The sequence below is a fragment of the Hirundo rustica genome, chromosome 4, assembly GCF_015227805.2.
Source record: "Hirundo rustica isolate bHirRus1 chromosome 4, bHirRus1.pri.v3, whole genome shotgun sequence".
Classification (NCBI taxonomy): Eukaryota; Metazoa; Chordata; class Aves; order Passeriformes; family Hirundinidae; genus Hirundo; species Hirundo rustica.
Window position 1 is genome coordinate 49,220,441 of NC_053453.1, and position 60,948 is coordinate 49,281,388.

Genomic DNA, 60,948 nt, shown 5'->3' on the forward strand with positions numbered 1-60,948 from the left:
AGGTGAGTGGGTTGCTCTTCCAGCTTCGAAGACAACACAGGCACATAAGCATCCCTGGATACTGCCTCACTGGAGGCCCAGGACTGTATTTCAGTTCTTTACTCCTCCCACCAAAAACCTTTTCCTAAATTATTCTCTTAATGCAGTATTTGCCAGAAGTGACCAGTCGTTGCATCAGTATTGAGGTCTCTCAAGTTTCTTTCCAGAACCCTGCTTGCTAATCACACCTGATGCTGTATGAAATCTCCAACTCCCAAGTATCACCAGAGACACTGAGCTCCCTAAGGGACATACCAACAACATAGGTGTGTTTCAGAGGCCTGATAGCATTCCTGTTGGCTTCTGTAAAATGATGCCTCTTTCTGCAGTTTCTACCTATTTTTGGCAGGCACATACCCACACAAACACACACACATACCTGTGTGCCAGCACACAGCTCCCGCCGTCAGCCACACCCAGCCTCGCACTGCCTGCCGCACTTTTGCCTCTGTGGTTGCAGTGTCTACTAAAACTAGATAAAAATGCAAGGTGTGAGGGAGCTGTTGGTGGAAGTGGTAGCTAGGGGAGGGATGAGCAAGAGAAAGCCAGGAGTGGAAGTGGCATTCAGGTAGGCTGAGAAAGAGAACAGGCAATTGCAAGCAGGAGCATCAGTGAAAATGGTTTTCCATAGAAAATTCACTGCAGGATATATAGCACATCTACCTATTGCTCTGCAACAGGTGTCCTTCGCTTTGTGATGCCAGATCCAAAAGATGTGCACTCTTTAAATGCTATCTAGTTCAGTGGCTCCACTTTTTAAAGATGGAGCACTTGAGGCCATAGATTTGAATCCTAGCCAGAGAGATTAAGTACTTGAGAACTGAAGTGGAGGCCTAATGTAATCCATTTAATTATTCTCTCTTCAAATCATTTATGATAAAGAGTGGAAATCTTAAAGGGAAAGTTAACTGGAAAAATGCAGTCTGTGCATAAAATTCCTACCATTATTGTTTTAAGTTTTCTGTTTCATGCAAAGAAAAAAGAATCCCTCAAATATATAATCTTAAACACTCACACATACACAGATATTCTTCCTCACTCATTTGACCAAAAGTCCATTATTCCACTGAAAGTTCAGATGGAAATTTCCACTGATAATTCAGACCAGCTGTCAGAACTCAAAAGTGTCTCTTGATCTGCTGCTGGACTAGTTTCCTTGTCTCACCTCTCATTTTCATTTAACTCCTCTCCTGATTTCAGATAAGCCTGTAAAAATATTTGCTACCTCATGTTTGCTATGGTCACTAAAGATATGGTAAACTTGACATGTTTACAATTACAAGCAGCAATATTGGATTAGAAAAGAGCATTAAACTGTCAAATGTGAACTTCCAGACTGGATGTTGCACCCAGGGCTCGGAGAAGGTGAGGTCTGAACTAGATGAAAAATACAACTGATTGGCATGTCCCTGGCATTTATTATTTTTCTTCCAATTTTCTTGACAACCCAGGAGCTCTCCTAAGCTAGGGGGAAGAACATCAGTGTGCAGTCATTATTAACAGCCAAATGGAGAAGACGTGGCTGAAATAGAGGTTTACAAAGCTTCTGGATTGCAGTATGAAGAGAAAGAGAGCCTGTGCAACCATTTGGACCAGTAATTCCAGCCTAAGGAGCTCCTTTCTGGCTGTCCTGTGCTTCTTTCCTGGCCACTTAGCTGGCTGCTGGGTGTGATGGACAAGCCTCCCACGGGAGCCCCTGGACTCCCCGTTGCTCTCCAGACCCTGCAGCCCTGGCTGTTTTGCTTGGTAAACAAAAGAAATGCTCTAAGTGACAGCCATACCCCAGGGAAGGGTTGAGTGGAGGTTTAATTGCCAATTAACCTCTTCAGAAATGTAAACACAGCTTCAGCTAATAGTATAAGCAATCCAGGAAGGCATCAGAGATGAGGGATGCCTCTTGGTGTGTGCATGATAAGCCAAAGAGAAGCTTTGCTTCTCTGCAGCAGGTTCTTCTCCTCTTCCAAAATTGTTGCATTGCCTGATAATCCCTTCCATGTTCATTGTGAACAAACTGCTATAATAGACATTTGTTTGCAGTAGTGAAACACCAACTAGCACACAAGTAGCTCTATTTAGAAGGCTATATTGCTTTTTCCAGGAGTCCCTGGCTGCAGACAGGACCTCACCCAGGATAAGACCCATCAGCTTTTGGGTACCAGGTGCTGCTGCATTTAAACAAGCACGTGTTATTCCATCTCTGGGACTTGTGGGGAGGTTTATTTGATCACACAGAAAAATCAGTGCCTTTGTGCCAACGTTTTAAAAGGCAAAAAGAATCACAAAAAATTTTAGCACAGACCTTGTGCTTGGCACACAACACAACCCATTATGTGGTATGAACCAGCTTGAAAAAAAAAGCCTATGCTTTATGTGAATGAAGGGATCCCACCCACATATGCCGTGGATTTGAGCAATATTATTGCTCCAAGGGCTTTATCACATTACAGAGCTGTGATACACATGGGATTCAAGTTACCATGAGATTTTACAGTATATGGCTTTCCCTCAGTCAGACCTGAACACACAGAGTAGATCTGAAGCTGTGTTGAACCAGACTTGAATCAAACCATTCTTCCTTCACAACCCAAGTAAGAACGAAATCCAACCTCTAATGATTCACCTGTCTGATCAGCAGTGTGCTGTCACTAGAGGTAAGGGCAAGGAAAAGTAGCAATCCTCATGCATGATTCTGCTAAATATAGCACATATTCTGGACGTATTACATGACAATTTGGTTTCTTTAGCAAATGCAGCATCTGTTAACAGTCCTGTTCCAAATAAAAAAAAAAAAAAAAAAAAAAGTCTGCTATTATGTAACAGTTGATAATCCCCAATCTCTGGAGTGGTTAATCTAGATGAGTGCAGAGTTAAAACCTCTGCTTGCCAATTGAAATCTGACTTTCTTAACTGCTCATTTATAATCATCGAGCAGAAAAATTACACTGTTGAAATTATTACTGGTTAGGATGTATCCTAACCGTGCAAGGCAGCACAAAATTTTGATTGCTTTGCCCTACATCTAACCATCCTTCTCATAACTTACCTAAAAGAGTTGACTACTACAGGTAATGAGTTGAAGCAAGTTGTTGAATATAAATAAACCATATTTTCCTAACAAGCAGTGTTAATTAATTAACAAGAGACTTGCCCAAAGAGCCCAACAGGATCTCTATTATTTTCTATCATATATCCACTTGTTTGGTATCTTCTACAGCACCTGGAAACACAGATTCCAGCCATTCCCTTAACAACTGAGGTGGGGTATGCCTGCAGGTATGCAGTGGAGGAATCTCTGCCTGCACAGGGGTTGTGGTACCTTCCTCTGGCAAGAGGTTTCAAGGCACACAAGTGTTTCCTAAAATAACATTAAGATGGGGAGAGTCACATGGGAACTACTGAGGTAGCTCATATCTTCCCTATACTCTGAAAAACAAAAGCAAAGCAGAACTGAGAGCAGACAGCTTGGGCAGACACCTGTTAAGTAGATAGGAGAAGAACCTGCAGGACCATACTGCAATGCAGTATGAACAGCAAAGCACAGAACCAGCCCTGTTGAGGGGGCCTGGTTGCAAGCTATTTGGTGGGGCAAGGCTGGGGAAAAGTAAGCAGGACAGAGTGAAGAACATGTTTAAAAAACAGGACGCATACATTAGACTTTCCAGTGAAGGAAGGGATTCAAACATGTAGGAGAGACTAAAGGTGGTGTGGGAAGATTGGAAGTCCAAAAAAACCACCAAATAATGGAAGCTTACTAATGCAACACATTCTGGGACATGCTGAGCAAGAGGAAATCTTGCCTGGGAAGGATCTCAGCAGAACTCAGCAGGTCTGTGCCAGCTGAAGAAAGAAAACACATCATTGTTTATTACGCAACAGTTGTAGTTTGGGAGACAGAAATCATGACTGGAGTCCTCTTGATCGTGTGACAAACAGCAGTGTTTTATTGTTCAGAACTCCCTTATATGGGGAGTTCTCCTCCCGGCCCTAGACAGTGATTGGTCTGAGCCTTAGCCCTGCCCAGCTCCTTGAGCAGCGATGTGTCTGCTCTCTGGACTGGCTGTGATTGGCTGAGGTGTTGGCGCAAGCTCTCTTATTCACCTGGGGACTTCAGGAATAAGCCAGGTCAGCCACACTGGGCTTGTTGTGACCAGATTTATTTTGTCTAGCTAAAGACTAGCTGTGACAATTGTCAGTTAATTTTGTGAAGGGAAGCCTTGGCCAATGCGTCCAAAGGAACAAGTTAGTCCATGTGGCAAGGCCTGAATGCAGGGAGGGTAGCTGTACCCAGACACTTATGGGCTGAGGGGCTTCCCTACCCCAGCCTGTGAAGGGAGGTTCCCCGTCCCTCAACCACAGCAGAGGTGGTTCCCCAACTTCATGCACCTGCAAGCATCACTGTCCCAAGACACCAGTCACTGAATGCTTCCAAAGGTTAGTGGAATCCCTTGGTCAGCCTTATCCGATCAAATGATGGGAGCGGACTGGGTAATGGTGCAATCCTGCAAGACAATTCAGGAGAGCAGAAAGATGCAAAGACTGCCTCTGTGGTTCTGCTGACATGCAGAGCAAGCAGGATCGCCTGCTCTGGTGTACCAGCACCGTGTACATCAGGCAATTCTGGTTTCTGCCACGAGGCTCAGCCCACCACCCACAGCCGTCATGGAGAAAATCCTTCCAGCTGAAACAGAACCCAGGGCAGTACAGAAACTCACAAGCTGTTTCCTCTATACAGAATTAATTTTAAGGCTCACAGCTTCTGGTTTTAAGTCTCACGGCTTTACTTCAGCAAAGCAAGCAGAAATTTATATATTTGTCCTGCCATCATGAAGGCAGAAGAAATGAGTATCTGGATCATAGAAGTCACTTCAAAACAAAGTCACTCAACCATGGCTGGCTTCAGTTCTCTATTTGTCAAAAGTCTTTTCCCACCGAGAGAGTAACAGCTTCATGGAAAACTCACTATCCTGCTGGAAAAGAGGGCCTCTTCACCCATCAGTCCTCCTCTTTATCTCTGTATTTTCACGTGTCAATAATTTACAGCACCGTCTTTTCCACAGATTTCAGCATATATTTGGGTATTAACCCACAAGCCATGTGAGGCACAAAAGCATCCCCACCCGCACATTTTCTGTGCTGTCCATATAAATCAGTAATGCACAGTCTTGTAGATCTCAGGTAATCAGAGAAACAAAGCACTAACAAAGCTGAACCTTTCCAGCTGAGGCTGCCCCGGCCCAAGTAGTGGAAATGAAAGACCATGACAAAGGAGGAGAGCTCTCAAAGGTTTTAATCTGTTTATCCTGATTGGCAGAGGACACACCAGTTCAGGGCCTCCACCTTCCTTCTCAAGAAAGAACAGAGCAATTAGCTTTCCAAAGGGCTGCTTGTGCTAAAAGAAAAAAAAAAAAAGAAAAAAAAGAAAAAAAAAAAAAAAAAAGAAAGAATCCTTATTGGCTATACGTGTGTAAGATACAGAGATAAAGACACTTACCAAAGAGTCAATTGATACCACGCCCTCCAGCAAGCTCCCTTGCCATTGCAGAACAGGTTTATCAACAACAGAAGGCTAACAGAGCCCTTGCACTAGTCAAATCTACATTTGCTGCTTCTACTAAATCCAAGAGAGCCACAATTTTCTGCTATAGGATTTTCAAAGGACCACAGCAGTCACATACTCACTAACAGTCCCTACAAATACAAGAGCAAGACTAGTGACAGTGATTTCCCCCCCACCAGCTTAATGCAACCCTGATGGAGAGGGAATTTTCACACTAATGATAAATTGTTCATCAGACAGACCAGGTGGCAGCATTTAAAAGGGGAGGGAATAGCCTGGTATATAAAGAATGGATCTTCAAAAAGTCATCCTCTGAACTAGATAGAAGCAGTACAATTGGAGTGTAGAAGTAATTTCTGAGTGACAGCTCTAGAAGAACCAAAGGGTCACAAAACACTAGCAGTTTTTTTGCAAGGAAGAGCTCTCTAACAAACTCATCCAAGATGAGAAGGCCTGGCTACAGCCAGACAGACAACCTCACATCTGCCTGTGTTTATGTCTAAATTTTATCAGAGAGAACATAGTAAAAATCTGCTTCTGACATTCCTTCCACAGATCTTTTATACCCATTCATCACTATGTTATCCATTTTGGAGAGAGCAGCCTTTTTTAATTTTTAAAAGTTTGCATTTTAATCTAAACTCTTTTTGAAAATTGGGAAGGCAATGCCAAAATTCCTAGATAATACTGAAGAAATTCTCACCAATGGGTAGAGGAAGACTAAGCTAAGATACAGATACATCCCTTGAGTGTATCCAATGGAAAATAGGTCAAAGCTCTGCAGGATCTCCAAGAAGCATCTTGAAACCTGCAACTACAGGCATGGACAGCTGTTTTGTCAGGAGTCTGTTAGGCTGTCTGCTTAATGTTGTTGATCATGTTTGGAGAAGACATCCTTAATGACCAAAGACAGCCTCTGGCAGGCACCAGGGTAAAGGTTTAACAAGCCTGTAAGCATGCACATGAGCAGCAGTCATAGGAAATCATTCACTTATGGCAAATCTAGCATTCTCAATACATATTGAAGGATAAGAAGTATTCCCTGCTGATGATGCACCAAGCACAGAAGCTGTCAAGGACAGATCAGGCTCTGTATTACCTGTTGTAAATTCCCTTCAACTGAGCTACAGTTAAGACAGAAGACCAGATATATGCAATTACATGCATGACTCTAGGGTACCTTAATTCCTGTTGCTTTAAATAAAACTGAATGAGCCTCCATGCATTCTCTCCCAGGCTTGCTCCATGGATCCTTACATTGCTACTGCAGGAAAGGAGGTACTTTTGTGACTCCAACTCTTCTTGTGCAAAAGACTTTCTCCTATATCAAAGCAAGTAAATTTCATGCTTTAGCCTTTATCATGTGATGGAGCAAATGTACAGTGAAAACCACACAAAGGAGTCCTTTTTTTCTGGAAGCCTGCATAACCAAAGCAGTTTACCCTTGTCATGCAGTCCTCCATCTATATATCACACAGATAGCCTGCAGAGCAAGTTCTGCTATCTGCTTTCCTTTGCACGTTTGTGAGTAAAAAATTTGAGCAGGATTAAGGGGAGACTTAAGTCCAAATGGGAATACATGCCAAAAACCCCACCTTCCTTGAAAATATCAAAAAGGGAAGTGGAAGTGATGGACAGAAGCAATGGTGTCTGTGAGATGCAAGAAAACATTTCCCATTTTTTGCACAGGAAGCCTACATTAGTTTCCTTTTCCTCAGGAACCTTTACAAGCATCAAGCCCAAAGGAAGGCAGAATTTTTTTACACAAATTCCTGTCCCTAACTTTATTGTAGAGAGAGGCAACAGACCAGCAGGTATATTTCTGCAATGATGAGTATCCCCCTGAAGAGAAGGCAAAGGTAAAGAGTTCTCTGCCCTTTCGGCATGCAAAATTATCCTGTGTTAACCTCTAGGAAACACAGCTTCAGGCTTGTAGGTGCTTCCCTGAAAACGTGTTGAACAAGCTCCAAAGGCATCCACCCCTCCCCGAGGGCCTACAATATCAACATCTAAAAACTGCTTCTGAGACAGTGCCACTGTCTTCTATTGCACAACTAGGCATGACCTTGGCACAGTCCAACACACATCCTACCATGAGACATGACTTATACTCGATTACCATGTTCAGGAAGGCAAACACTGGTGCCCCAAGGGGGCTGTGGAAGCAGAGAGAGTGTTATTGTCATCATCCTAAGTGTCTGTATTTGAAAAATCCTCAGGAAGAGATACAGCACTGGCGACATAGCTGTATTCATCCTTGGGCCAGAGATCAAGTAACAATTTCAATTCCTTAGGTGCCAGAGGAACAGAACTTCCTTAGTTCTCCCTTTTAAATGTTATTATTCAAAAGGACCTTTCCTAGTCGACCACGAGAAAAAGCCATCTGAAAACTAAGAAAGCATCTTTTAGCCTTTTTTCTTAAAGTTCAGGAGTTATCTCCAAATCTTGGAATTCTGTCAGAAACTCATATTCTGATTCTCCATATTTACAATTGTTGGGGTTCCCCCTCCCCCCCCCCCAAAAAAAATCTACTAAGTACATAAGGAAGAGGAATAAGAATTCAGAATGACTATATAAACTACATCTGGCAACAAAGCTGGATTTTTACAGCATTTACTCTGCAACATTTACAATAATTAATTGCTCACTTGAATGTTTACAGAAGCTCCTTACATATCATTGCAGGCAAATCACAACTTCACATTTTTACACCAGAGTGGCTGGTAAATGCCTGTGTCTTTCACAGGTCATGCAATGAATTCCATTCCTTCTTAGGTATCTTCAAGTGTTTTTAAGTATGTTGGGTATTTTCCTTCTTCTGTGCTTGGTTGAGCTATGAATTTTTACTAGCTTGAGCTATGGATTTTTACTAGCTTCAGTCCTGATTTGTAAACTAAGGCCTTCCTGATTGCCAGTTACTTCTGAGAATTCCTCCTAAGCTGAGACTCTTCTCAGCACAAATTATTGGTGGTGCTAGAAAGCAACAGTTATCTCCCTCTTTAGTTATCTCTACCTTTCTGGGGACAGGGGGACAGGTGGGCTGTCAGGTCCTTGAACACATTCATGTGTGACTCATTACTTTTAGAAGATTTAGGCTCAGGCTGCTGCCACAGAAAAAAGCCCTTGATTGCCCACTTTGGTTCCCAGCTGTGCTTTCTGGCCCATGCCCTCCCTTGCAGCCCCTAGGCAGGAACTGTATGGCACTGGGGAACTGACATGGCCAAATCCTTTTCAGATGGGTCTGTTCAGTGCAGCTTCTGTACTGGACCACTGGGTAGTTGCAGGAACTGCTACCATTTTGCAGCTATTGTCACTTATCTTGAAGTTAGTTATCCATGCTGACATCCATGTTTAATTTTACTTCTCCCCTTATAAGGGTTGACCCACTTCTGTTAGCCCTAGAACATTTAAGTTAAAGACACTCTATCCCTATTTGTTACCACCCCAAGTACTGACCTATGCAGTACTAAAAATCAAAACCATAAAATATAATTTAAAATATGTATTCCAAATATATAAATAATCACCTTCTCATTATGGACTTTGGAAGTGGATAATTGTTTCAAACTGCAAACATCCCCACTGAACATTTTTTGAGAATACAGCTTTCATTGAAACTTCACCTGCGTTTCAACCATAAAAATATGACGAATTGTGTTAGGCCAGTCCTACCTTACATCATGCTAAGATTAATCCTCCACTCAGCTCCCTGTTGTGTGAAACTTGAGAGCATGCAGGGCTGTGCTTCAGAACTGCCCCTCAAAAGCCCTCCTGACTGAACAAACACTGGCAGCAGTTGTTGTATGAAAGTATGCAGCCACACACATACCAGTGCTGGTCTTTTCTGAGTATTTATTTAGAGAGAGACAGGTCTCACTTCATTCTTTTCCCCTCATGTTTCATTAGATCAGCTAGAGATTTTGTTTTAGGCTGGCTGCAAATTCTGTTTTGTCCAAATACATCTCTGGACACTCCCTATTCCACTTCAGTTATACAAACACTCTCTGACCCAGCCCTGCTGGAGTAGCCACAATAAAAAAAACCACATTTCCTGCCCCTCCAACCTGTTGAGATATTTTTAGTTGAAACTGAATGCACATACCTGTGGCAGGTGAGGCACCAGTGAAAATGTGGGTGTGGTGAGACCTTTGCTTTTCTAATACCAAGTGCTTCTACAGCTTGTCATTCCAAATCAAGGGAGGTGGCCAGCTGTCTAGTCACTTCTCTCCAGGAGGCTCTGTACTCTTTCACAAGGAGCAGTTCTATTTCTCTCCAATATTCTTGCTACTGTAAACGAGGAATAATCTTTGACACCATCACGGGACAAGACATCCCCTCTGCAGTTGCAGGCTTCCATATAGGAAGAACACAGAGAGATGCTGCAGATTCCAACAACCTATTAAAGCAAGCCTACTTCTGAAAGGAATGACTGCCCTACCTTCTCCAGCAGTCAAAGTACCCCTCAGATCACTTTACAAGATTGGTTCAGGACTGACTCTGCATCTCATCCATTACATAGCTGGGAATAACACTCCAGAGGTTTTTCAGGGACCCAAGACCTTCAGAGAGATTTAAGCTTCCTTTGCTGACACTGGAACCAACCCTATCCTGCCTGCAAATAAGAAATTTCGTTCAAGCACCCAACAGGACAGATGGGAGTATTCCCTTGCTCCATGGGGAACAAGCATTTGCATCTGCACCCATATTATCACTCATTTTGTTCTCTCTCTGGTGCATTCTAGGGCTGTTTCCTCTTATCTGTGTGGTTTGCTACCAAAGGACCCTGTAGAATGAACATGTTCTCATTTATGGGCTTCCACCACTGCCCCTCTGTGCTAGGACCTGGGAAGATAAGCACTGCTTTACACAAATGCTCTTAGCAGTGAACATACCCAAGATTTGTACACTTACTATCTGCCACTGACTTAAGATCATTTTAGAGCTATCAGACTTGAAGAAATTTTGAAGATGCAAGTAAACTGCTACAACATAAATAGAGAATGCTGGCACTCTTTTTGCTCATAAGAGTATCTCAGTTTCTCATGAAAAAACAGACCTAGGTCTTCTAGCATTTCTTTGCAAAATGTGCTGCCCCTAACAAAAGCATAAAAGCATTCTGACTAGCATACACGTGGACACTAGATTTATGCTGACAGTGCAAAATAACCACTGTGCTCGTCTTGACTACTGCAATAGTTTCTACTTTCCATTTTGATCTAAAAAGGACCGTTTTGAACATTGTTTTTCATGTAGCACAAAGTCCAATTTATGAATGTTTCTATTAGGCATTAAATTTTCATATTTTCGGTACATTTACATATGCAGGAGCTTCTCTTCTCTGCCTACCAGCAGGAACATCCTGTGTGAAAGTTTTTATTGTCAATGAGAACAAGCAGTAACCTTCTGGTTTTATATGAAGCATATTTATCTCATTCTTGCAAAAGCCTATTCACCTGGCATGGAACTCTGCCTAAAAGTAACAAAGTTCCCTGCCTAGGGAAACTAAGAGCTTCCCAGGATACCTATTTATCTGCACCTCCCAGCTTGAGTTGCTTTCCTACAAAAATACCCCCCTCTTGTGTTCACTTGTAAGTACTACGAGAATCGGCCACAAAAACCCCACCCAAACCCCAGACCTCGGTAGTGTCAATCATTAATGGATATTGGACCGAATTCCAGGCAGTGAATGGTTGCATCCTGCTGAAACTCATTCTGTCTGTGGTGGATGGCTCTTCAGCTGACAAATCTAAGGTATTGGTGACCCATCTGAATTGCTGGGATCAACCCCAGAAGAAAACATTCTGGCAGAGCTGATACATTAAAGTGAGCAGAACAGGTCAATGACAGGACAAGGAAAACCAGGTAGCTTTAAAATTAAGCAAAATGTATTTTGAGTTCTCAATATAACACATCCCTTCACCAAGGCAAGGGCATCACAGCTGTGCTGTGAAAACTCAGTCACTTCTTTTTAACTTTTTCCTCTCTTTCTTCTGACAGATCTGACTCCAGATACACTCAGTGAGACTGGATAGTGGGACAGGCTACAGCAGTGCAAAAACGGCACTCACACTGCACTTCACAGTGTATGAGCAGGGCAATACCACAGCTGCTTCCAGGTCCAGAGGTGATGGTCTCTGATGGTGTCCCTGAAAGGAAAACTGGTACCATGGTACCAACATGGGCCAAGCTCAGTCTGTAGCTGGTGAAGAAGAAAAGTAGGTTTTTTTCCTCAGAGACCACCAAATTTCCTATGTAGTTCTGAAAGAAAAATCCACTGGAGATGGCTTGGTAGACTGTTTTTGATAGCTCAGCTAGCCATAAAGAGAAAAATAAAAAAGTCCTTCAAATACCAAACTAGAAGGCTTTCCTTTTCTTCTTTTTTCCTCCTGCCACCTTATTTCTGACACCAATAGCTTCTTCTGTGTCATCATCATCATTCCGAGATCGCTTCTTCTCTCCCTGCTCCCGCAGCTCCTGCAATGCAATCAACAGATTGACCCAGAGTTCCGGCACTTGAAGAAATTCAGACTACAACAGTGAGGACGGTTAAAAAACCAGCACCCACCATTCGAGCAAACCTCTGGGCCTCAGCCACACGCTCTGTCAGCATCATAACTTCTTCCTCTTGCATGGGGAATGCTGGCAGCTTCTTGCCAATAAGGTGTTCAATGCGCTGGAATAGCTCTACATCATACCTGAGGAAAGACAAGACACCAGCTTGAATCAGCCCTCCTGAGAGGGCCTCAGCTGTCACCGCCCACAGACTTCACCCCTTATTTCTCTCCAGCCCACAGATACTGTTAGTTTGTGCTGATGGTCTCAGAAGCAGCTCAGCTGCATCCAAATGATGCTGTTTGGCATGGCTTCTAAGATTTATTCAGCTCATCTCCGTTCAGAAGTATTTGACAAAGATTTTCTTTTCAGACAATATTTCAGTGTTTAAAAAAAACACCCCCATAGTTACTGAACCTACATTATATACTTTTAAAATATATAAATATATTGTACAGTCCAGTTATAAACACTTCTGCTCAATGAATGCCTGCTTCTAGAATTTATCTAGACTTTCCTACCTCCCCACCCTGGGCTTTTAATTTTCTCCCCTTTTACTATATAAAACCAACTGGCACTTCAAAATGAAAAGCAGCACTTTGTTCTCACCCAGGATAAGGCCAGATATTTTCTGTTCTGAAACACAGTTGGAAAGAATAAGTCCGTTAAATTTTATCACTTACTGTGTGACAAAGGTGATAGATTTGCCAGATCTCCCAGCTCGAGCTGTTCTCCCAACACGATGAATGTAATCCTGGAAAGAATTTTCTTGATAAACAATAATATATGTTCACCAAACACAGATCTTATGGCAGATCAGCCTATATATTTTCTCTTTAAGAAAGAACAAGAGAATGTCAAGAACATACTGCCAGGATTAAATACTCAAGAGAGTGTGCAGCATCAGATTTTGAGAAGAGGCACAAGTGGAGGCATAACTTTGGTTTTAACATTTGAATTCTTTTCATTCTCTTTCTAAACAAGACGACCAACTCCAATTATTCCAGACTGCAGGACAAAAGTTGCAATACATAACCTTTGCCAAGACTTCACTCTCATTGCCTTGGAAAGCTAATACTCACAGTGACCCCATGCCTGCATTTTCAGTCGGGATCTAGTGCTCCACATAGTGCATCTTCCAGAGAAACTCTCTGACAAGTAGATTTAAACTTGGTAAGCATGGCAAAAGAGAAGATGATTGAGAATAATTTAGAAGAGTCTGATCGATTGAGCATCTTTGGTTCTAGGCTGTTTTCCAAGTTTTACACTACATTATGGAAATTAAAATACTCCCTTCTCCATACAGGATTTGCAGAGAGAGGATTGTAAGAAAGGATCTGTTCTATGGGTTAGATGAGAGAGAAAGGCAGAAAGACCATAATAACACCAATCAAGCTGCTGCCCCCACTGTTTGTTTTTTTTTTCTTTTTTCTTACTTTGTGCTTTCACAAAAGGAGTGCCTTCAAAAGACCTACTCTGCTTACTTTTCTTTGCAAGGCACATTATCATTAATCACTGTAAGCAACGATAGCAATTCCTGAAGTGCATGTTAATGGTATGCTTTTTGGAACTAAGGTGGGAAACAGTCACATCCCTGAAATATAATCCCATACTTTCCATAAAACAAAGAGTTGGTAACTTACTTTCTTTTCCTTTTGCTGTACTTTTGTGATATGAAGGTGAAACATATTAAGAACACCTTTCTTAACCAAATGCTTTGAATGTCATAATGAGAAAATTTTTTTTTTTTAACATGGTTTAAAATGTAGGAAGGTAGACATGGATCACAGGCACAGAGATGACTACATGAAACTAGTAGTATGTTAAAACTGTTTCCAAAGCCCTTTAATAAGGCAAAACATACAGTCTGAGCAGAAATGCAGACACAGAGCATTCCACACTTCCCCTCTTTACTTACGGGATCACTTCTACAACCCAGGCCATGAGACCATACAGAGATACCAACTCAACAGTGGAGGCTAAACTACACCTTTCAATGTAGAGAATCATGAATTAGGCTTCCAGTCAGCAGAAGAGAGAAAAGATGTCTCTGTTCCTTTGTCTACCTAATTTGTCTATCTGCTCCCAGTGACCAGAAGCTCTCAGCTGGCACACACACAAGCTTACCTTAGAGTGCGTAGGAATATCAAAGTTTATCACCACATCCACATGTGGGATGTCCAGACCTCTGCTCGCAACATCAGTAGCCAGCAGAATAGAACGTGCCTTTGCCTTGAACTTGTTTAGAGAGCCCAAACGTTTATTCTGGAAAAAGGACAAAAAGGGAATGAGAGAATAACACTCATTCTAGTTCTAGCTAATACGTTTTTGTTAAAATACTGCCACAAAAGAACTGGGGGAGAAACCACTCAAAAATTTCACTTCCCTAATTTCTTTTTTAAATACTACAGAATCAGGGACAGCATTCATATTAGTTAAATCTCTATGGATCAGTCCAGTCCACTAGCTGTGAAATACTCCTCCTGCAAGGCAGGTGTGACTCAGTATGCTGCAGCCCATTTCCCAAGCCCCCTGCCTGCTGTGTTCTGTGGGGTTATGCCCATACCTGACTCATCTGCCCATGGAGGGGAATGGCAGTGAACCCCAGGTTGCGGAGCAGTAGAGCAGTCCTCTGAGTATTGTTACAGGTACTACAGAATATCATGAAAGAGTTACCAGCCAGTTCATTCAGGATATAAACCAGGTAGCTGTCCTGTAAAGAAACAGAGAGAGAATTAAAAAAGCCCTCAGAGATATGTGCAACATTAAGTCTAGGACTCAGAAAATGACAAGATATTGGACAGATGTGGGAACAAGACAAGACAATAAGAGAGAAGAAACAGAAGCGCCGTTACCTTGAATTTGGAGGGAATGAAAATGTAGTACTGCTGTAGTTTCTCAACTGTCTGATACTTGGAAGAAACAGCACATTTAACGGGATTCTTCAGAGCAGCACGCTGGAGTTTTTGAACCTGGTAAGATCAATGAAATTTAGTTGGACAAAGATCTTGTCAGAAAATTGTATTAATACAGCTTAGTCAAGAGGATAACCTGATGTAAGGAGAACTAAAACAGACTAGTCTGATCCCACCTTCTTGGTCATGGTGGCAGAAAACAAGAATGTCTTCCTGTCTCGAGGAATCACTTTCAGTATCTTATCCACCTGTACAAAAATAAGGAAATGGAAATACTAAATACTACAAGCAAGCAAGACACAGGCCTTCTACAAATATAAAGATCATCCACATGAAGAATAAGGCATGTGTAAACATATAGTAGGAACAATTTTTTTCTCTTTTAAAGTGAAGGTATAGGGTGATATCTTGTTGACAATTAGGCAGTGTGAACTCCAAAAGTCCAACAATAGTGCAAATATCAGGCAATGTTTCTGCAGGAATGTGCGTGGGATTGTTTTCTACACCAACTACATTCTACATCCAGAGACACCAGTGGATTCCAGAGACAAAGTGCCTCCTACTATCCTGGCAGTGCTCTGCAGAACTCTGCTATGTTCTAATCCCACCACAGACTTTTATGTATTTATTAGATCTTAGTTACAATTTACTCCTAATTTCTACAGAACAGCTCAGTGTTTACTACGTGACGGTATGAAGCAATTTTAAAGGGACTCATCTGGTGTTCCAAATTTGTCTTTTAGCAGATTCCTACCTCTGTCTCAAAATCCATGTTTAGAATCCGGTCAGCCTCATCCATCACTAGGAACTTCAGAGCTCTTAAGTTGAAGCCTTTTGTGTTCTCCAGATGATCAACTAGACGGCCAGGGGTTGCTACCAACAGCATCATAAGAGCAAATTCAGAATGAAAGCAAAGGAGAAGATCCAAAGAGGCAAGAGAGTTGTCCATCACAGAAATGGGATTCTTTGCCCAAGAAAAGTAAAGATTGCTTTGTGGGACTAACTCTTTCATAGAGTATCTTCAGAAAGTGTTTTGAAATAAGACTAATGGAGTCAGAGACTCTCTGAAGAATGTCCTAAAAAGAGGTGACACAAAAAAAGACTGCAGACCAACATTTTAAATACTTGAGCAGAATGAGAAAACAATCCAAAAGCATTCTAGGTCTAGCAGGAATGCTTTGGAATGAGCTTGGAACAACTGGTGGATACTTTAGAAACATTAACAAGCCAGTATTTAGAGCTTGGGACAAAAAACAAATTAAGAACGTACTCTCCTTTCTTTGGTTAGCTGGAGTTTGATAATATTCATACTCCACATCCTCAGCACATCAACTTACCAATTATAACATGTGGTTTCTTGGCTAAGGCCAGAGACTGAGACATCGTGTCAATTCCACCCACAATAACCGCTGCCGGACAAAGAGAGTGGAGTGAATCCCTCAGTGTGGTACCAGCCCTCCCTGGCACTGTAGTGCTTACTCCTACTGCCCACCACCCACAGCAAATCTGCACAAATAAAAAGCTACTTATTTTTATGAGAATTTACTTTATTTTTGCATATCTGCTGTTTCTAGGCTTCTTAAGCCATGCAACTAATTCCTTGCTGGCCACAAGTATTTTATTTTCACAGCTGAAGAGCGACAGGTAGAATCTATTACTTGCAGTTTAACTCGGCTGCAAAAATCTAGAAATTCTAAAAATACCCACAAAGCTTTTTTGAGAGATTATCTAAAGAATCAATACAGACAGTCTGAAAGGAAGATTAAAGTACATCACACCATAGCAGGGAGTTAGCTCTATGCAATTTCACCAGACACAAACTATTAAGAACATTCTCTGCTACTTCCACCTGTAACTATTTAGACATATAATCCAGAAGAGCCGTAGACCACTCCATGAGGAAAGACCATACAGTCTTTTTTCCTCAAACCCGATACCAGATCTGTCTTCCAGCAGCATAAGTTTTTCCCATATTTTGTTCAACCCCTCATACAAATCCTCTATTTTTATCTTTGCAATCCTGAGCTGACAAACTGGTCTTCAGAAAAACTGGTCCAATACCATAAAAGCTACTTACTACTTTGAACACCAATGGAGGATCCAAGAGCTTCAAACTGCTCTGAGATTTGAAAGGCCAGTTCCCTTGTTGGTGTGAGGACAAGAGCAAATAATCGCTGAGGTACTTCCAGCAGTGCTTGAAGAATTGGCAAAGCAAAAGCTCCTGTTTTTCCAGAGCCAGTTTCTGCCAGTCCAATAATGTCTCTGCCTGCAAGAAGGAGCAAGGGGGCAAAAACCTCTTATATATCCACAACAGAGAAAGAAGACTTTAAAGTACTGTGTAACAAAACACAAGGATTCCCTAAGGACAGAAAAAAAGGCAGACACACAGAAGGCAAAAAACCCCAAAAAAACCCAAGGAGCCAAACCAAAGAATTTCAGAATTTCTCTGAAGCATTTTTAGACAGTGATTTTATTTGTACAATGATTACAGTCTCAATAATCAATTTTCTAGGTAAATTTCTGTTAATATGCAGGGTTTCAATACAAATCTTAAATTCAAAATAAGTTTTACTTTATTATGTCTCAAATCTGACATCAGTTTACAGCTTAATGACTCTATCTCACTATTAAAAGTCCAAATGTTGTCTGTTTACTGGCTTACAAGGAAACAGACGGAAGTGTTTGAGACTTCAGTCACACAAACTATAGGACAACAGCACTACCAAACTCACATTTCACAAGCCACAATTGTGCCATTGATTAACAGAGTAATCTAAACTAGTTTGCAGTAGGAAGGGCAGGACAGAAAATCTTTTACCCCAAAACAATGCAGGCAACAGGGTGGAATTCATCAATAGAATCCATTATGACCTCCTCATGCAGTGGAGAAGAACATGCTGTCAATAGACCTTACAATGGAAACAATTTCTCAGGAATGCAGTCTTACCTTTGTGGTTGTTTTTGTTGTTGGTTTTTGGTTTTTTGTTTTGTTTTTTCCCCCCCAAGAGAATGGGGGGAAAAGACCATGTGCAGTAAAAGAGTCTGACAAAGGTTAAATGCTAGGACAGAGCAGATATTGAAAGTTTGTTACCACGCTGTCACTATGCTGTTCCTTTCCTCCTTGAGAGTGTTTTGGGAGGGGTTTTGTTAAAAAAAAATAAAAATATATATATATATTTCTAGAGGCAGAAATGACTGCTGAAATCAGTAATTTATTTTCTGCAATTCCAGAATGCTTACAGAAAGTCACTGTGGGTTGGTTATTACTCACTTCAGAAATCTAATTTCAAAGAGATGCCTGCCCACAGCAAAGCAAATTAAACACACCACAGAATCAGTCAAGGCACCTTCGTTTCCAGACACAGACACACACACACACATACACACTCTCTCTCTAGGTCTTTATCAGAAGCAGCATAGTCCAAAAGCTATTGTAAGCTTCCTGTGTATCCCTGAGTATTTCAGGAACAAAATGATCAATGAAGAATAGCAGTTCAAATGATTAACAAGAATCCTGTTTAACATGGAGTGTCAGAACCACACAACATGAGTGAACACTCAAGGAACAATGTTTGTATCCATTTGAAAGTTTGTGACTGCAAGCAGTGTTATAGGATAAACTCGTATTCCAAGCTCCACCTGGGAAGGACACTGAATAAGAAAACTACTTATAGACAGAGATCTTCAACAATGAAGAAGCTGGGACACACTCATCCCTGATCCTTCTCACTCAGGAAAATTCATTCACAGAGAGCTCCTGGAGCAGTCGCCAGTTCAGGATCAAAGAATCATGCTGCTCACCTTGGAGAGCCACTGGAATAGCCTCAATTTGGATCTTCGTTGGCATCTTCCATCCCAACTGGTCACAAGCTTCACACAGGATATCTGTTACTCCCTGGACATTAGTGACAAGAGAAAAGAGAAACAGACATCACCAAAAAGACCCAAATTAAATCACAGAGTTAAATTAAATACATGCTGCAACAGAGCCAACTTGTCTCTAGCAGAGACAAACCCCATCAGGCCCCCAGTGCAACTCTCTGAAAGGGCAGGCTGCTCACAGTGATCCCCACTTCCATCAGTAACTTCACCAGATTTTTTTCAAAATCTCTTAGCGATGACTGTCAAAGGAAGAATATGGTCGGTTTTACCCTAGTTTATACAAAGAAACTCTCCCCACACACACAATTATCTCTTCACCCCAGGAGCGACCCATGACCATAGGAAACAAAAAATACCATGTCAAGACAACTTGAATATAGCAGCAGCCGGCTGCAGAGCATCTAATGGGAGCAGCAGTGTCAACCCCAGTGGGCCGAGTGCCCACAGCTCCTGCCCGCGCCCGGCACCGCTGCCCGCGGAGCGCCGCACGTGCCTGCCCCGCGCCCACACGGGGCCGGGCGGGAGCTCCCCCGGCCTCATTGCGCGGGGGGAGCAGGACGCTACTCCTCGGGACAGGGTAGCGAGCACCGGGGGGAGAAACGGCTCCGGCCCAGCCTCACCAAGTCCTTGAAGCTCCGTGGCTCCTCTGCCGCAGGCTCCGGCTCCGCCGCCGGCTCCTGCTCCGGCTCCGCCGCCAGGCCTTTCTCCTCTCCTGCCGCCATCTTGGTCCGTCTCCTCCCGGTGCAGCGCAGAGCACTCTGGGAGCTGTGGTCCACCTCAGGGCGCGACGGGACTTGTAGTTCCGAAGAAAGAGCCAAGCGGCGGGGATGGGTTTTCCCTCAATTCGGAGAGGTGCCCAGGGAAGGGAGAGTTGCGGATCTCCAGCCGCTTGTCCTGGGACAAGGGCACCCTGAATTGGCTGTAGGAAAGGTGCCCGCCTGGCGGTAACTCTTAGTGGCCGAGCCTCAGCCCTGCAGCTCGGCACGGCACGGCTTTGGCAGTGCTTGATGCTGTTGCCAGTTCTTATCTTCTACAGCTGTGAAAGAACAGGCAAAATGAGCTGGCCAGGCACAAAAGGACAAGAATATGTATAAACTTACATGCATAACCCATATAAAGAGCAAATAAAGTGCTTCGAATGATAATTACTGGCATGAATTTTTGAACTGCCAGAAATACAAAATAAACTGAACTGTGGCAACTCATACCATGAAATGAGAGAGTACAGGGTGGTAATAGATGCAAACACTCTCCCAGGTCTCTTGATTGCTGCTGTTGTGACTCAGGCCTGCAGGTGCTTGATGAGAGGTGAAAATGGATATGGACTTAATGACCATCCTGGGAAGTAGCATCAAAATATCACAATGCAAGTTTCTGAATAATTGGTTTCCATCTGGTCTGGGCGTAACGTCACTGATCTGTAGTCCTAATGCTGTTGGCAGCAGGGCAACCTTGCAGCTGGGTGAAGTTTCTTTGTTTTAGGGAAAAGAATGCTAACATATATAAGATGTTAGGGTTAGATGTTTGGGCTTCAAAAGGACAGCAGAGCTGGCTCCAAAATGAAACTCATGGCTGCATTTCTGAGCAGACTTTCCTCCCTTTGGGAAGGCTGTCTGGGCGTGCTCTCACTATAAATGCTGATATACTTCAGCATCACTCCCTGGATTCCAAGCTTGGCATTTCCTCTGCTCCCAGAACAATGAGGAAAGTAAGAGGAAATATGAACTATGAACAAACGCTCTGCATGACAGGGAAATAAGAGGAAACCTGAAACAATTCATGGGCAGGAGTTAAAATGAAACTGCTGCATCCCACTGTGCTCAAGAGCAATGATAAATCAGAACAACAACAACAAAAAACCCCAACCAAACAAACAAACAAAAAACCAAACCAACAAACAAACAACAACAACAAAAAAACCCCAAAAAAACCAAAACAAAAAACCAAACCAAAACAAAACAAACCCCAACCAACCAACCAACCAACCAGAACCAATCAAACAAACAAAAAAACCCCAAAACACCCATGTAGATGCTCGTTGTTACTACATGTTTCAAAAATTACAGCAGTTTGAGCCATCAACTTGCTGTATATCATTAGTGCTAAAGGTTAAGCCTGGCCCGCACGTAGACATGAACCTCTGGAAGAGTCACTGGGATGCCTCAGGAAATGGAGCCCGGGATGTAACAGGAAGTCACTGCCTGTGATTCTTTATTGAACTCCTTGCCCATATAATATAATGCTGTTTTAGTGGGGAGCAGGGTGGAGCAATTCTATTCTGGTGAAATTCCAGTTCGTGTAATTCCCTATTATCAATAGATGTACTTGAATTAAAGTTTTCTCCTGTCCTAAACTGTTGTTGTGAGCATTCATGCATGATAAAATAAATATACTGCTTCTGAGTAGTAATTCCTTTTTCATATTTTTCAGCACAGGACTGTTGGAGTCCAGGGCATTCCTTTGGCTGCCCTGGAGGGTCAGAGACCTGGACAGGGGGGTCTGGGACCCTGGCACAGAGCCCGGAGCGACACTGGCTTTGATCCCAGTCCATGGGAAAGGCTTCCTGCACTGCGGGATGGATTGCAAACCACAAGAGGGTGAGAAAACAGTAGGTTTGGGATTTTAGTATGGAAGTGAATGGGAGCAAGATGGAGGATTTTGGGCATTGTCTCCTGCTTCTTCTTTCTTCTTCCCTCACTCCATTTTCTGCAGTGACGGTGGCATAAAGTAGTTTAAAGAGATTAGGTCAAAGTAGGGATGACCTATTTAGTATAAGTGATAGGTATTGGCAAATAATGATAAATAAAGAACATGTAACAATTAGTATAAAAGATAGTGACAGCCCAGTCCAGGAGGAGTCGAGGAGTCACCAGATGCCCGAGCAGCTGCACAGACCTTTGTTGGGCACTGAGAAAATTGTAAGGTAAGAAACAATAAATGAACATGCAACCTTGAAAATCAGAACCTGAAGACTCCGTCTCTTTGTTGCGTCTGGCTCAGGGCTTTGCAGAAGGCAAAAAGACTCTAAAACCACCTGAATCTCGGAACTAAAAACCGAGAAGGACAGTGCAGATTATACTGGGCTTTTAAACATGGTTTTTAAACAAATATGCTCCTAGCTCTACTGCATGTTACATACAGCTCAGTCTTCCTTAGCAGGGGCAGGGTGAGAGCATCCTCAGAAGATGAATTTTAATGCAGATATAATGTCAGCTATTTCATAAGAGGTGCTTAATGAGATGAGATGGACAATGTGTACAGCACATCACCTCCAGGTGTGCAGAGAGACACTGACACAAAAGTCATTCCTATTCATTTATTCGAGTCAGCGGTGTACTTGTTCATTTCTGGCAAACAGGCATGGGTATCAAAAGCATTTGACTCCCAATCTGGGGAACCAGAGCTTTTATTCTTCCTACAACATATTAAAAATAAATGTTGATATCATGAAAGGAAGAGACAAAAAGGACAAGGATTCAAGTTTTGTGACATGGAGTGTTGCCCTCCCAAAGAATTTGGTCAGTGTTACAGAATTACACATTAGGTTCTCCTTATTTAGATTTGTGCCTGTGCGGGGAAGTTTCCCTTATCCACTGGGGAATGCTTGTGGAGGGAATGACCTCTGCATCAACCCTTCTAGTCGCCTCAAGCTAGTTTCAGGGTTTCTCCCTTGTACCTCTTTCAAGCTAGTGACATGATCCCTACCATCACCATAATTGAGCACTTCTCAATGATCCCAGAAACATTCTTGTGAGGCAGGGAAGTGCTACTATCCCCGTTTTTAGACAAGGAACTGAAGTACTGATGCCTCAAAATCACAAAGGACATATTTAGCAGAGCAGTCACTTGAAACAGGGTCCCAGTCATTGCTCCTGCTTTGCAGGAGCTCTGCCACTGAATCATCCTACTCCTCTCTACCCCTCCTGTATATTAGTACCCGCATATATTTCACTAATATCAAGCCTTCCCTGGGAAGCATTGCTAGGAGTACGTGTAGCTCTCCATGAGTGCTGCCTCCCTCCTCACAGATGATCCACTGTGGGTCTCACAGGCTGCTTGACTGCATGGAAAGTGGCACCTCCACCTCTCAGGTGTGCTCCCATCACGGCAGGGCTCCAGCTCAGAGCAGTAACACCAACCTACACTTTCCTTCCTGCTGCAGGACATATAACTGCTTCCTTCACCAATGTCCTGAGGCAGAGTCTGGTCCTAGGGTCACTCTTCTTCTCTCTGTTTTGGCTCCTAAGGCCTATTGTCACTTTTAGACTGTGTTTCACCTATTTTATAACTATCAGCATTCAGGTCATGCTTTCCTTTTCCTACAGGGATTTGCCCTCCCTCACAACAAAATAACAGGTAACTTGCTCTCACGTGCTACAGACATGCTTTTACTCTAAAAAAAACCAACAGCTTTCCTTTAGAACAGAGGCCTTCTTTAAAAAAAAAAAAAAAAAAAAGTGTAGATACAGTCTTAAATACAATATCATAACCTTAGAATCATTCTATGCAAATAAATAGAATACAAACATCACAGTTCTCAGTCTGGAGAGGTTTCTTCGGAAGGGATAAATTCTGGCCCTGCTATTTCACCCTGGGATGGTGAACTATCCATACAGTCTGTCATATCTGGAGCTGCTCCTTTCTAAAGCTTTTCCAAATGTACCTAGGTAATGGGATTGTACTCTAATGGAAATGGGCAGCTGCTGGCTTTTTTAGGGTACTCCAGCCCTTGTACCACACACAGATTCATAAGTTTACGTGCCAGGTTCAGTCAGCATCAGGTATTTCACCTGCCTCCTGACCTACTTCTTTATGCTTCCTTGGGGAAGCAGAGCAGTGGAGATGGTGGGGGAAACAGGGGTCTGCAGAACATCCGCCTCATGGAATCACTGCCGTGAACTGTAAAACAGCAGGTAGCAGTGCTGCTAATGGTCACAGTTAATAACGTAATGTCTCCAAACCCAGTTTTAACATGGGCTAAATGCTGTTTCAGCCGGACGGTCTCAGGATCTCGGCAGTGGTTTTAGCGCCCAAGCTGAGTCTCCTCATACATGGGGAAAGCTCTGTTCTTGACTCAAGAAGATCACAGACTTCATCCATTGCCCTGGTGCAGGTCTCGAGATTGTCAGCCAGCTTCTGGATTTTGGCCTTCAGCACAGCCTGGCTTACTTTAGTGACCTCCTTTGTGCATTCTGGCACGAGGAAGCTGTGGGAGCCGCAGAAAACCATGAAGCAGATGGAGTTGTAGAGCGAGATGGATGCCCTCTTCTCTGACTGGCGCAGTGTGGGGTCACCCGGGCCCTGCCCCCGGCGGAGGAACTCCAGGCGGCCAAGTATTTCCCTCATCTGTTTCCGACAAGTCATTGCAATTTCCTGCACCTTCCTCACCTCCCGGGAGTTGCAGAGCACTAAGGAGAGGTCGGAGGTGATGCTGACAGCCCCTCCAGCCGTGGCCAGGCCCAGACCCACGGCCGACGCCAGGAGAGAGGCTCCCAGCGTTGCCGGGCTCAGGGACAACCCTAGGATGGCGGTGACTGCTCCTGCAGCGGTCAGCGTGCTCCCGCTGACATTGGCAACCAGGGACCTTTTGCGAAGCTTGTTGAGTTTACGAGCTGCCTTGTGAAGGTGAGCAATTTGGTCACGCAGCCTCCGTCTCTGATCCAAAAGAGCTACATGGAAGTGGTGTGTGGGGTCTGGTGTTGGCAGAAAGGCAGCAGCGTTCATCTCCATGGATTCTGTCCAGAAAAAGAAAAGTCTGGGTTGGGATTTACGTCAAAAAAAGCCCCATGAGTCATGCTCATCCTGGACCACCACTTCAGGGATGGCATCCAGCCAAATTTTTTTGCTTCACTCAGCTACAAGACAGGCTTTCCATCTGCACATGTGTGCACATTCACATACATACACGTATTCATATAAATGTGTACATTTAATTATGTATTCCATTGTAACTTTCAAACATAGAAACATTAAAATGTTTTTCTTAATCTCTACAAAGACTAAAATATCCTTAGGACTGGGGTCAGAGGTGTGCTGTTACTCTTATCTCTGTGAAGACACAAAATGTCTCCTCAAACCCCGGGGACAGAAATTCCCCTGAGATCAGGTGACTCAGTGCCCAGAACAGTAATGCTGCCACAACTAATCTGTTGTTCACCTGATGGGATTCAGAGGATCTGCAATATAGAAGGACATCTTTTACAAGAAAGATCAAACTTCAAGGAGATGAAAGCTACCATCCCAGGTTTTTGTGTAGGGGTGATTTCCTATTAAAGGAGGATAGGGGGAAGCTGCTGAGGGGAGTCTATGTCTGGATTTTCCATATAGGAGGTGAGGAGCTTATTAATGCCTTGGATGGATATTGTGAACATCCTTCCTTTCTTTAAGATGCAGCAATTCAAGGCCCTACAGCAGGTTGGTTTTTGTTTTGTTTTGTTTTGGTTTTTTTGTGGTTCCACCCTCCCCCCCCCCCCCCCCCCCGGCCCCTATTGTAACCTGGTGTCAGTGTATGAACAAAGATGGGAACTATTGTTCTGTGGTGCTTAATCCAACTTGTGGTCATAAATACCCAGTTACAGTGGCAGGGAGGCCTACGAAACTTGTTTAAAAGAGCCGTGAAGAGCACATCAGAAAAGCAGGCCCATTTTTAGTGGGCACTCCCTTGAGGATGGGAAAACAGGGGAAATAGAGAGGCCTGTGAGAGAAAAGGCTTGAAAACTGCTGGCTCTGGAAAACCTCCCCTGGCAAGATAGCGGGAGAGCCTTTGCTTCTAGAAGACGAATCTTCTGTGTTTCTGTGCTAGACAGTGTCTCTTTGTTGTCTCTGTTCTGTGCCATAATGGCAGAAAGAAATATTCCAATAAACATTGGCTCTATGGGTGCAAAATGCTTTACAAAGGAAGCCAGCAACCTTAATCCTTCTTACAGGGAACCTGAGGCAACAGAGTCAACAGGAGCGATGTAGCTGACTGTCTGGTCAGCTCAGCTCTGGAAGCAGAGTTTCTGTGCTTCACAACACTGCATTGTGCACACAGCTATGCTGCCCCTGCACCTAGCAAGGTGCAGCCATGGAGCTGAGAATTTGGAGCCCATAATGCCCTCACAGCCAAAAGGAGTGTCTGCAGCAGAAAGACCCTGTCACTAAGCCAGCTGAGCAAAACTATTAGTTGCTGCAGGCACCTTTTCACTTCTAAGTCTTCTGTGCTGTGGGAACTGGAGGCGCCTGGTCCCTCATAAAGTTACACAATGTAGTTAGGATCCTTGGGGCTTCAGTCTGCAGAATCCTCATGTTTGAGAGGAGAAAACTTTGTACCATAAATAGTCTTTCCATCCGGAAGTGTATTCATAAATAATTCTCACTGCAATCTTTTCCCCTTATGCTGCTTTGTTCTAATCCATCTCATAGAGATCCCTTAATACACACTCCCCATGCCCTCCAGAAAATGCCCCCAGTCTCTCTTGGTGTCATTTGGTCATTTGAATCACTTAGTACATTGTGATTCTCTCAACTGGGCCCTATGTCCTGTTATTTTTACGCTTTAATTAGAAATAAAGCTGGAAGCACAAGGACTAACACTAATCATAATAGATACCAGCATTGAAGGTAACAATGAGCATATCACCAACAACTTAACAGATCAGTATGATGACCATTAAATATGTAAATTCCTGTAGCCTTTTAACAATTTGTTCTGAAGATTTAGTTGCTGAGAAGTGTCCCAGGTAACAGTGAGTGACCATCTCACTGAATTATTAGAACAGTCATTCAATATACAGCATAGGCCATGTAGTGATGTAAATCTTTTGATGTTGATTAATGCCAACACAAAGGAAAAAAATCAAACTCCTGCTCTTAGAGAAAAACCTCCCCAACAATAAAGCTATACATTAGTCCAAAACCTGCAAACACTTTCCTAATAGCACACTTGGAGACAATCCCAAAATTACTCATTCAAACTTACCTTCTGTTTCCAGCCACCCTCCCAGAAGAAAAATTTTGATCTGTTTCTGGAGGAGACCAATTTATAGCTCCTGCGGACCAATTGCTGCAACAGGAATGCTTTGCCTCATACTGGGAGTTTGCCATTTCCTGTTCTCCCTTGTACAGAAGGATGTGACACACTGGAAAGTGACCTGTGGGACAGTGAGCACACATCATGTTCAGGAAACGATCCCTGCTAATGAACATTGTGTGTTTGCTTTTCCTGAAGTGTAGTTGAAAAAGAGTTTAAAAATCGCAGCCTATTCCTGGCTCTGAGGTAGTGCAGATATTCCCTTCAGGGAGCAGTTGCCTTTCCTTTCTCTGAAATAGCAACTGACTTTACTCTGTGCTGGAGCTGCCAATTGCTTGATGACTTAAGTTTCCCTCCACTACACATCTAGAGCCAGGGGAGCTATCAGCCAGTAACTACTCCATTCAAGGCCAGTGTACTTTTAAAATCCATGCTCTTTGGGAAAATCCATAAAAGGGAAGCAGCCCCACAGCAGGATCATTATTTTGAATTCCCATCCCTTCTCCTTCCCAGTACATAAAAACGTGTTCTGCAAAAGGATTGGTCACCCTTAACCCTTGTTTCTTAACCACGGGCACCACAATGGTTGAGATACAGCCCTCTTGTTTTCCTGAAGTGCCTGCTCAGCAGTCAATAATCAGAAAGAAAGGATCATTAGGATCCCCTGTTTTGCTGCCTTCTGTTGCCTGGCAGTTGTGCCATACAGATGTGGCCAGAGGGAAGAAGTGATGAAGGCATCAGGGAGGAACAGCCTAAGTGCCACTCCTGGCACTGCCTTCTATGCTGAACCAGGGCCAGTTTTAATCAAGGAAAGATCCTTTTGATGGGGTCAGGAAAAATAAGGTTTTTTGATTGCACTCAGTGGTAGTCCAAAGTGACATGTGTCTGTATTGACACAGGGCTTATTAGCCTGGGGACATATCTTTTGAGCAGCTGTGCTTGAAAATGGGGCATCTACTTTCTTGTTTGGTGGATTCTTACTCTTCAGGACTATTGATTGACAAGGAAGCACTGATTTTGCCCCTGACCTAGCTAATCTGAAAGCTATCTAGCTGTCACTGAGTGGTGAGGCTTTCCTGTTGAGTCTGTGGTATGTGTAGCCACAGAATTGCTGGAGCTGACCTTAAAAAGGGCTGAGAAGCAGCAGGCAGGGAGAGGAGAAAGCTAGGTTTATGCATTTCAGTGGCAACTTAGTTTTTAATTATGTTGAAATAGGTGGGAAATAGTATGTCAAATATTTTTTCAGGGGTGGACCTACAGGAGATAAAACACGAAAGAAAAAATAAATAGCATGAAAGAGTTATTTTAACCGGTCACAGACACGGAAAGAGAAAACGTCATTTTGAGGATGCCTAAATATGCAGTCCTGGTCTGTTACAATTTGTACATACTGCACGTTACAGGAAGGTGAGCTTTGACACTGAAGGAAACTGTACTTCAGCCCTTCCCTTTGTTTTAGCAAGTGTATGCTTGAATTTGAGCCCATCTGTCTTGGCAAGGGTTTGCAGTTGATAGAGAGTTCTTTTCTCAAACTCCCAAATAGAATAAGGCACTTCTTCTTCATGTAACTCCATTTGTATTAGAATTTGTTCCTGCAGATATGTCCTTTTTAGGACAGCAAGTTTTGGGAAAAGTAACAAAGAAAAGGAAAAAAGGGTCTTAAATGAGCCTAAGATGATGACATAATTTTGGACGTTCCCCTTCCTTTCCCAATTCTCTTCTTTCAATATACTCAGCTGAAAAATATTGTCTGAAATTCCTGCAATGCTCAGTCTGAGGACAAGGACCTGATTAGGGTGAAGAAGAGACTATTAATATTTCCTCACAGACTTTCATGACCACTGAAAGATCTGCACTTTACTCAAGATGAGACGTTGGTCTCAGCCAAGGATGGTTTCTCACAGGAATCATCACTGGACTCCTTCACCATTCAAAGAGAATGTTTCGCCATAATCCACCCCCATAATAAGGTGCATACCCAGAAAATATGGACTTCACATGAGGAGCTACAGATGTCAATGTGATTTTAGAAAAGAGACATGTATTATAAAAACAAACATTATTTCCTAGGGAGTGTCCCTACCACAGCATTTTGCTGTCTGTTCTTGTCCCTGCTGACACTCTCACAAACATCCTGCTGGTGAGAGTGCTGTTCTTCTCTCCCACTGATAATTAGAAAGACCCACTCCAGCAAAGGTGAGCAGGTGGGGGAAAAGTGTTTTCTCTCAGCACCTGCCAAGGACTGAAAGGCTTCTAATGCCATTACTGCACTTGCCCAGATGTAAGTCCATCTGCTGGGTCACCAAGTAGGTTCCAGGAGCCTGCTTGGAGTAAATCCTAGCATATCTGGGATCTCCAGATGTGTGGAGCAGGTCTGACCTTCACTGGGCAGTTCTGCAAGCCGATGGAGGCCTGACCATGCTGCCTGCTGTAGCCTTTCACCCAACCCCTCTGCTGCTGCTGCTGCCTCTTTGTTGGTGACCTGCAAAGCGCTTGGGCTTAATGGTGAAAGGGGCCCAGCAGGTGTTTCACAATGACCCTGGCCAAAAATGGTGCCTCTGCTCCACCCTTTCCCATCTAGCCATATCCCCTTGAAATGCCTGAGGGCACTTTGTGGAAGCAGGTGACCAGAAAAGGGAAGGAAAGATGTTCTATTGCCTCAGATCTCTCCCTTTCAGGGGATTTTGGCAGAAAGGACTGGTCTTTTTGCTCCTGGCCTCTCCAGCGGAAGGGATATATGGCAGAAGTGTTTGATCTGAAGCTGTTTGCAGCTACCGCGGTGTAACATTTGAATGCAAATGTGTAACATTTGAAGCTGGAGTTTCAAATATACACTTCCTTTCTTAACATTGCTTTGATCAAATAACTGAGAAAATTTGAGCAAATTTACACTTATATATCATCTTTCTAACAGGAGTTTTCTGCCATGCTTGGTACTTTCAACCTTAACTACTGGGCCCTGGATCCAAATCCTGTCTTTTTTTATTTTATTTTCTTTTTCAGTTGTATCAAAGACAAATTTTAACTTTTCACAGCAAGATAATTCAAAATCAGTAGAAACTAGAATAGGCCAAAACTAAAACAAGGAAAGCAGATTGGAAGAAAAGGGCTGCATCAGCTTTTAGTAACCTTACTGCAGCTCCAAATTAATTTTTTGAAAGCATTCCAGAATGCGACAGGCTGCTCTGGGCTCTGGTCACTGATGTGTGTGGGACTTCAGCTGGGTTTGAAGAAAGCTGCAAAGCGCAGATTAGGGTGGGAGGAACAGGAAAGCCTATGGGATGAGAACACCTCTTGTTAGTTCCATTTAAGCAGAAAATTAGTCAAGTGCACTGACTGTGCCTGCTTTGCGAGCAAGCATTCATATAACAAAAATGCCATCCTAAATTGCCATGTCAAAACACTGTTAGCAGTGTTTGCAGAGATCAAATATTTATTTGGACGCAGATAATGAATTTCTGCAATGTATTTAAACAGACCAATTTACGCTGACATTTACCAGTTTTAATTATGTGTTTTTATGCAGGCTGTGTGGCATAAGACTGTCTCTGACACACAATGGAGCTCCCCACTCAGCCCATGAGCTTCCAGCCATGGCTGTGGCACAGCTGAAATAACTCAGTGCAGCCACATGCAGGTTCTGTTGAGACAAGTGCTGCTGGAGGACTTATCTCTGTTCACCATCTCTAGCAGTGGCAGCCACAGCACCACACCAGAACAACTCTGGCTACCCATCCCCTCCAGGACTATAGAAAATATAGAATTGTTAACATATTTCCATAACTGTGAAGAAACCTTTTAGGCTGGTAAAAGGTAGAAATTAGGTAACCTTGTTTCTCGTGTCTCTTTTCCAATGGATGTCTTGATGGCTGGGTTCACAAGGCAACATTTCTCTTGAAAGAAAGAAGTCTGGATTCTTCTCACCTATGAAATCTAGTTATTTTTGTGAAACTTTCAAGAAGTCAGTGTCTTTGAAATCTTGACTGCTTTGTCAAATTCTGGCTGAGAATACCTAGGAACCTCAAAAGCTACTGTCATTACATTGCCTAACCCTCCCATCTGGCACAATAGAAACATGACAGAGACACAGAGGCCTAAAGAAGTCCAGGAAAAGCTAAAAACTGTTTCCTTGAACTTCAGATAGAGATGCATCTCACCTAATTTCAGCCATCTTTAGAGGTTCATATGCAGTCAGTTTATTCACACTCCAAAGCTCCCTCTAGAGCCAGGAGAGTCACCCCCAAAAACTTGTTCGGTCCATCTCTTCCAAGCACCTGCTCTATAATATATGACAAATTATAGACAGCAATTCTTTATCCCTTTCCTGCCTCGCTTGATGTCCAGCAGGTTTATCTTCCAGTTTCAAATATCCTGTCCCAGACCCTGCTCTGGGCCAGAAATGGTCCCTTAAAGCAGCCCTTGCTGTTCTGCAGTGTGAGCAGGAGATGCTGTTGTGGAAGACTGTGGGTGGCAGTGATGCATCCCTGTCTGTCCCCTCTGATGACAGGCCCCTCTCGCTCATGGATTTTTCAGGTACGTTTTGACCCTGCTGACACCAGCAAGATTTGGGATCACTTCTGGCTATGAGCATGCAGTGTGGCCTTCTGTACCTCCCAAATATTTGTCATACAGGTACCACTGCTTGCATGCATACTTAACTCAGTATTCAGCAGGAGGTACATGGCTGTTGGCCTTTATGGCCATCATGAATCAAGTCTCTGTATTTGACAAACCTGCTTTGTGCCTTTAAGTACAAATTGCATTCTTGATATCAAGATGATCAGATTTTGACTAATATCTCTTGTAGTATCCCAGGGCTCCCCTCTAGGCTGGGTATTATTTCATATTTGCAGCACATCAGACATCTAGTGGTTGTTCAGATCAGATGATCACGTTTTGTAGTGAGCTGGTATAACTCTAGAGAAATGCTTCACAATTGAAGCAGCTCTGCAAACTTGGAGAACTGGAACTGGGCAGAAAGAGTGAGTATGTTCTCTTCCTGTCAACCCTTAGTTGAACCTGGTGCAGGTTCAGGGAACTGTATTAGCTCTCAAAAAGCAAATATGTTGCTGTACTTTGTGCCTCTTTAAAGTGATGTCTGAAGATGAGCATCCTTTTTCCTTTAGCTTTAGGGCACACCAGTTATTGCACCTGAATATACTTCCTTCTTCAGCCATTCTATAGGCAGGTCTTCCCACAGTGAGTGGCCATGAGGGAGCCTAGAAAACAGTAGTCTTTTTCCCTAAAATCTTCTCAGTAGGAATCTTTTCCTCCATAGCATGGGAGATTGCAAGCAGGCATTGATAATCAGGCCACCAACTTCTCAACACCTTTTACATCTTGGAAAGCATATGGGGGCTGACGCATTTCCTGATGGACACTCAAAAATCACTTCAGTTTGGATCTAGGACTGATCTGATTATCAACATGGAGCTACAGACAATTCATTTCCTTGCTGTTCTGCAGCATTTTTAATGAATTTTGGAGGTTCCTGTTCTCACTTGATATGTAGGGAAACAGAGGCAGGGAGGAAGCCAATGATTTGCTAATTGCCTCCTGGGCAGAACAATGTAGGTGGCCTTAGTTTCAGATGAATGTTTGCTACCAGAGGCTACCCTTTGACCTGATGCAGCTTTATAATACTGATCAGGTCATGATTTTAAATTCCCTTGTTCTGGGCCTCTTCAAGACTGGTGGTTCAGACTCTCCCATGTTTAAGTGTACAGCATATTGCATTCTTCTTTTTATATTTCTTGGAAAAGTAAAAGTTTCTTTAAGACAACAAATCTTCCCCTTGTAAGGCTTCTGGAACAAAATGCATAGTGTGTGGTTTTTTTTTTTTTTTTTTTTTTTTTTTTTTTTTTTTAAATTATTATTAATATGTAAGTGATGGACAGCTGTCGTAGGAATTGTCATTTGAATAGGTGTCAGCAATAAGGAAAGAATATTTCTTCATGCAGGCAATTTTTAAACACATCTTAGAATATGTTAGTCACTTCAAAACTGCAGGAAGGGTTAGTGGAAAAGGAGCAAGAGACACAGGTGTATTCAGAATCCCACAACTAAGCACTTTACATAACAGACCTTACATATTCTGAAAAATAAGGTGGCAAAACAACAGAAGTATTCTTCCTCCTCTAGCTCTTCTCTTAAGATGCCTGCTGGCCCAAATTCACGTATTTCCCCTGTTTTCACAGGTGCAGTGATCGCAGCAGCTGTTTTTGCTCTTAGCTCAGGGCAGCATTTCAGCTGCCAGACATCTGTGTGCGTCCTCTAGGAAAAGTGCCGGGAACTTCAATCCCTTCCCTCCAGCAACACAGGGGCAGGAGAGGGGGCAACCTTTTCTCCCTCAAGGATTCTTGTCCACCTCCTCTGAGCCACTTTGAGCTTGCTTTTATGAGGTGGTAGCTCATCTCCCTGGCTTCTCTGCAGAAAGTTGAGGCGTTGCAGGTTCTTGTTCTCTGCTTGACCAGGGTGGGCACCAGTGGGGAGCAGGTGAACCCCAAATCTGTAGTCAGCCAGAAGTTTAAGACCAGCTGCCTCAGAGGAAATAAAACTGCCTAAGTGATGTGAATGCTGTGGTTCAGAGTAGGATGGGAAAATACGTGAGTCCCTGCCAGGAATTGGTAGGGAGAGTTTTACATTGCCACCCAAACCAAAACTGTGGGTCAGGATTTTCTCCAGATGGAAGCTGAAAGGTGGAACAAATTGCTCTTTCGACCGTTCTCTTTGGGTTTTGTGACTGTCGCATGGGGTGGAAATGCTATTGTTTTAGAAGGACATTTTGGAAACTGAAGCTGGCTGCTCTTAGTCCAAAGCCTCTTGAGATGTTTCCTTATAAGGGTGCTGAAATGAAGGCAGAAGGATGTTTCAGATGCAACTGGCTGCCCTGGTCCCTATAAAAGGTCTGCCAAGCCATTCCCACTTTTTATATTTGATGGCAAAAAGTTGGGAATCACCAAACTGAGGTGCAGGAACTGTTGTTCCCAGCCATCCTGACCCTAAACATAGTGACTACATCTAATGTCAATGATAAGTGCAAGTGGCAGAAGAGTTTTGTTATAACTGAAATCTGCTTTTCTCTCCACCAGGACTGTAATCAACCATCTGCATTCAACTTGGCCAAAAGTGCTACCTTTTTTCTGGATCTAGAGAGCTGCTGAACCAGTAGCTTAGAGAGCCTTTTACAGTCCCTGCTTCACCAAGGAGGGGTACTGTCAGGGCACCACCAGCTCTGCCTGTCACTACCCAGCATCTTCTGGGGCTCCCCCAACCCTGTTCTGGTCCCAGGAGCCCATTCCAGCCCCCCTAGAGCCATCAGCTGCTATCCCAGCAATACAGAAATAGGGCCGGTCTCAAGTTCCCCACAGCCCTGCCTGGCCATGGTCCCACTGCCCCAGGGAGGTATCCAATGCCCTGAGCTGAGGCTGAGCCCAAAGCCCCTCTCTGGGCCTGATCCTGATCCCACCTGCAGACTGACTTCTTGGCTTTGCCTGTGTGTGTGTGTATGGCAGGAAGCTGAGGTTTGTGGCAAATTAAAAGTTAAAATGATAAGACAAAGTCATTGCATTTTGAACAGGTTCTGGGTTTTGGTTTTGCTTTCTTTTTTTTTTTTTTTTTTTTTCTATATTAAATTAGATGAATCATCTCTGAACCATTTTTCTGCTGGCAGGAAATGTTGAGAATTAACACCTATAGTTGGGCCTCAGCAGAAGGGTAGAAAACATGAATCAGACTAAAATAGGAGGATCCAAGTGATTATATTTTTAAGAATTGTGAGTGACTCTCAGTTCTCCTATCTCCAAAACAGAGATGGGCTTCACATGTTTGGGGAAGTCACGGTAATGTGAAATGCAGTGCAGTTAGGTATTCATGTGGAAAAGTCATAAGGAAGGGGAAGAATAGGAGAAAGAGTTCAAGAAGAATTATCCTCAGTACAAACAGCTGAACACTGGACCTTTGTAAGGTCCTCGTCCTAGGACTTTTAATGTCATCTATGGTGGCTGCTCAGCTTTGTTCCCTAGAGCCAAATATCACAAAAGGGACATGGAATAATTGAAAACAATATGCAGTAATTGGAAAGCTACTCTGATTTCTCAGTTTTTTAAGCTGGCTAGCAGGCACTAAGTTTGGTTTGGATTATAATATATTTTTGCAAGTTAATAGGCATTTATTGCTGGTCATAATAATCTATACTTTCCATGCTGTCTGGCAAGAGCTCTAAGGGGCTTTCAGATCTGATCTCTTGCAGTCTGAGCTGGCTCATATTGATAGCACTTGCAAAAAAATAAATCATTCTGTAGGATTTGCTGGCAGATTCTTGTTACTCTGCCAGAGATCTCTGTCCATACTGAAAGGGCATGCAGAGACTGACAGCCTGGAATACTGCTGAGATCCTGTGGTTCTTGATTTCACCTCTTCTAAGATGAGGTAGCAAAGCTGGCTGTAATTGGGATAGTAAATGCATAAGAGGGAGGAAGAATCTCTCCCAGCAAGGATCCTTCCTATCTCTTCTTCTTTATGTCTGCATTGCAGAGAAATATCTACTACTGCCTGTATATTAAATAAGTTTGACCATGACTGGAGTAATGATCTCGGGTGCACAGCTTCAGGTTTTCATGCTGCTAATCACACAAGAAACAGCAGGTTTTGTGGGAGGAGGGTGAACCGTGAACCACAGTCATATATTTACTACTCTATGAGGTGATGCTATATTTGTATCTCCTTGTAGGTCTTGATTATTCTCTTTTACTTCTGCATCCTTCCCCTAATAAAAATTACTTGACTGCTTGTATCTAAAATGGTCATGAGATTATATAAACTTTGAAAAAATAAGGAAAGGGGAAAATAGGTAATAAAAGCTAATAAAAACAGAAGAGGAAAATCAAATAAATTGGAGCCCCTTTAGCCTCAAGTTTCTCAACTTAACATTTGATAGAGAATGGTGGAGTCAAAAGCAGAGTGAGACAAGGACTACCACAACGTGTTGCAGTGTTGCTGTGGCACATACTGAGCAGCTTTTGCTCTGGAGATGGTTGGTGTTGTGACTGGCACCACTATACAGGATTTAGGCATACAGCTGTGTGCCAGCTGTGTGTGTATAAGAAAAATGATCTGGTGAACGTAACATTACAGGCTAGAGGAAAGTGTGCTATCGTGATGCATTATTACTCTTGTAAAATAAGGTTTGCAGAGAATGGGGAAAGTAGAAAGGCTTCTGTCCCAACACAAGTATTGGCATTGGTGATAGAAGAGCTAGTGAGTACGAAAACCGGCTTAGACACTGTAACATGTTTAGTTTTTAAAGGACATCAAGGCTTCTACCAGAACAAGAGCAGACATACAGTCATCCACCTGACTGCAGGAAACTTTAGGTGATATCAACAATTTCACTATTCAATTCTTTATGCCCCCTACTGCTACATGGAATAAATGGCATAGAGTGGACTTCTCTTTATTTTTTTGTAAAATTTCCAGTGAACCTTACTCTATAAGCTATCCCACTTCCAACATGGTTCAAAAACCCAGATCCAGATTTGCTGAATTTACCATCTTATTGGCACTCTCTGCCTCATCATAACATCATAATTCCTCAGCCAGAGGACCTCAATGGCAAGGAGGAGTTAAAAAAAACCCCAACCAACATAAATGCAAGAAAAATGTGGGGTTTTTACCATAATTATACAAGAAAATGTCAGTGCCTATATGAGTGGCAGGTTTTTTGTTTGTTTGTTTGTTTGTGTTTTTTTTTTTTTTTTTTTTTAATCTGACTTTGTGAATTAATTGAAAATGAAGAGTCTTCCAAAATCTTCAAGAGGTTCATTTTACTGTCCTCTAGTGGAATGAAATAGAGGAGTGAGGTGGTATTTTTCCACTCACAGATTTTTCACTTTATTGAAAAAGGGAAATTGATCCATAACTGGTCAGCATCATACCTAAACTATTCAAGTTCAGTTTGTTCACAGGAGGCAAAAGTGCGACAATCTGACATTGCTAAACTATTGATGACCATTAAACTATAAGGTAAACAAATGAGGAATTCCTGACAGAGACACAAAACTATACCCAAAGTTGTAACTGGTGAGAATGTGTGTGTGCTAATGGGGTAGTCACCACAGTGAGCATAAAGAGATTTGCCCCATTTTGTGCTGAAGCCAAAAGGTTTTAGGTACAGAAACTGCTGTGACATGATCCGAAACACAGAAAAAGAGCAATGAGCAAAAATTTTGTTTTTTCTTTCCAGCTTCAGATCAAAATATGAATAGAATGATGCTCTCACATCTCTTGCAGACTCAAACTGTCAATTTTTTTTTTCCCATGTTAATGAGTTATATGAATGGATTTTACAGATTTAGCCCTGTGTACTTTATTTATAGTGTGATCTGTTTCTGCACACCAGAGACTTACATGAAGCTCTGTGGTCTAACACAAACTTTTTAATCTTTGGTCTTCAGGTCCCAAATTATTCCACTGATATTGGAGAGCCTTTTGCTATGTTAACAACAGGAAAGCGTTTCAAAGAGGGTAGCCCATTCTGAGGGAGATATGCGGTCTAATACTTCATGCTTAGAAGTGTGCAACGTCTGGAAGCATTACGTTTGGAAGTACAGGAAAAAAATACGGCTACCTGAGTGTTTCAGAGTAGCCAGAGATATGAACCTCGGTAGAAGTGATGGTGCAGCTTTGTGCTACCTCACTCTCTTTGAAACAGTTTTATTTTAAAGAATGAGATTCTAGCTGTGTGTTTTCTTACCTAATGTAAAAAGGACCTTCTAAGGATTAACACTGAGTTTTCCGACTCACGTTAACTTTAAAGGAGGATTTCAAATTTGCAAAGAAAAACAAAACTTTCGCGTTCTCGAGGTCTGTTTGGCGGCAGGAGTCGGGATTTCTTGTTCCCCAGCTATTCAAATCCAGCTATTTTTGCGACAAGACATCAACAAGCGAAAACCAGCCGGTCCCACGGCCTCACAGATGTAGAAAAATGACGATTTCGTGACAGATAAAACAGGAAAAAACCATTCAATTTCACCCGAAGACGGATCGCAGGGCGCTGAGCGGCGCCGGGGCCGGGCGGAGCCAATCAGCCCCCGCCGCGCTGCTATAAAAGGAGGCGCGGCAGGCGCGCCTCCGCTCAGTGCTCCTCCTTATTCCGCCATGGCCGAGACCGCCCCGGCCCCCGCCCCCGCCGCCAAGAAGCCGAAGAAGGCGGCGAGCGGCTCCAAAGCCCGCAAGCCCGCGGGGCCCAGCGTCACCGAGCTGATCACCAAGGCCGTGTCCGCCTCCAAGGAGCGCAAGGGGCTCTCCCTCGCCGCGCTCAAGAAGGCGCTGGCCGCCGGCGGCTACGATGTGGAGAAGAACAACAGCCGCATCAAGCTGGGGCTCAAGAGCCTCGTCAGCAAGGGCACCCTGGTGCAGACCAGAGGTATAGGTGCGTCTGGCTCTTTCCGAGTAAGTAAGAAACCTGGAGAAGCAAAAGTAGAAGCTCCTACGAAAAAAACTACAGCAACGAAGTCCAAGAAGCCAGCGGCTAAGAAGCCTGCCAGCGCTGCTAAGAACGCGGTAACAGCAAAGAAGAGCTCCAAGAAGGTTAAGCCTGCCGCCAAGAAAGCAGCCATAAGTCCCAAGCTAGGAAAGGCTGTCAGGCCCAAAAAAGTAGGAGCAGCAGCGAAGAGCCCGGCTAAGGCAAAGGCGATGAAGCCTAAGGTGGCCAAGCTGAAAGCGGCTAAGGCAAAGGCGGCAGCACCCAAGAAGTAACCCTCACCTAGAAGTAGCCTTGCTTCCCATTTAAACCCAACGGCTCTTTTAAGAGCCACCCACGGTTTCTTAAGAGGGCTGAAATGCTGTGGCTTCTCTCGTTTTGGGGAGGATTGAGCGGGGAGGTGTATGGGGGATCAGCCCGTCTTCTGCTGAATGTGCGTGCTATTTGAGACCTTGACAAGCTCTAGCGGCACTTGCAGCGCCTTGGTGGCTTTCAAACCGCCCACGAGGCGCAGGGATTGGTTGTGGAGGAGCTGAGCTGTTTCCTGGGTCTGCTTTCAGCCCCGCCCCAGAGCTAAGTAATACTAAGTAATAAGGCCCGGGCCTGATTATCTGTTTACAGAACCGCACCTGGGAAAAGCATTTACAAACACCTCCCGTGAGGTTTCAAAACTCGTATGGAATTAAAGCTCTTTTTATGAACTTGTAGGTGGCTCTTAAAAGAGCCTTTGGGTTTCTTAGTAAAACAGCGGCCTTCGTTCTTCAGCGTTCACTTAGCCTTAGCCTTGTGGCTGTCGGTCTTCTTGGGCAGCAGCACGGCCTGGATGTTGGGCAGCACGCCGCCCTGCGCGATCGTCACCTTGCCGAGCAGCTTGTTGAGCTCCTCGTCGTTGCGGATGGCGAGCTGCAGGTGGCGGGGGATGATGCGCGTCTTCTTGTTGTCGCGGGCCGCGTTGCCCGCCAGCTCCAGGATCTCGGCCGTCAGGTACTCCAGCACGGCCGCCAGGTACACCGGGGCGCCGGCGCCCACGCGCTCCGCGTAGTTGCCCTTGCGCAGCAGCCGGTGCACGCGGCCCACGGGGAACTGCAGCCCGGCCCGCGACGAGCGCGACTTGGCCTTGGCGCGCGCCTTCCCGCCCTGCTTCCCGCGGCCGGACATCGCAGCGACTCAGGAGCAGCACAGCAGAGGAACGCGGCGAACACAGAACGAGCTCTCGACCAGGGCTCGCCGCCTGCTTTATATACAACCCGGGCGGAGCGGCAGCACCTCTTGTGATTGGCTGCGAGAGAGAAATTGTTCCCCAGCCAATGGAAAAGCGAATCGAGACGGGGCCAATAGCGAATCCCGGCGCTCTGCACCGAGCTTTAGGCGAGCCAATAGCGATGCAGTGATATCGACGGCGGCGCTATAAAGGCGGCAGCCGAGGCGGCAGCTGCCGTTGAGAGCGGTTGGGCCCTGTGCTTGGTTGGGGACAAAGCTGCGGCTGCTGCGATGCCTGAGCCGGCCAAATCTGCTCCTGCGCCCAAGAAGGGCTCCAAGAAGGCTGTCACCAAGACGCAGAAGAAGGGTGACAAGAAGCGCAAGAAGAGCCGCAAGGAGAGCTACTCGATCTACGTGTACAAGGTGCTGAAGCAGGTGCACCCCGACACGGGCATCTCGTCCAAGGCCATGGGCATCATGAACTCCTTCGTCAACGACATCTTCGAGCGCATCGCCGGCGAGGCGTCGCGCCTGGCGCACTACAACAAGCGCTCCACCATCACGTCGCGGGAGATCCAGACGGCCGTGCGGCTGCTGCTGCCCGGCGAGCTGGCCAAGCACGCCGTGTCCGAGGGCACCAAGGCTGTCACCAAGTACACCAGCTCCAAGTAGGCGCGCTTTGCGTCCTCTGCCCGATATTTACGACCCAAAGGCTCTTTTAAGAGCCACCCACCTTTTCATAAAAAGAGCTGATGCTGTGGCGAGTTCTTAGCCTATACCGTTTACTTTTCTCTTAGGGCACAAGGGGGTGGGGAATGTGCAGTTGGCGGTGGAAAAGTACCGTCAGTTTCAAGGATAGCAGGATTTGCAGTCTTAGTGGTAAACGGCTATGTCCTGAATGTCCTTCAACGGACGCGAGCATGTTCATGATTCGCTTAAAACCCCTAGGAGCCTGCTTTTCCTGTTATGTGCAGTGTAGGAGAGCCGAGTTAGAAAAGGAATACTGTCGGTGGTCTCAACGGTCAAGACAAGTGCTCTTAGGGCTCGTACATGGTGTCTTCCAGTTAAGCTACGCTTATGGAAGACTGAATCAGAGGTATGCAAAGCACCGGCCGTTCAAGACGACCCCGTGCTCTTGTTCAGTTGTTTCTGAGCCCAAGGCTCCGACATGGATGCCCGCTCTACTTCACTATCCCCAAAATAGGTTTTCGCAGGCAAACAGGGGAAGAAGAGCGGAACGCTGCTCTGCGTTGCCGGCCGCGAACTGCTCAGTGCTGCACAGGCGGTAGCACCTAGCACAGGCTTGCCGGTGTGGCTCTTTGGCGGCTTTCGTTCGCCTCTCTCGCCACCTCCGGTTCCCCGCGCCCCGCAAGCGCCGCCGCCGAGTAGCGAACGAGCCGGAGGCGGGCGGGCAGAGCCGGGGCCGACCTGAGTGAGGACTGCACGGAGCCACCAGCACCACCCCCGCCCCCTTCTCCCCGTGGGCGGGCCCAGCCGCCTCACGCTCCTCCCGACGCGGCGCTGATTGGTGCCGCTCGCGGCTCGCCGCTCGCAGCCCGCGCTTTACCGGGGCGCGCTCCCCGCAAGAGACGCGGCGCTGCCACCGGGCCGGGGCAGCAGCCGGGAAAGCTCGGCTTGGCCAGCGAAGTCGGCTGCTGCCTGCGCCTCCAGCCTTTCTGAGCCGCGGCCCTGAACCGAACGCGGTTACTGAGCGGGAAGAAACCGCGAGCCCTCACGGGAGGAGGCGGCTGCCAGCGGCAGCTTTAGCCAGCGCTCCCGAGGCCGGGGATGAACGCGAGCGGAGCGGCTTTGGGGAAAAGAGGGCGAGCCCGAGGCTCGGGCGGCGAGACCGCGCTGTAGTGCTCGGCTGCGGTGCTGCCGCCCCTCCCGCGCCCTGCAAGCCGCAGTTGGAAGGCGGCAGGGGCGGGGCGAGGACGGGGCGCGTTTCCCGCCCCGGAGGCGGGGCTTTTCCGGGGCTGGCGCGAAGCGTCCAATGGCAGCCGTCCGGTGTCGCGCGGGCGGCCAATGAGCGCGGGCGCGGGTGCTATAAATAGCGGCGCGGCGAAGGTGCAGCCACGGTGCTCGCAGTGCTGGGTGAGGGGTATTGTGTGTCGGTGCTGGGCGATGGCGCGCACGAAGCAGACGGCGCGTAAGTCGACGGGCGGGAAGGCGCCCCGCAAGCAGCTGGCCACCAAGGCTGCGCGCAAGAGCGCGCCGGCCACGGGCGGCGTCAAGAAGCCGCACCGCTACCGGCCCGGCACGGTGGCGCTGCGCGAGATCCGGCGCTACCAGAAGTCGACGGAGCTGCTGATCCGCAAGCTGCCCTTCCAGCGCCTGGTGCGCGAGATCGCGCAGGACTTCAAGACCGACCTGCGCTTCCAGAGCTCGGCCGTCATGGCGCTGCAGGAGGCCAGCGAGGCCTATCTGGTGGGGCTCTTCGAGGACACCAACCTGTGCGCCATCCACGCCAAGCGCGTCACCATCATGCCCAAGGACATCCAGCTGGCCCGGCGCATCCGCGGCGAGCGCGCATAGGCTTTATAAGAACGTCTACTACCTGTGTTAAAATATTTAAACCACCCCAAAGGCTCTTTTAAGAGCCGCTAAATTCCCAATAAAAGGAGCTGTGGCACAGTTGTCAAATAGCGTTTTATTGAGTGGGCAAGGAGCGATTTTGCAGAGGTACATTTTTTATATGGGGACCTTGAGATTATGTAAAATGCACTGATCAGTCCACAAAAACAACTTTTATCTAGAGCCAAGGGCTTTTGGAGCCCCTTCGTGCAGACTGAATTTTGTTGTACATTTGCTCTGATACGTATGATTAGAAAATACCCTTTACAACTCCTCGCAAGTTTTGTATTTCCTTTATTTTTCCGTCGATCTTTGAAATAGCTGGGACTTATAAACAATATTGGAGAAAGAACAAATATCAGAGGAAGGAAATGTAGGCTTTATGCCTTTATGGCAGAGTAGTTTTAAATGCCACTCAATGTGCCTGACGACAGGCTCGAAGGGGAAAAGAGATAAACATAAAAGATATAGGAAAAACTTCCTGAGGCAAAAAGCAGTTTTGTCATACCCAGGACATACTTCCAATATTTTTAATACCCCCCACTGCTTAAAATAACCCACCATACAATACTTTAATTTTGTCACTAATTCTCCCACATCCCCAGTGAAACAGTACTAAAAAGCAGCACTACAGCTCTTTTAATTGTACATGTAGTGGCTCTTAAAAGAGCCTTTGGGTCTATGGGGGTTGCCTCAATGCCTGGCCGGAAGCAGCAACGGCAAGCAACTCAGGCACGCTCGCCGCGGATGCGCCGGGCCAGCTGGATGTCCTTGGGCATGATGGTGACGCGCTTGGCGTGGATGGCGCACAGGTTGGTGTCCTCGAAGAGCCCCACCAGGTAGGCCTCGCTGGCCTCCTGCAGCGCCATGACGGCCGAGCTCTGGAAGCGCAGGTCGGTCTTGAAGTCCTGCGCGATCTCGCGCACCAGGCGCTGGAAGGGCAGCTTGCGGATCAGCAGCTCCGTCGACTTCTGGTAGCGCCGGATCTCGCGCAGCGCCACCGTGCCGGGCCGGTAGCGGTGCGGCTTCTTGACGCCGCCCGTGGCCGGCGCGCTCTTGCGCGCAGCCTTGGTGGCCAGCTGCTTGCGGGGCGCCTTCCCGCCCGTCGACTTACGCGCCGTCTGCTTCGTGCGCGCCATCACCCAGCACCGACACACAATGCCCCTCACCCAGCACTGCGAGCACCGTGGCTGCACCTTCGCCGCGCCGCTATTTATAGCACCCGCGCCCGCGCTCATTGGCCGCCCGCGCGACACCGGACGGCTGCCATTGGACGCTTCGCGCCAGCCCCGGAAAAGCCCCGCCTCCGGGGCGGGAAACGCGCCCCGTCCTCGCCCCGCCCCTGCCGCCTTCCAACTGCGGCTTGCAAGGTGCGGGAGGGGCGGCAGCTCCGCAGCCGAGCACTACAGCGCGGTCTCGCCGCCCGAGCCTCGGGCTCGCCCTCTTTTCCCCAAAGCCGCTCCGCTCGCGTTCATCCCCGGCCTCGGGAGCGCTGGCTAAAGCTGCCGCTGGCAGCCGCCTCCTCCCGTGAGGGCTCGCGGTTTCTTCCCGCTCAGTAGCCGCGTTCGGTTCAGGACCGCGGCTCAGAAAGGCTGGAGGCGCAGGCAGCAGCCGACTTCGCTGGCCAAGCCGAGCTTTCCCGGCTGCTGCCCCGGCCCGGTGGCAGCGCCGCGTCTCTTGCGGGGAGCGCGCCCCGGTGAAGCGCGGGCCGCGAGCCGCGAGCGGCACCAATCAGCGCCGCGTCGGGAGGAGCGTGAGGCGGCTGGGCCCGCCCACGGGGAGAAGGGGGCGGGGGTGGTGCTGGTGGCTCCGTGCAGTCCTCACTCAGGTCGGCCCCGGCTCTGCCCGCCCGCCTCCGGCCCGTCCGCTGCTCGGCGGCGGCGCTTACGGGGCGCGGGGAACCGGAGGTGGCGAGAGAGGCGAACGAAAGCCGCCAAAGAGCCACACCGGCCAGCCTGTGCTAGGTGCTACCGCCTGTGCAGGACTGAGCAGTTGGCGGCCGAAAACTCATAGTGGTGGGTGGGACGGAGCGAGGGCATCCATGTCGGAGCCTTTTGCTCAGAAAACAAAGGGCCTGAAAAAGAGCACGGGGTCGTCTTGAGCCGCTTGTGCCTTGCACTCTCCGGATTCACACCGTCACCATTTGCATAGTTCAGCAGGGAAACACCACTAGTTCTAGTTCTCAGGACCAGCTTTGTTTCGGCCGTTTTGAGACCACCGACTGCACTAGTTTGTCTAACCTGCCATGCCCAAACCGTGTATACACCAAAAGCGGGCTCCCAAGGCTTTTAAAGCAAATTTTGAACATTTTCTTCTCCGTTGAAGCAGATGTAGAACGCATTCTTGTACCGCAAACAATTCATGTCCCACTTTCCTTACAATTTACCATGCTTTCACACCATAACCTTTCTTTTCCTGGAAAAAACCCCAGGCGGGACAACAAAGTATAGATCAGCATAGCACTAGCTCTCTTATTGAAAATGTGGTCCCGGAGGTCTGGCACAGGGCACAGAAGCAGCTTGGATATGGTGTATTTGGTGAGAGCCTTGGTGCCCTTGGAGACAGATGTTGTTTTCCCCTGCCAGCTGCATGCTCTGTTGGGGTGGGTGCATGGTGGTTTACATAGTGCGGTTGCCAAGCAATGTGTATTCTTGTCGGTTGTAGAGAGATGTAGTCGCCATCACCCCAGATCCACGTACGTGGATAGTGTTGGTGTTTCCCGGGTTTCAAAATGCAATGTTTTCCACGTGGAACAGAGAGGTGGGGATACCGTGGGTACAGAGTGAGACAATGTGTGTTTCCTGTATGGGTGCCGAGGAATATGTGTGTGTCAGCAAAAAGCAAAGTGAAGTGTTTGCTCTTTGAAGTGCAGAGAATGCGTGTTGTCATCGGGAGAGGAGAGATCCGTGCCCCGTTGGGTGCTGACTGAGGTGTGCGTCAGGTGGCATGGAGCAATGGGTGTATAGGGAAGCAGCAGAGTGCTGTGTCTGTTCGTCGAGGATCAGAATGAACCCTCCATCAGGGAGGACCAAAATGATGAGCTATCAGGCATTGGACAATGTTTGTCAGCTGGTGCAAAATCATCTGCATTTGCTGGGCTCAGGAGGTACTATATGTTGTAGGGAGCAGAGTGATGTATGTGTCGGAGCGTGCAGAGGGCTCTGTGTGTTGAGATGTAAGGCTAGTGTGGATTGAGAGTGCGGGGCAATGTGTTTCTGGCAGCGGGTGGGGAGTGTGTGGGGACAACAGAGCAGGGCAACTCAGAGATACAGGACTGTTGTGAGCTACATGCATCGTTGGGTGCAGAATGACTGATTTGTAAAAGAGTGCAGAGCGATGTGCTTTCCTTCGGGAACAAAGTGGTGTGTGTGTAAATCAGCAGACAGAGATATGTGTGTGCGGGAAGAGCAGGACACTGCCCATACCATTGCGAGGAGAGCGGTGTGTGTTCCAGAAGGTGCAGAGTGGTGGCAACACCGTTCGCAGGGCAACGTATGCATTGGCTGTGAGGAGCGACATGTATGTCCAGGGGGTGCACGATGACACTGGCAGTGGGGAGTGTAAATCTAATTTGTTTTTCAGGGTGTGCAGTTTTTGTCAGGATCCTAGGGCTATGCGTATGTTAAACACACACTGTGTGTATGTCTGCTTATCATTTAATGGTAAACATATTATGGAACATTTAGAAAGCGAAGGATGGGTACACTGAATAAAGCAGAGAACTGAAACACAGCAGTGGGCTGTGGAGAGGTCACTGTTGTAAATACTGTGTGTTAGTACTCCTGAGCTCTTCTTCAAAGGAGACATCAGGTCTCCCTTCTCCCACCTCTTGACATGGGAGCGAGTGTAATTCACTAGACCATAACTTACCAGTTTCATTCCATATTTCTTTGGTCGAGCTTGTACAAGCTGCCACTGCGCAGTGAGAGGTGAAAAATTTCTGCATTTCCATGTTCCCATTTGCCAAGCACGGTGCTGCCCTCCTTGCCTGAAGCTCACTCGGTGGTCGGACCCCTCCTCGCTCTGACAAGGGAAGATGAGCTGGTCACGAAGGTGCCCACTGAAATCGGGACCTTGACGACAGCGCTCTGCTTAAACCCGCGGTTGGTTCTGCTCTGGCCCCAGCGCTGCGTCCCGCCATGCTCTGCCCATGGCTGCGCTCCTGGCTTCTCTCTGCTCCCGACTTTGCGAATGAGATGTTAATTACACGCACACACCCTTGGCGAATTTGTATCTGTCTCATGTGGCTATTCATTTCTAGAGACATTGGTTTGAAGGGGGTTAACTACTTTCTGTTTCTTGACTCTCTGCAGGAAGCCCTTGAACTGTCATACTTACGGCCCCCAAATTAACACTCAACGGGGTTCCGAGGTCTGTGCGGAAACAGAGGAGTTGTACTTAAGTCACACAGCTCTGCTTGTGTCCTCGAGCCGTTCCTTTCCCCAGCCACTGCAACCTGGTTAGCCCGTCCTGTCCAGGTGGGATGGCCATGGGGCTGACAGCAAACCTGACCTTGCTTTTCCTCTTGGTACTACGTCTCTGTCTTCTCTGGGTGATGAGCGAAAAGTGATTGTATGTGGAAGTTTTCTAAGTGTGGGAACTGCTGAAACAAATGCCATGTCCTATTTTGTATGGAAGTACTGGATCTTCCTCAGATCTTCCCCGTCTCTCCATTTGTCACTGCCGAAATCTGTGGAGTACAATACATACGCGAAATATCCACAAACAGAAATTTGTATAGGGGAACCTGCAATCATCAGGCTCAGGGCTGAACCACAGTAGGATTCTGACTCTCAAGCTGCTTGCTCATCACCTGCCTTCACCATCTTCATTTTCCGTGCAGGTCTGGCACACTCCATCTCCTCTCTAGGGCACTGCAACTGCACCTTTGGACCCTGTCCACTCACATGGCAGTGGGAGAGATGTCTGGCCAGAGCGGGAGGGAACCTCCAGCGCAGTCCGCAATGAAGGGACAGCACGGAGATCTGCATGTCCCTCAGCTACTTGAGGCATGGAGGACTGTGTGCAAGCAGCGTGGGGGCATCCAGCACTGTTCCTTTCAGCGGTCCAAAGCCTCCTCCCAGCCTTCACAACGAGCAGGCTGCTCCACTTAGGAGCACGCTCCACCCCATCCCCTTCTGTCAGTGGCACACCCGTGCACAGATTTGGCCATGGAGCCATGCTTCACCTAATCAACACATCAGTTATCACAAGTTGATTTTCTGTGTTATCCTTAGCTTCCCAAGAACAGCTACATACAGCCTCTTAAGGTGAAAATATCTTGGCATGGAATGGGGAGAAAATTCCTCTTCTGAGCGATGGTATGGAGTGTTTTCTCTTTTCAAAACTATGGAAACTACCACCGACACAAACAAATATTATACCAACCAGCTTAACACTTTTGTTTGCATATGATCTAGAAAAGTTTCATGGCCCTGGGATATATATATATATATATATATATATATATATATATATATATATATATATACATATATTTTTCCTTTGGGATGAGAAAAGTCTAAATTAAAACACTCTTCTTGATGTAATTTTGCAGATGGGTCATCTCTCTGCCACTGATTGCCTCTTAAAGACATCTCCCTAATATGCACTGGTGGATACAGTATTTTACATGGGGAAAAAAGCTAAGTGCTATGCAAAATTATAATGAATAACAGCTGGGATGACCACCAGAAGGCACGGTTAAAAACAACAAGCAAACAAACAAACAAACAAACCCCAAAACCACCACCAAAAAGGAAACCCTCAACACATAAATACCCACAACCCCCCCAAAAAACCCAACAAACAAACAAAACCTCATCATCAAAACAATAAAAAAGCACACATTGATAAACCAATCCCAAATATATATATATATATGTATATATATATATATATGTAAATTTTTTTTTTTTTTTTTTGAGATGAGAAAAATCTAAACACACTCTTCCTGATGTATTTTTTGCAGATGGCGGTTTATAGCCCCCACGCCCGCGCTCATTGGCCGCCCGCGCGACACCGGACGGCTGCCATTGGACGCTTCGCGCCAGCCCCGGAAAAGCCCCGCCTCCGGGGCGGGAAACGCGCCCCGTCCTCGCCCCGCCCCTGCCGCCTTCCAACTGCGGCTTGCAGGGCGCAGGAGGGGCGGCAGCACCGCAGCCGAGCACTACAGCGCGGTCTCGCCGCCCGAGCCTCGGGCTCGCCCTCTTTTCCCCAAAGTCGCTCCGCTCGCGTTCATCCCCGGCCTCGGGAGCGCTGGCTAAAGCTGCCGCTGGCATCCGCCTCCTCCCGTGAGGGCTCGCGGTTTCTTCCCGCTCAGTAGCCGCGTTCGGTTCAGGGCCGCGGCTCAGAAAGGCTGGAGGCGCAGGCAGCAGCCGACTTCGCTGGCCAAGCCGAGCTTTCCCGGCTGCTGCCCCGGCCCGGTGGCAGCGCCGCGTCTCTTGCGGGGAGCGCGCCCCGGTGAAGCGCGGGCTACGAGCCGCGAGCGGCACCAATCAGCGCCGCGTCGGGAGGAGCGTGAGGCGGCTGGGCCCGCCCACGGGGAGAAGGGGGCGGGGGTGGTGCTGGTGGCTCCGTGCAGTCCTCACTCAGGTCGGCCCCGGCTCTGCCCGCCCGCCTCCGGCCCGTCCGCTGCTCGGCGGCGGCGCATACGGGGCGCGGGGAACCGGAGGTGGCGAGAGAGGCGAACGAAAGCCGCCAAAGAGCCACACCGGCAAGCCTGTGCTAGGTGCTACCGCCTGTGCAGCACTGAGCAGTTCGCGGCCGGCAACGCAGAGCAGCGTTCCGCTCTTCTTCCCCTGTTTGCCTGCGAAAACCTATTTTGGGGATAGTGAAGTAGAGCGGGCATCCATGTCGGAGCCTTGGGCTCAGAAACAACTGAACAAGAGCACGGGGTCGTCTTGAACGGCCGGTGCTTTGCATACCTCTGATTCAGTCTTCCATAAGCGTAGCTTAACTGGAAGACACCATGTACGAGCCCTAAGAGCACTTGTCTTGACCGTTGAGACCACCGACAGTATTCCTTTTCTAACTCGGCTCTCCTACACTGCACATAACAGGAAAAGCAGGCTCCTAGGGGTTTTAAGCGAATCATGAACATGCTCGCGTCCGTTGAAGGACATTCAGGACTTAGCCGTTTACCACTAAGACTGCAAATCCTGCTATCCTTGAAACTGACGGTACTTTTCCACCGCCAACTGCACATTCCCCACCCCCTTGTGCCCTAAGAGAAAAGTAAACGGTATAGGCTAAGAACTCGCCACAGCATCAGCTCTTTTTATGAAAAGGTGGGTGGCTCTTAAAAGAGCCTTTGGGTCGTAAATATCGGGCAAAGGACGCAAAGCGCGCCTACTTGGAGCTGGTGTACTTGGTGACAGCCTTGGTGCCCTCGGACACGGCGTGCTTGGCCAGCTCGCCGGGCAGCAGCAGCCGCACGGCCGTCTGGATCTCCCGCGACGTGATGGTGGAGCGCTTGTTGTAGTGCGCCAGGCGCGACGCCTCGCCGGCGATGCGCTCGAAGATGTCGTTGACGAAGGAGTTCATGATGCCCATGGCCTTGGACGAGATGCCCGTGTCGGGGTGCACCTGCTTCAGCACCTTGTACACGTAGATCGAGTAGCTCTCCTTGCGGCTCTTGCGTCGTTTTTTGTCACCTTTTTTCTGCGTCTTGGTGACAGCCTTCTTGGAGCCCTTCTTGGGCGCGGGGGCGGACTTCGCCGGCTCAGGCATGATAGCAAATCCTCTGAATACAAACGCGCGAAAGACCCGTAAGTCAGAGTAGTGATTGCTCTTTTGGGCGCCCTTATTTATAGGGCGGTTATGCAAATTAGGGTTACTTGCAGCCTAAGTTTTTATTGGCTGAGACAAGTTTTTTCAGAAATATCGTCACGCCGTTCATCGCCATTGGTGAATTCTGGATCCGCGTAGCTATTGGCTGTTTCAGGCATTTCCCTGTTTTAGCCAATCAAAAGTCGGGCATTCCGTTGGAAAGGCATATAAGGCCGATCTCCGAAGTTAGATTAACTGCGTTCGGCTTTCGACGCAATCTTTCTGGTGCAGCGATGTCCGGCCGCGGGAAGCAGGGCGGGAAGGCGCGCGCCAAGGCCAAGTCGCGCTCGTCGCGGGCCGGGCTGCAGTTCCCCGTGGGCCGCGTGCACCGGCTGCTGCGCAAGGGCAACTACGCGGAGCGCGTGGGCGCCGGCGCCCCGGTGTACCTGGCGGCCGTACTGGAGTACCTGACGGCCGAGATCCTGGAGCTGGCGGGCAACGCGGCCCGCGACAACAAGAAGACGCGCATCATCCCCCGCCACCTGCAGCTCGCCATCCGCAACGACGAGGAGCTCAACAAGCTGCTGGGCAAGGTGACGATTGCGCAGGGCGGCGTGCTGCCCAACATCCAGGCCGTGCTGCTGCCCAAGAAGACCGACAGCCACAAGGCTAAGGCTAAGTGAAAGCCGAAGAACGAAGGCCGCTGTTCTACTGAGAAACCCAAAGGCTCTTTTCAGAGCCACCCACTTTTTTCAGTAAAGGGCTGAGTTGCTTTTTGAGTGTTGAAAATTTTTCTGCTCCTGTCACCACCTTTCTGGGTTTATCGTTAAAACAGTATCACTTCCCCAGTTCAGGCATCAAGGTTATCCAGTAAGTGTCTGCAAACTTTATCCTTGAATCACATACAAGACTTCACGTGGGTGGCTCTTAAAAGAGCCGTTAGGTTTAAATGCAGCACCAGCAGTTTACTCAGTGAGTTGTTTACTTCATCTTTGGCACTGGCTTCTTTACTTTTGCAGCTTTCGGCTTTCCCTCCTGGGCCTTAGCCGGGCTCTTCGCTGCTGCCGCCACTTGCTTGGGCTTAGCAGCCTTTGTTGCCTTTTTCGGGCTTTTGGCTACTTTCTTTGCCGCCGGCTTGTCTTTCTTGGGGCCCTTTGCTGTCAGTACCTTCTTGGGCTTTTTGGAAGCGCTGGAGGGTTTCTTACCTGCCGGCTTCTTGGGCTTGGTTGCAGCTGTTCTCTTCTTGGAGGCTTTTTCCTTCACTTCTCCGGTTTTTTTCGTGCTGAGCCGGAAGGACCCGGGGGCGCCGGTGCCCTTGGTCTGCACCAGGGTGCCCTTGCTGACGAGGCTCTTGAGCCCCAGCTTGATGCGGCTGTTGTTCTTCTCCACATCGTAGCCGCCGGCGGCCAGCGCCTTCTTGAGCGCGGCGAGGGAGAGCCCCTTGCGCTCCTTGGAGGCGGACACGGCCTTGGTGATCAGCTCGGTGACGCTGGGCCCCGCGGGCTTGCGGGCTTTGGAGCCGCTCGCCGCCTTCTTCGGCTTCTTGGCGGCGGCCTTGGCGCCGGGGGCCGGGGCGGCCTCCGACACCGCAGCGCTGGGCGGGCGCTGCTGCAGCGGCACGGGCGGCGCCTCCGGTTATAACAGCGGCGGGCGCTGATTGCTTCGCCCCCGAGCCCGCCCCTGCCCTTGCCCCGCTTCCTGCCGTTCGCCTTGCGTTTCTTCTCTCTCAAAGAAGGGGGTTTTAGTTAAAAAACAAAAACAAAAACAAAAAAAACCTGGACCGTGGCAGCCCGTTTCCTAGCATTCTTGCTGAGGACAGAGAATATTTTTGTCTTGCGACGTTTCGTTCAACCGAGACTTGAAATGAAGTTTCAGGCAAGTCAGTAATCCCCACGTTTGTCAATTGCATGCAGAGCTGGACCTTAAGATTTTTATTTCTCCTTTTGAATTAAAGCTTTGCTTCTGACACCACTGTCTCAGTGACATCAGATACATGTTTTTGAGAGGGTTTTCATGGAGGAGCTGCAAAATGGGCACAATCTCGAGACCTAAGTGTAAATTAGCTTTGAAAAGATGCAAGTTACACCATGTAGTCTCTCAGCTCTGTATCTGAGTTGTGAGTTGTTTTCTATAACATAACTTCATCACTTTAAAATAATGAAACCTTTGGACATAGTGCCCTAATTAGCTCTAGTGGGATTTGGTAAAAAGTAAAAGAAAGACATTGTCCACCAGAAACCTTAACCTAAAAAGCAGCCCTCTTAAAAAATTTCAGCTACCTTTAAAATCCCAGAATAACATCTAGAAGTTGCTTCTCTGTCCCCTGGGTTTTCTATACCTTTGTATTAATAATTTAATGAACTGTATTGGCATTTTTTTCCTCAAAAATACTTATTTTCATTACGTACAGTAAATAAACCTTCTTATTTTTATGTTCCTATTTTAAGGTAGTGTTTATTTTTCTACTTGCTTTTACACTATAATTCAGGAATTTTGCTAGCCACAATCAGCAATTCTACAAAAAGAAAAATAAAAAACAAATCAAAAGACAATGTACATATATTTGTTATGAAAAACACATAAATCTGCAGGCATTTCTTTAATAAAATAATATAATTCAAGTGATTTAAGCAAACAATTTTCTCCTCAGAACTGCTGAGAGAGGCAATGGCATGGCTTTTTCCAAAGTATGACTATTGTGATGTGGGATAAATTGAATATACATAAAATTCTTTTTTTTTCTTGAGATTAGTTAGATAGCAACTGGACAGTCATGTTTGAACATTCGTAGTACTCTGTGGGAAAGAATTGGAGACCCAGGTGATTGATTCACATGATTGTAAATGCAGTTATTTGGCTTCTTTCACTTCATCTTTTGATAAAAGGATATCACACACTGTCTAGTGAAGATTTGATGATGGTTGGGTCAGTTTTATGAGCTTGTCAGTGATATTAGATTATCTTGACTGGGTTGTAGTTAAAGACTGTCAAGAAATGTGGTGGCATTTCAGAGAGGCTCTTTTCTAGGGAAGAAAACCAGCAGAATAACATCATGTGAGAGATGATAAAACCAGAAGATTATGTGGATTTGGTTTTGTCCTGATGATGTATTTTGTGGTAGTTTCACCTGCTGAATCTGCTGTGAATTTCGGTTTGTGAACTACATTGGCACAGAATTGAATCTCTTGGTAAGGATACACGCCACTGGGGAGAAATTTCTGGGTGATAATTCTGTAGCATACATATTTCCTTCAAATGCTGTATCTTAATCCATACTAATCACTCGGGGTCACTGGTTCCTTTACCTTTAAATTCTTTTGAACGTTTGCAAATGCATTTTCCTAGGTTTTGGCTAGGCCTCTATCCTGCTTCCAAACACCTGACGTAGTAGCCCATTCCTGGAGTATTCTATGTACTTTCCTAAAACTTCCTTTTCCTGGTCCTCCAAAATTTTGGCCACTTATCTGGACTTTTAAAATTTTGTTTTTCAAAACTGTATGCAGTTAGTTTTAGACTAAGCAAAGAAGGAAATGGAAAGAGATCTCGTAGAAGTTTTCAGGTGGAGGAGGGAAGTGGAAATAAGTTAAATTCCTTTAATTAATGGGTGAACTTAATTTAAAAAGTTAATTGCTTCAAATATTATGATGTGCTCAGTAAAAACAAAATGACTTCTGTTTTTTATTTTCCCCTTTAAAAAAAAAAAAGTTGTCAAACTAAGAGACCATTTATTAAATACCAATTGGCCTTGGGCTGATTGGTTGAAAGATCAGGAGCACAGGTAGTGATTTCCTTGGTTCTTCTGGTAACAGAATACTTTTTAAACACAGTGGACAGAGATATTTGGAAATGGTAGACCAGGAGGAAGCTTCCTCTCTCTTCTGAAAACATAACAAGTAGGACTGGCAACTTCTACAACAGGTATGAGGCGCTGGAAGACCAGACAACTGATGAGGGGAGCCCTTCTGGGATAGAGGGCCTCCTAAACAAACACCATCTGTACCCCACATCAAGACCTCCTCTGTTCTGAGGAAAAGAAGAGTAATCAGATACTCCCTTCTTCAGGGAAACAAGGACCCGATATTTTGGCTAGACGGGTTCTCACACATCAGGCACAAAGAGTTAGAGTGACTGGGGTAACATCAGGCTGTCGCAACTGGGGTTCTGCAGGGCTCCATCCTCACCCAATTCTCTTCAGCATCTTTGTTAGCGACTAGGATGCAGGGCTCAAAGTTTGCCAGTCACACTAAACTGGGAGGAGTTGTCAACTACTTTGAGTGCAGAGAGGCCCTGCAGAGAGACCCCAACAAATTAGAGAGATGGGCAATCATAAACCATATGAAGTTTAACAAGGGCAAGTGCTGGAATCTGCACTTCAGACGTGCCAATCCTGGCTGTGTGTACAGACTGAGGAATGAGACACTGAAAAGCAGTGCCATGGAAAGAGACCTGGGGGTCCTGCTTGATGGCAAGTTGAACATGAGCCAGCAGTGCCCTGACAGCCAGGAGAGCCGGCCCTGTCCTGGGGTGCATCAGGAACAGCATCACCAGCTGGGCAAGGGAGGGGATTGTCCCCCTGTTCTGCACTGGGACAGCCTCACCTTTAGTGCTGGGGACACTTTTGGGGCCACAGTATAAAAAAGACATAAAGTGTTTGGAGAGCATCTGAAGAAGGATCACAAGGATGGTGAAGGGCCTGGAGGGGAAGCCATATGAGGAGTAGCTGAGGTCACTTGGTCTATTCAGCCTGGAGAGGAGGAGACTGAGAGCAGACTTCACTGCAGTCTGCAGCTTCCTCATGAGGGGAAGAGCAGAGGTAGGCACTGACACTCCTGTGACCAGTGACAGGACTCAAGGAAATGCTATGAAACTGAGTCAGGGGAGGTTTAGGTTGGATGTCAAGAAAAAGATTTTCATCCAGAGAGCAATTGGGCACTGGAACAGGCTCTCCAGGGAAGTGGTCACAGCACCAGCCTGACAGAGCTTAAGAAGCATTTGGACAACACATTCAGGCACAGGATGTGACTCTTGGGGTGTCCTGCCCATGGCCAGCAGTTGGAATTGATAGTGTTTATGGGTCCCATCCAGCTCAGCATATTTTATGATGCTATGATTCTATGAATTTTTTCCAAAGGTCAGTCAGGAATTCAAGAACTCCCTTTTCTCCTATTCTGGTTTGAGTAAGTGCTTTCAGGAAGGTCCTCTCTATGAGCCAGTGTGACTTGGTGCACTACAGAATCACAGCACGATTTGTGTTGGAAGGGCCCTTCAAAGATTATCTAGACCAACACCTTTGTCATAGGCAAGGACATCCTTCACTAGACCAGGTTGCTCAAAGACTTATCCCACGTGGCTTTGAAATCTTCCATTGAAGGCCTCAACAATTCTTGGTAACTTGTTCCAGTGCGTCCTACATCATAAGGAGAAGTTTCTTCCTTGGAACCTATCTAAATCTAACTTCTTTCACTTTTAAAACCTCACCCCTTGCCCTGTCACTAAAGGCCGTGGTGAAAAGTCTTTCTATATCTTTCTTATAAATGATCTTCATGTATCGAAAGGCCACATTGAGGTCTGCCTAGACCCCTGTCTTCTTCAGGCCTAACAACCACTGCTCTCCTAAGCCTCTCTACATGGGAGGGATGTTCTAGCTCCTTGATCATTTTCATGGCCCTCCTGTGGACCTCCACCTCGTCTTACTTGTACTGGGGACTCCAGAGACAGATGCAGTACTCCAGGTGAGGTCTCATTAGAGTGAAGTGAATGAAGGGAATCATGCTGGCTGTTCTTTCTTTTGTGCAGCCCAGGAGACAACTGGCTTTCTGAGCAGCAAATGCACAATGCCACCTCATGTTCAAATTTTCATGCACCCATATCTCTGAGTCTTTCTGTGTAGGCTGCTTGCAATGATCCAGTTCATCCTGCAGTCTGTACTGATATTTGGAATGGCCCTGACTTGGGGGCAAGGCCATGCATTTGACATTGTTGATCTTCGTGAGAGTCACATGGGTCCACTCCTCAAGCCTGTCAAGGTCCCTCTGTGTAGTATCCCTTCCTTCCAGTGGATCAATGGCACCACTGAGCATGGTGTCACCCACAAACTTGCTGAAGGTGCACCCAATCCCACTATATTATTGATGAAAATATTAAACAATATTTGCATTGCAACCATATCTGCTAATTCTTTGAAGACCCTGGGATGAATCAATCCCCTTACGGTTTGTGTATATTCAGGTTCCTGAAATGGTCTCGAACCTGATCTTTTCTTACAGTAAGAGAGGAACTTTGTTTGCCTATTCTATCCCTTGAGTTCCACAGACTTAAGAGGTGGGAAAGAGAGATCTTAAATAACTTTCAGGCTTGTCCTTCTCCTTGACCCCTGAGGGCAGTTTCCAAGGGGTTTCCAAATCCTATTTTCTTAAGCAAATGAATACTTACTAAATTAAATATCTTGTCACTGTGGTTTGCCTGGCCCATATCCCCCAAATTTGTGATAGGTCTGGGCTCAGGCAGCAGCCCAGGTTACCACTATTCTTGACCTCTTCAATCAGTTAATTTTTGTTGGCAAGAACAGGTCGAGTAGTGCTTCTCCTCTGGTTGGACTTTCTTTCACATGGATAAAAAATTATCTTCAACATGCTCTAGAAGTCTCCTGGATAACTTATGGCTTTCTTTGCCACGTTTCCAGCAGATGTCAGACTGATTGATGTCCCCCAACAGGAGACTGTGAATATAGTGGCACCTGTGGTTGAAGAAAGTAACTTCATCAGCATCCTCCTTCTTTTGTTTGGGTGGCCTGTGATAAATACAACCATGAGGTTTCCTTTTTTGGCTTGGACTCTAGTTTTGTACCCAGAAGCTCTCAGCTGTTCATCACTGTTTTTCTAAAACTGTTGTTTGCAATCAATCCACTTTTTTTTTTTTTCATAGAAGAAAACCTGACCCCACCCTTCTTTCCTGGCTCTTCTGGACAGTTTATAGCCATCAATTTCAGCAGTTCAGTCATGTGATTAATCTCACTGAGTGAACTATAACTGTGACTGACTTTCAGTGTTTGCTTTGGAGGATATGTGGAGACATCCATCTCTCAGATGCAGCTGAGGAGGCAGGAGTGCAGCCAATATATGCATGCTACAAATAGGGTGATCAAGTAATGCATGAAGCCTATAGCTGCAAAGCCTCATTACCATGTTTTTCACTTGGGTCTGCTTAAATCTGCACAGTAACTTCAATATTTTCTCAAGCCCTTCCTGATGCTTGTACTACTAAGCAGTGATACTTCATATATGTTGTGCAGATAAATTCATTCTGACTTTCGGGTACTTCTGGTACAAAAAAAACCCTCATAACTGAAGTCATAGAGTTATTCACAGGAACTCAAACTTACCCTTGATGTAATTTCAGAGTTTGTGTGATTTGAAAGACATCTTTTGTCCATGCGTGATGGATTTTATTTAAAAAATTATTTACTATGATATTTCAAACCACAATGCATTATTACACGAGTAAGAAAACTTAATGTCTCAATAGGGAAGAACTTAAAATTACATACTGTTCAGTTCATAGCAAAGGACTCCTCCTCCATGACAAAAGTTTTTTGTATTCATAGAGATTTAAAGCCCCCCAGATAGAACAGGAATCTCTTAAATACAAAAACATAGGAAGTGTTATGGTAGGTATTAGGCAGGAAATTTAGGTCTTAGACACAGCTTGCTTTTGTTTTTAATAACCTTCTTACAAAAATACCCAGATTTTTCAACAGTTTTATTTTTATTCAAAGCAAGAGAGAAATTGTTCCTTGATCATTCCAGACCACAAATTTTTTGATAACTTCTGTGCTCAGTTAAAAGATAATTTCAAGAATCAGTTCAGATCAATCAATCAATCAGTTAAATTACTACAATTCTTTTTAATATTTAATGCACATGAGTACGTCAGAGGTTGTGACAGTGACTGGGCACCGCCACACCATCCTGGGTCACTGAGCAAGTCTGCTGGGATGGGACTGGTATGATGTTGAGCCAGGAAAGTGGAGCCAGTGTAGTCAGAGATGCACAGGCACAACATGGAAAGTAAAACCCAAGACTGAATGCGACCCCAAAGCCAAGGTGTTAAAACCAGCAGGTGGAGTGCAGAGTTTCAAGTCTGAGAAAACTTGAAAAACAAATTACCTTCAAGTCTGGCAAATGAAAAGGGAGAAAGAATGTACAACCAACAAGAAGTATGTTTCCCTAATGCGAACACAGTCCTCTTGGATGCAGAAATAGAAGCAGAACTGCAAAGAAATCTGCCTGTACACTGTTACTGTGATACATTTTTGCCCTGCACTTCTGGCCCAGGGTCGGATTTTTCATCATGTGGAACTGCCAATGGGGACTAATTGCCCTTCCAAATGCCATTCTGTGTTGAGGGAATCAGTTGTTCCATAAACCTGAAAGCACAGAAAAAGTTAGGAGGGGAACAGACTGGTCAAATGTCTCTGTGGGCTGCTCCTGAGGGAAAGACAATATTTTACAAGAACAAAAGAGTGTTAAAATCCTTGTCTGAAATGTGTAAATGTTTGTCTTTGCCATTCCCATTTCTTTGATATCATGTTGGTATGTCCAAACTGAGAAATGCATTCAGGTTACTCATTCACAGTTCTTCAATGATTTTTTTTTTTCTAGAAAGGCATCAGACTAACTGGGGGGACACTTACGGTTTTGTTCCTCAGAGACGTAGTTTGATAAACAATTCCCAAAGAAGAACAGATTTACACCGCGAGGGTCGATTTGGGATTGGTTTATTAATGTGTGCTTTTTTATTGTTTTGATGATGAGGTTTTGTTTGTTGGTTGGGTTTTTTTGGGGGGGTTGTGGGTATTTATGTGTTGAGGGTTTCCTTTTTGGTGGTGGTTTTGGGGTTTTTTTGTTTGTTTGTTTGCTTGTTGTTTTTAACCGTGCCTTCTGGTGGTGATCCCAGCTGTTATTCATTATAATTTTGCATAGCACTTAGCTTTTTTCCCCATGTAAAATACTGTATCCACCAGTGCATATTAGGGAGATGTCTTTAAGAGGCAATCAGTGGCAGAGAGATGACCCATCTGCAAAATTACATCAAGAAGAGTGTTTTAATTTAGACTTTTCTCATCCCAAAGAAAAAAAAAAAATATACATATATATAGCTAAATATATATATATATCCCAGGGCCATGAAACTTTTCTAGATCATATGCAAACAAAAGTGTTAAGCTGGTTGGTATAATATTTGTTTGTGTCGGTGGTGGTTTCCATAGTTTTGAAAAGAGAAAACACTCCATACCATCGCTCAGAAGAGGAATTTTCTCCCCATTCCGTGCCAAGATATTTTCACCTTAAGAGGCTGTATGTAGCTGTTCTTGGGAAGCTAAGGATAACACAGAAAATCAACTTGTGATAACTGATGTGTTGATTAGGTGAAGCATGGCTCCATGGCCAAATCTGTGCACGGGTGTGCCACTGACAGAAGGGGATGGGGTGGAGCGTGCTCCTAAGTGGAGCAGCCTGCTCGTTGTGAAGGCTGGGAGGAGGCTTTGGACCGCTGAAGGGAACAGTGCTGGATGCCCCCACGCTGCTTGCGCACAGTCCTCCATGCCTCAAGTAGCTGAGGGACATGCGGATCTCCGTGCTGTCCCTTCATTGCGGGCTGTGCTGGAGGTTCCCTCCCGCTCCGGCCAGACATCTCTCCCACTGCCATGTGAGTGGACAGGGTCCAAAGGTGCAGTTGCAGTGCCCTAGAGAGGAGATGGAGTGTGCCAGACCTGCACGGAAAATGAAGATGGTGAAGGCAGGTGATGAGCAAGCAGCTTGAGAGTCAGAATCCTACTGTGGTTCAGCCCTGAGCCTGATGATTGCAGGTTCCCCTATACAAATTTCTGTTTGTGGATATTTCGCGTATGTATTGTACTCCACAGATTTCGGCAGTGACAAATGGAGAGACGGGGAGGATCTGAGGAAGATCCAGTACTTCCATACAAAATAGGACATGGCATTTGTTTCAGCAGTTCCCACACTTAGAAAACTTCCACATACAATCACTTTTCGCTCATCACCCAGAGAAGACAGAGACATAGTACCAAGAGGAAAAGCAAGGTCAGGTTTGCTGTCAGCCCCATGGCCATCCCACCTGGACAGGACGGGCTAACCAGGTTGCAGTGGCTGGGGAAAGGAACGGCTCGAGGACACAAGCAGAGCTGTGTGACTTAAGTACAACTCCTCTGTTTCCGCACAGACCTCGGAACCCCGTTGAGTAATTTGGGGGCCGTAAGTATGACAGTTCAAGGGCTTCCTGCAGAGAGTCAAGAAACAGAAAGTAGTTAACCCCCTTCAAACCAATGTCTCTAGAAATGAATAGCCACATGAGACAGATACAAATTCGCCAAGGGTGTGTGCGTGTAATTAACATCTCATTCACAAAGTCGGGAGCAGAGAGAAGCCAGGAGCGCAGCCATGGGCAGAGCATGGCGGGACGCAGCGCTGGGGCCAGAGCAGAACCAACCGCGGGTTTAGGCAGAGCGCTGTCGTCAAGGTCCCGATTTCAGTGGGCACCTTCGTGACCAGCTCATCTTCCCTTGTCAGAGCGAGGAGGGGTCCGACCACCGAGTGAGCTTCAGGCAAGGAGGGCAGCACCGTGCTTGGCAAACGGGAACATGGAAATGCAGAAATTTTTCACCTCTCACTGCGCAGTGGCAGCTTGTACAAGCTCGACCAAAGAAATATGGAATGAAACTGGTAAGTTATGGTCTAGTGAATTACACTCGCTCCCATGTCAAGAGGTGGGAGAAGGGAGACCTGATGTCTCCTTTGAAGAAGAGCTCAGTAGTACTAACACACAGTATTTACAACAGTGACCTCTTCTCTCCACAGCCCACTGCTGTGTTTCAGTTCTCTGCTTTATTCAGTGTACCCATCCTTCGCTTTCTAAATGTTCCATAATATGTTTACCATTAAATGAT

At 46.1% G+C, this 60,948-nt stretch overlaps 10 protein-coding genes across 11 annotated transcripts; 4 read left to right on the forward strand and 6 right to left on the reverse strand.

Annotated features, from left to right (window-relative positions):
• Nucleotides 1-11,459: 11,459 nt before the first annotated feature.
• On the reverse strand, nt 11,460-19,945 carry DDX47 (DEAD-box helicase 47). Of its 2 annotated transcripts, XM_040062728.2 has the most exons (13): nt 19,566-19,945; nt 18,865-18,958; nt 17,141-17,329; nt 16,401-16,472; nt 15,818-15,936; nt 15,240-15,311; nt 15,004-15,120; nt 14,715-14,861; nt 14,276-14,413; nt 12,832-12,902; nt 12,162-12,291; nt 11,947-12,070; nt 11,460-11,754 (listed from the first exon to the last, which is right to left on the reverse strand). In XM_040062728.2, the coding sequence occupies exons 1-12, from the start codon at nt 19,665-19,667 to the stop codon at nt 11,951-11,953; spliced, it is 1,371 nt and encodes a 456-aa protein (XP_039918662.1). In that variant the 5' UTR covers nt 19,668-19,945; the 3' UTR covers nt 11,460-11,754; nt 11,947-11,950. The 2 variants fall into 2 exon arrangements, with proteins under 2 accessions (XP_039918662.1, XP_039918660.1); XM_040062726.2 differs by having other exon boundaries at nt 11,460-12,070.
• A 2,302-nt stretch (nt 19,946-22,247) lies between these two features.
• Nucleotides 22,248-26,989, reverse strand: APOLD1 (apolipoprotein L domain containing 1). The gene is made up of 2 exons (XM_040063560.1): nt 26,906-26,989; nt 22,248-24,680 (listed from the first exon to the last, which is right to left on the reverse strand). The coding sequence occupies exon 2, from the start codon at nt 24,673-24,675 to the stop codon at nt 23,935-23,937; it is 741 nt and encodes a 246-aa protein (XP_039919494.1). The 5' UTR covers nt 24,676-24,680; nt 26,906-26,989; the 3' UTR covers nt 22,248-23,934.
• Nucleotides 26,990-38,092: 11,103 nt separating this feature from the next.
• On the forward strand, nt 38,093-39,248 carry LOC120752166 (histone H1.10-like). Its single transcript, XM_040062851.2, has one exon. The coding sequence runs from the start codon at nt 38,114-38,116 to the stop codon at nt 38,711-38,713; it is 600 nt and encodes a 199-aa protein (XP_039918785.1). The 5' UTR covers nt 38,093-38,113; the 3' UTR covers nt 38,714-39,248.
• Nucleotides 39,207-39,599, reverse strand: LOC120752150 (histone H2A-IV). The gene has a single exon (XM_040062835.2). It carries the CDS (start codon nt 39,594-39,596, stop codon nt 39,207-39,209), a length of 390 nt encoding a protein of 129 aa, XP_039918769.1. The 5' UTR covers nt 39,597-39,599.
• On the forward strand, nt 39,528-40,970 carry LOC120752157 (histone H2B 1/2/3/4/6). The gene has a single exon (XM_040062842.2). The coding sequence runs from the start codon at nt 39,930-39,932 to the stop codon at nt 40,308-40,310; it is 381 nt and encodes a 126-aa protein (XP_039918776.1). The 5' UTR covers nt 39,528-39,929; the 3' UTR covers nt 40,311-40,970.
• Nucleotides 40,971-41,710: 740 nt separating this feature from the next.
• On the forward strand, nt 41,711-42,513 carry LOC120752143 (histone H3). Its single transcript, XM_040062827.2, has one exon. It carries the CDS (start codon nt 41,763-41,765, stop codon nt 42,171-42,173), a length of 411 nt encoding a protein of 136 aa, XP_039918761.1. The 5' UTR covers nt 41,711-41,762; the 3' UTR covers nt 42,174-42,513.
• Nucleotides 42,514-42,700: 187 nt separating this feature from the next.
• On the reverse strand, nt 42,701-43,351 carry LOC120752142 (histone H3). Its single transcript, XM_040062826.1, has one exon. It carries the CDS (start codon nt 43,349-43,351, stop codon nt 42,941-42,943), a length of 411 nt encoding a protein of 136 aa, XP_039918760.1. The 3' UTR covers nt 42,701-42,940.
• A 5,540-nt stretch (nt 43,352-48,891) lies between these two features.
• LOC120752154 (histone H2B 5) lies at nt 48,892-50,305 on the reverse strand. The gene has a single exon (XM_040062838.2). The coding sequence runs from the start codon at nt 49,941-49,943 to the stop codon at nt 49,563-49,565; it is 381 nt and encodes a 126-aa protein (XP_039918772.1). The 5' UTR covers nt 49,944-50,305; the 3' UTR covers nt 48,892-49,562.
• LOC120752151 (histone H2A-IV) lies at nt 50,254-50,665 on the forward strand. Its single transcript, XM_040062836.2, has one exon. It carries the CDS (start codon nt 50,276-50,278, stop codon nt 50,663-50,665), a length of 390 nt encoding a protein of 129 aa, XP_039918770.1. The 5' UTR covers nt 50,254-50,275.
• Nucleotides 50,666-50,812: 147 nt separating this feature from the next.
• LOC131378470 (histone H1.10-like) lies at nt 50,813-55,527 on the reverse strand. Its single transcript, XM_058420366.1, has 2 exons — nt 55,468-55,527; nt 50,813-51,611 (listed from the first exon to the last, which is right to left on the reverse strand). The coding sequence occupies exons 1-2, from the start codon at nt 55,525-55,527 to the stop codon at nt 50,964-50,966; spliced, it is 708 nt and encodes a 235-aa protein (XP_058276349.1). The 3' UTR covers nt 50,813-50,963.
• Between the last annotated feature and the right edge of the window lie 5,421 nt (nt 55,528-60,948).

Bases quoted from the DNA above. Each gene is read 5' to 3' on its own strand.
- LOC120752143 (XM_040062827.2), top strand. From the start codon at position 41,763: ATGGCGCGCACGAAGCAGACGGCGCGTAAGTCGACGGGCGGGAAGGCG.
- LOC120752157 (XM_040062842.2), top strand. From the start codon at position 39,930: ATGCCTGAGCCGGCCAAATCTGCTCCTGCGCCCAAGAAGGGCTCCAAG.
- APOLD1 (XM_040063560.1), bottom strand. From the start codon at position 24,675: ATGGAGATGAACGCTGCTGCCTTTCTGCCAACACCAGACCCCACACAC.
- LOC120752150 (XM_040062835.2), bottom strand. From the start codon at position 39,596: ATGTCCGGCCGCGGGAAGCAGGGCGGGAAGGCGCGCGCCAAGGCCAAG.
- LOC131378470 (XM_058420366.1), bottom strand. From the start codon at position 55,527: ATGAAGATCATTTATAAGAAAGATATAGAAAGACTTTTCACCACGGCC. The intron at 51,612-55,467 runs GCAAGGGGTGAG...TTATAACCGGAG, and splicing joins CCACGGCCTTTAGTGACAGG to GCGCCGCCCGTGCCGCTGCA.
- LOC120752142 (XM_040062826.1), bottom strand. From the start codon at position 43,351: ATGGCGCGCACGAAGCAGACGGCGCGTAAGTCGACGGGCGGGAAGGCG.
- LOC120752166 (XM_040062851.2), top strand. From the start codon at position 38,114: ATGGCCGAGACCGCCCCGGCCCCCGCCCCCGCCGCCAAGAAGCCGAAG.
- LOC120752151 (XM_040062836.2), top strand. From the start codon at position 50,276: ATGTCCGGCCGCGGGAAGCAGGGCGGGAAGGCGCGCGCCAAGGCCAAG.
- DDX47 (XM_040062728.2), bottom strand. From the start codon at position 19,667: ATGGCGGCAGGAGAGGAGAAAGGCCTGGCGGCGGAGCCGGAGCAGGAG. The intron at 17,330-18,864 runs GTGAGCAGCATG...TCCTTCTTGCAG, and splicing joins TATTCCAGTGGCTCTCCAAG to GCAGAGACATTATTGGACTG. The intron at 14,862-15,003 runs GTAACGGCGCTT...GTTTCTTTACAG, and splicing joins TCATTCCCTCCAAATTCAAG to GACAGCTACCTGGTTTATAT.
- LOC120752154 (XM_040062838.2), bottom strand. From the start codon at position 49,943: ATGCCTGAGCCGGCGAAGTCCGCCCCCGCGCCCAAGAAGGGCTCCAAG.